At 40.3% G+C, this 72,089-nt stretch overlaps 1 protein-coding gene across 1 annotated transcript; it reads right to left on the bottom strand.

The window, feature by feature from the left end:
- Positions 1 to 440: 440 nt before the first annotated feature.
- Positions 441 to 28,071, bottom strand: LOC105026027 (cytochrome b5 reductase 4). Its single transcript, XM_010897182.5, has 17 exons — positions 27,820 to 28,071; positions 22,188 to 22,309; positions 21,732 to 21,885; positions 19,605 to 19,705; positions 19,386 to 19,470; positions 17,427 to 17,465; positions 17,168 to 17,282; positions 16,841 to 16,898; positions 16,637 to 16,730; positions 15,816 to 15,848; positions 15,551 to 15,673; positions 11,478 to 11,618; positions 9,236 to 9,385; positions 7,797 to 7,947; positions 6,049 to 6,135; positions 3,957 to 4,118; positions 441 to 1,791 (listed from the first exon to the last, which is right to left on the bottom strand). Exons 1-17 carry the CDS (start codon positions 27,926 to 27,928, stop codon positions 1,737 to 1,739), a joined length of 1,779 nt encoding a protein of 592 aa, XP_010895484.3. The 5' UTR covers positions 27,929 to 28,071; the 3' UTR covers positions 441 to 1,736.
- Between the last annotated feature and the right edge of the window lie 44,018 nt (positions 28,072 to 72,089).

Below are 72,089 nucleotides of genomic sequence, written 5' to 3' on the forward strand. Positions count from 1 at the left end.
TCCAAAATGTTGGCATTCTTAGGGAGTTTTTCCTAGCCACTGAAATTCAACACTACTGTTGTTTGCTCCTTGCGGTTTAAGGCCAGGTGTTTTGTAAAAGCACGTTGTGACATCTGCTGATGTAAAAAGGGCATTATTAATACATTTGATTTACTGGGAGACACAGCAAACCTTCTTGCGATGGCACATATGGATGTGCCATCCTGGAAGAGCTAGACTACCTGTGCAGCCTGAATGGGCTGCAGGTACCGCCTCATGCTACCAGTACTGACAATCACTCATGCTTCCTAACTGGACAGATTGATATCCCTGAAGTTTATCACTGGTGTAATACTGTGATGATTACATGTTCCCTTAATTTTTTTCAGCAGTGTATATTTCCCTTAAAATAGATTGTTCCCCTATGTACAGCCATCTCCACATACTTTTTAAAATTCTGCTTTTTTTTTTTTTTTTTTTGAGTCTGCAAAAGTCAGACATTGATCTTGCGGACACCCTCTGCCATGTTACCCTTTGTGTTAAAGGATGCTTTCACTGGAAAAATCTAAAACTGCTTTTTTTTCAAAACAATTTATTGGACACATTGATTTGTAATGTTTTTATGCAAATCTTTGACTGACATTAAGAATCAGAGAAAGACATGGAGAAAGGCATTGAACACTATTTTCCGTTAGGGAGTTGGTGTCTTACCAACCTCATGTATTTCACAAATGTGTGAAGCTAAAGGATGCATGGTTCCCTGAGAGATCGTAGAATCATGTCATTGCATCAAAACCTTTCTCCAAACTCCAAAACCAGGCATGCAATGTATACAGTATTCTCAGTGGTAAGAATCACCCCACTTGAGCTCTACAATAGCAACCTGCAGTGCACTGAGAGACTTTGTTCCAGCAATGACTTTTGCTGTTGGAGAATTACTGAGTTGCATGGTTATTCCAACAAGCTATATCAAAACAAATGCACTAACTGTAAGTTGCTCTACAGAAGAGCATCTGCAAAATAACAAATGTGAATCTGCCAATGCTGAAGAAAGGTATGCTTTGTCATCCAACGCATGGGCCACAGGGTGCAAAACAGTGGCAACAGAAGTAGCATGAGCAAAGCCAAAACATCTACCTGACAAAATCTCTGTATGAGGATGTCTCATATATCAACAGTTTGGAAATTCATTATTTCTTCAATAGAAAATGTAATGCTCAAAAAAGATTACATCCCATGTTGTTGGGATACAGTATGTACGACATGGTAGTTATCTTCCATTAACAACCCCAGATATCTCTATAGCCAGAGTAAAAGGGTGTGCAAGGACAGGACTGTTTACAGCTCTGACACAGAAAGACAGACAGTAAGCTGACTTCATTGACCTGAGGGTTTAGTGCTGCTGAGTAACTGACCACTCGTCTTGTGTTTGTGTCTGTGCCATTTACAAGTGCAGGAGAACAGCGAACACATCCTTGGAGACCAGAGAGACTGACTATTCATCAGTGTTTGTGTTGCAAATAAATTGTGTTCCTGCTTTCCTTCCAGCCTCAAAGAGCGTCTGTGTGTCTCTGGCATCGTTGTTATCCACAGGAATCATGTTCATCGGTTCAGTTGACAGATCATGAAATACAGTGTTCCAGAAAACACATTGACCTGTGAACTAACAACTCTCTTTTCTCTCTCAAACACACACACAGACACACACAGACACACACAAGCTGTGAGGTTGAGAAGTCAGGTCCGACACTCCATAATCAGCCCTGGAATGCATGAATCTCCTCCTCACTGAAGCCCTGCTGTCTCACCAACCTGAGAGGTAGAGAGACGGAGTGGGATAGTTAGACAAAGACAATGAGAGGCTCAAAGGCCTCTTTAACAACGTTCAAAGAGGTAAATCCATTTAAATTATGTTTTGACATATGATTTGACCAAAAATGTATAACATGTTTGCACATGGAATAAGTGTTCAGAAAGCAAAAACAATGTAGGATTTCATACATTTTCAGGAAAACAGGCTCAGCTGTCTTTTTTATTTTATTTATTTAGGAGACATTCTAATTCTAAATTAATTAATACAGAAATGCTGATTCGATCTAAAATATTTTTTCCAAATCCATACATTAGCTAAATACGTTATTGATAATATTTTTTATAAAACAGGTTCTGAGATATCTGATTGTCTTAAATTGGATTTTAAATGTTTGACAATTCTCAGTGAGCCACACTGTCAGAAGTAAACGAACCAGAGTGAAGGAGTATGTGATGTAAAGATTCTAAGTCACAACACTGTTTTGAACATTCCATTGTGGCTGATGTCCAAATGAGAGTGAAAACATTTGTCAGAAGCATAACTATCCCTTCAGCACTCCTGAGTAAAAGGCATATGACATGCCGTTTGGAGTTTGTCTCATAGGTAAAGGAAAAATATTATTTGGTCTGATGAAACCAAAATCAAACTATTTGGCCTGAATGCTCATCATCTTGGGGAAAAAAGGAATGCTCATCATCTGGCTAATACCAGCCCTGCTGTGAAGCATTGTGGTGGGAGCATCATGGTATGGGTATGCTTCTCAGCTGCATGGACTGAGACTGGCCAGGACTGAGTGGATTAATGGAGAAAAATACAGAGAAGTTGTTGAAGAAAACCCACTCCAGAACATATAGGACCTCAGACTAGGGCAAAGCTGAATCTTTCAGCACAACAACAACCTGAAGCACACAGACGCTGGAGTGACTTCGAAAGACGAATCTATGCTGGAGTGTCTTTGAATGTCCTTGAGTGGCCCTGCCAGAACACAGACTTGAACACTTTTGAACATCTGTGGTTCAAGTTCACCGATGCTCCCCTTCAAATGTGACAAAGCTTGATTGGATTTACAAGGAAGAATGGTACAAGGTGGCCAAATCAAATAACTAAGACTCATAGCTGTGATTACTGCCTGACGCGCTTGTACTAAGTGTTGAATAATGGGTCTGAATACCCATTCTTTTGATGAAATTGGTAGAAATTGGTCTACATTTTGGGGCATTTTGTGTAGATTGATTGGGGCATTTTGCACATCTTGAAAAAATATGTCACCAAGTGTCCACAACTCCAGTTAGACACTACCTCCATTCCAACAAACTATTTGAAAGTCTTGCAGAAGAAAGCCTCTCCTCTCATGAATGTTAGCACTCAGACTTTGCTAAACATCATAGGTACTTTCACTGGAACTGGCTACTATGGTCAGATGAGACAAAAACAGTGCTTCTATTTTCATTTCATTTGAGGCAGGACATAACTTGTTTAAAAGAATCCTAGCCAAAAGCTGACTGTTGAAATGGTTGGGAAATTAAATAGCTTAACACTTCCTCATATGCCACTGAAACCATGTCAGATATCTTTCATATTGGTTTTCAAAGAAAGTTATTTCATTGAGCAGCCAACTGCACAATCCAGGTCATCTTATAAACCCACTGCAAGTTGTTGCATATTCTTATATTTATAACATACACAGGTATTTGAATGTAAAACTTTGAAGCAACTATGTTTACCACTAACTTCATGAAACATTTGTGTATAGCGGTACCTTGCTGAGGTTACAATGTGAATGAATATTAAAATTTTTACTGAAAATCCTCACTGATTGTAAATGTTTTTGATGGCCATTGATTGTACAAATGCCTCCCCAGAATGGAATGCCTAATGACAGTAATTAGCAATGGTTATAAAACAGGTCAACTATGAGAACCTTTATCTCTTGATTGTGGCATTCAGGTCCAAAAAGTCACTTTCAGAACACTTCTACAATGGGCAAATGTGTGTTGGAGGTTTCTCTTGAAATTAAACTCAAATGTGAACTTCCCTGCAGTGCATAAACTGAAATGGTTTTAATAGATACATTTTCTCATAAAAACATACTTGCTTATCAATAAGGGTTTGATATTTATACACAGATTCTGGAGCATGTAGAGGGTTCTGGAGTTTCACTCACCCCACAGTCAGCTCGGTGAAGGCTGAGGGGCCACACACACAGACAAGGACCTTTGACCCTTCAGGCTTAACCAAGAAGTCAGTCAACATGGAGGCCCCAATCCGCCCCTTCCTGCCTGTCCACCTATCACAAGGCTCTGAAAGAACATACTCCACCTGCAACCTGCAACCAAATAGTAGAGAAGACTGAATACAAAATATATTTTTGTACGAACCAAAAATGTATCTTCTGCCTTAATTCAAAGCAGAAATTCTTAGTAGCAGCCACAGGACAACATACATAAAAATGATGTTTCACAGGCATTCTGTTACATGTAACAGCTAAAACAAGAAAGAAATTGTGAGGCATTAAGTTACTAATTAAAATTATCTGACCAGATTACAGAAAAACTACATAAAAACTTCTTAGATAACGTAAATTCAGAAACAACATGCACATGGAAGTATGACACGTTGTGTATTTGACCAAATGTTATTATATACAATGGATATAAAAAGTATACACCCCTGTGTAGAATGAGACAAAAATAAATAACTTTTTCCCACTTTAATGTGACCTATAACATGAACAATTCAATTGAAAAACAGGGGGAAAAATAAAAAACTCACAATATCCTGGTTGCATAAGTGTGCACACCCTTAAACAAATACTTTGTTGAAGCACCTTTTGATTTTATTACAGCACTCAGTAGGAGTCTATTAGTATGGCACATCATGACGTGGCAATATTTGCCCACTCTTCTTTGCAAAAGCCCACTCTTCTTTGCAAATCAGATTGCGAGGAGATCTCCTGTGCACAGCCTTCTTCAGATCACTCCACAGATGTTCAATTGGATTCAGGTCTGGGCTCCGGCTGGGCCATTCCAAAACAATCTCCTTCTGATCAAGCCATGCTTTTGTGGATTTGGATGTGCGCTTTGGGTCATTGTCTTGCTGAAAGGTGAACCTCCTCTTCATCTTCAGCTTTCTAACGCCTGAAGGTATTGTGCCAAAATTGCCTGGTATTTGGATCTGTTCATAATTCCCTCCACCCTGACGAAAGGCCCCCGGTTCTAGCTGAAGAAAAAAAGCCCCAAAGCATGATGCAACCACCAACTTGCTTCACTGTGGGTATGGTGTTCTTTGGGTGATGAACAGTGTTGTTTTTGCGCCAAACATACCTTTTGGAATTATGGCCAACATTTTCAACCTTGGTTTCATCAGACCATAACACATTTTCCCACATGCTTTTGGGGGACTTGATGTTTGTTTTTGCAAACTTGGAGGCTTGGATGTTTTCTTTGTAAGAAATGGCTTCCGTCTTGCCACCCTACACCATAGCCCATTCATATGAAGAATATGGGAGATTGTTGTCACATGTAGCACACAGCCAGTACTTGCCAGAAATTCTGGCAGTTCCTTTAATGTTGCTGTAGGCCTCTTGGAAGCCTACCTGACCATTTTCTTCTTTTCTTTTCATCAATTTTGGAGGGACGTTCAGTTCTTGGTAAAAAGTACAAAATCAGCAGGGGATCAAATACTTTTTTCCCTCACTGTATGTGTGACACACATTGTGGAGATGGTACTCCATATGTCAGTGCAATCGGGCAGGCAGTCAGATCAGGGCCTGACACGGACTATCGCACATTGGTATATTCCAGGTTCAGAAACATTTTAGGAAATCCACGTTAGATCGTTGTGCTTACAGTTGCCAAACATATAAGCTAATAAGGGAAATATAAGTGACTAATTGACGGCGAAAATGAAGTTGACGTTTTTCACTAGTCGAATAAGTCAACTTAAACCAACTATCGTTTCAGGCCTAAAGATATTACATTTACAAAGTAACTTACCCGACCCTGATCACATGAAAATACTAAAACAGCACGGGAGCTCAACTTCAAAGCCTCAAAAAGTCCAGAGCCTGCTGATTTTCGGTTCCTTATCATTAAATGCAACCATCCAGACACATGAAGCAGATAAAAAGACTCAGGCAAGGGCTCAGTTACAAACAACTAGATAATGATGAGTGCCTTCAAAGGGTTAGTATTGCTACCCTCAATATGAATATACAGTGCACACATGCACACACACACACACACCAACACACACACCTCTTGTCTTTAGCAGCAAGACTGTCAAGTTCAGAGCGCCATAGGATGTCTCTTTCCTGTCGGTTAAAAAACATCAGCTTGGTTTTCCTAGAACACACAAAAACACACAGATTTAATGCTGTGAGAAGAACCTTCTACATGTCTTCTACAACCCGGTTTCCAAAAAAAGTTGGGACACCGTTTAAAATAGAAATAAAAACAATGCACTGATGTGCAAATCATTTAAACCCTATATTCAATATAAAATAGTACAAAGACAACATATCAAATGTTGAAACAGAGAATTTTGAATCTTTCTTGAAAAATATATGCCCACTGAATTTGACGCCACCAACATGTTTCAAAAACATTGTGACAGAGGCAACAAAAGACTGGAAAAGTTGTATACTGCACAAAAAAATAACTAAACCTGGTGGAATATCATACAACCAATTAGGTCAACTGGCAACAGGTGAGTAACATGATTGAGTATTAAAAGATAATTCCAGAGAGAGTGGGTCTGTCAGAAGTTAATTTGGGGATCTCATTATCTATGGTACATAATATCATTCAAAGATTCAGACAATCAGGAGAAATCTCTGTATGGAAATTGGATGGCCGTGTTCTTCGGGTCCTCAGGCTGCACTGCAATCAAAACAGACACGATTCTGCAGTGGAAATCACTGCGTGGGCTCAGGAACACTTCTGATAACCATTGTCTGTGAACACAGTACATCGCAGCATCCAGAAATGCAAGTTAAAACATGGCCACGCAAAGAGCAAAAAAGACCCCATATATAAACAAGATCCAGAACTGTCGCTGCCTCCTCTGGGCCGAGCTCATTTGAGATAGACTGAGGCGAAGTGGAAAACTGTCCTGTGGTCTGACAAATAAACATTTGAAATTATTTTTGGGAATCATGAACACTGCGTCCTCTGGACTAAAGAGGAAAGGGACCATCCAGCTTGTTATCAGTGCACAGTTCAAAAGCCAGCATCCGTGATGGTATGGGTGTGCATTTGTGCACACTGCATGGGTGACTTGCACATCTATAAAAGTACAATTAATGCTGAACGATATATACAGGTTATGGAGCCACATATGCTGCCATCCAGATTACGTTTTTTTAAGGGAAGGCCTTGCCAGTAAGAGTCCAGGTGCTAAACTGGCCAGCCTGCAGTCCAGACCTGCTCCCTATTGAAAACATTTGGCGCATCATAAAACGAAAAACACGACAAAGGAGACCCTGAACTGTTGAGCAGTTGAAATCCTATATCAAGCAAGATACTACAGCAATTGGTCTCCTTAGTTCCCAAACGCTTACAGAGTATTGTTAAAAGAAGAGGAGATGCAACACAGTGGTAAACATGCCCCTGTTCCAACTTCTTTGAAACATGTTACTGGCATCAAATTCAAAACGAGCATGTATTTTTCCAAAACAACAATACAATACAATGTGATCAGTTTCAATATTTGATATGCTGTCTTAGTACTATTTTCAAGTAAATATAGGGATACATTATTTGAACATCGTTGCATTCTGTTTTTATTTGCATATTATGCAACGTCCCAACTTCTTTGGAAACAGTGTTATATTTCAGAAGCATTGCCATTATTGCTGACGAATAACAGCAAAAACCGCCTGCCATGTAGTCCATAAAAGCAGGACCAAGCTTTCTATATTGTTTGTACAAATCCAATTTATATATACACATGCAGTATCCACAGAGTTACAGATTTTTCTGGGCAAGGTCATAGTGTTTCTAACCTGATTGAGTCCAGGCCCTGGAGTGCTAGCCGGATCACCCGAGCCATGGGCGTGAAACCTGTGCCGGCTGCAAATAGGTAGAGATGAGTTACCTCACGCAGGAGGCGGAAACTGAATGGACCACCTGGGCTGCTGACGGACAGGTGGTCACCTAAGCAACCAGGGAAGAGGAGAGCAGGAAAGCACTAAGCTGAGAAACCATACAAAACAAACGTTGATACTGATGGAAGAAAAATTACATTGAATATTAAAGAATGCATAGAGAACTATTTTCCACTTCATTATGCTTCAGTTTTGTTATTATGTCTTATCTAGATGTACTGTACATCAGTGAAAGTTGCACAGCTCTGTTGTAATGGAGATTGTTTTCTTGTTTATTAATTGACAGGAAACTAAACATCCTTTATCTCTCCCAAAGTTCCAGCATCACCAGACAAACATCTTTAATCTGTACCAATGTTCCACAGAAAGCAATCACACATACACACAAAGCTAATATAATTACTGAGTTATCTTTGGACGATGAGCCCGAGATAAGGGGAATAACATAACCTAAATCTGTGAGAGCTATGCTTCCTGTCCATATTTGTTTATATAATGTCCACACAAAGAAGGATGAGGTAATGGATTGAGAGATGGACAGATACCACTCATAAGATAACAGAATGCAGTATAAAAAACAAAAGGCATGAAATCAGATTAATTGGTAATAGAAAGAAAGGAAAGGCGGTGGATGTCCTGGCTCCCTGACTATAGGATCTAGAAACATAACAGTTTCCAGGTGGACTATTGTACCGAGGAGTTAGGTAGTGATAATGGAAGAAAATCTTATTCTATAAGGAAAGGGACTCCTTGCATGGGACTGGGCACACCACTCATATGAGAATACTAAATATTTAAGCCAAACAGAAGGGAAACTCACTATCTAGCCCAGACCTCACGTTACATTTCGAATTCAACCCAAAAAAAGCACCAAAATAATGAGGCTTATGACTGACCACCCGTTTGTTCATACAACCACTACAAAAATAACATATCAGTGTGGTCAGTCGGTTTAGTCAAATGTTGGAGTAACGTAAAATGTACATAGTAATAATGATTTTTTTGTCTAAATAAGTTAAAACTGGCCTAAAAAAGGTTATCTTATTAATCCAGGTTGGAAGAAAAACAATATTCCCACGTGTCTTTAGCATGTTGTTGTTGCCTACTCTGCCCCCTTATGAGGCATTAGTATTCCACAGTGGATGAAACCACCACAGATTGACATATGCTGCTGTAAATCTCAGACATAAGCAATGAAAAATAAGGGTCTAGGGTCTAGCGGACCAGCATGCACGCATTCACAAGGCAAGGTTGAAGTAGAAGGCCATTATAAAATCTCACACACACGAGCAAACTTAACCGCTTGATATTGGCATTTACTGGTGGCCTAAACTTACCAATGTTGAGTTTGTTTAGGTGTGGCGTCAACACTCCATCTGGGTAGACTTTGATCATTAGAAAGATGTCATCGGTCTCCAGTGTGGTGTCCTGCGTAGCTGGTACCAGTGTCTCCTCTACTGGTGTGTAGGGCTTCACTACCTCAGTGTCTACAGACGTGGCATAGCATTAGCAATATTTTACATTGGTTGCTATGGGATTCGTTATATCCCAGATGTAGTGTTAGCATTAGCATGGACAGAAACACTTTTTTTTTTGCTCTTCGGCTCCATATTCAAAAAGTTTCCATGGGATAAAAATAGAGACTGTCAGGTTTGATTTCAGAGTATTGAAATCCATAATGGATAAACCATTTGGAAATAACAGCACATTTTGTACACTGCCCACATATTTGAACAATTGTCTTTACTACAGTCTCTTAGACAGGTGTGTTTGTTTGTATATGTTTTATTATATTATGCATAAGAGAGCTGTCAATGTCTAGTCTTGATTGTAGGCTTTGCATTTGGAGTTGGTTCCTGGTGTCTTACAACACAAGGAGCAAAAAAATGTCTTTGAAAGTCAAGCTGGCTATCATGGTGCAGATATCAGAATCGATCAAAGACATATCATAAGAATTAGGCGTCACCATTTCTACCTCTTTAGTACATCAACAAGAAAGAAAAAAAGCAATGGTTAGATCAGTAATAGCAAATTTGACTGTAGAACAAGGGATAAGCAAAGAATGCTTAACATAATGAAAAAGAAAAATCTTTCTGACACATCAGGGTTATTCTCCAGGCGGTATTCGTTTGTGTGTCAGAAGACTGAAAGCTACAGAGGCTGGACTGCAAGGTGGAAAAACATTAGTTAACCTCCAAAACAAAATGGCCTAAAAAATATTTTAAAGAGAGGGCCCGGGGAGGTCAGGAAATGGTATGGTAAAAACAATAGACACTATCAGTATGTACCAGACTGATGGCAAGAGGAAAGCGTGAAAAAAAAGAACTGGGATACCAACTTATCAGCAAAATAAGCTGAAGTGGGTTGTGATTTGGGCATTTATGATTAACCCAGGAACTGGCTCTCTTTTTTTTACTGATGATGTAACTGCTGATGGCAGCAGCAGCATGAATTCTGAAGTGCTGAAAATTAGACTAAAAGAAAACCAATGACTTCAAAAAACTGGAACTGAAGATGGCTAAATTATAGGCCTGGCAGAGCATACGTAGGGACAACACACAGTATCTGTTGATTACTTTTGGTCCCCCAAAATGGCTATGTATAAAAACAGCAATACCTTTTTCATGGTTTCTGAATGCAAATATCCTCAAATTAAAATGGACAGTCTGTACTTTAATCATTGTAAGACATTTAATATCCAATGTCTGGAGTACAGAGCCAAAACAACAAAACCGGTCAACATCCAAAAAGGAATGCACTGCACTTTATTAACCAAGATTTAAATATGGATGGAAACATCTACTTTAGATAAATGGCAATGTTGTTATTACTTTACAAAGCCTGCCAAAAATAACTAGAAATGCTAAAATTAACAAAATTCAGTCGACTCCCCATAATCATAGTTAGCTAACAAGAATTATGCTGAATCTAGAGTGTTCCCGACAAGTAAAGGTCATAGTGATGAGAGAAACTGGTAAGAGAGAAACTGACTTTTGCCTTTTGACATTAGCAAGGGGGACACTTCACCTCACCTTTTATTTCACTTCTGGCTGAACAGTGCAGAAGAAACATTATGAAAACTGTCTCAAGCTAGCTGTCATACGGATGAGTCAGTGTCACATCATATTATGCTATCAATTGTTTCCTGTGATTGTAGCAGAAAACGAATTTATTTGAAATGTGTCTGTCTTTGACTGCACCTTTAAAAATCTCATTACACGCTTTATGTAATTGTCAGACTGTCTATCTATGAGCGCAACTCCCACTCAGGGAGAGCGGGGTTCAGCTAGCATGAGCGCAGCATCATTTAGCAATATTGCTCTCTCGTTAAGTGCACTGTTAATGCATCAGACAAGCTCAGTTCATTCACTCCTTTCTCTTAAAATATATAATATGGAAAAATAGAAACTTTGAAATGTCAACAAATCGATTGTTTGAGAGCACCAATATTTTATTTGTCCAGGACCACCCTAGACTTCAGAGAGTTCTAAACACATCCTCTCCCCACCCTCACCCCCATCATCCATTTTTTACTCGACAATCAATGAGATGATATGCCAGCTTAAGACATGTCCTTACCTTGGATGAGGATCTTGAGGTAGATGTGTTTTCCAACAGGCACATGCATGGCAGTACCACTTGGAAGCTGTAACCTGAATAACCAGGTGTCATGTGTGACTTCTGTCTTAGAAACCAACACACACTCCCTATAGAAGATATCTGCAGAGCAAGAGAGACAGTGAATAACTCATGTGATTTTAATGGCCAATAGCTTTTGAGACTGATTTGACGCAGATTAAGTTGAAGTCGGAGCTTTACATACACTTAGGTCAAAGTCTTAAAACACATTTTTCAATCACTCCACAGATATCATGTTAACATACAATAGTTTTGGCAAGTCTGTTAGGACATCTACTTTGCACATGACATACATAGTTTTTCCAACAGTTGTTTACAGACAGATTATTTAACTTATAATTTACTATATCACAATTCCAGTGGGTCAAGAAGTTTACATACATACTAAGTTGACAGAAGTGGTGTCGCGATATGCATTTGAATTAACACAATTTCGTAGCCTATCCACTAGTCCAAGATGTTTTGTATTTTTCCAAAAACTCCTCTAGGTGTTAAACCTTGTGGACCTTTTGTTTATCAGTTCATTTGGATGCCTTTTCACTATCTATGTAATTGTTCTTTTTGTACGCTTTCATTCATTTATTGTACAGTTATGGTTACAGACTCTCTCCACCTCCATATACTTTCCCTGAACAACAGCAAAGGACATTGTGAAGTTGCTGGAGGAAACAGACACAAAATGATCTACATCCACAGTAAAACTAAATCGAGATAACCACATTTCCACTGGTGCTTTACCCCGGTACCAGGGCTACACCAGTGATTTATGCTGATGTTGGCTCTAGACTTTCCTGTTTCGACTATACATTCAGTCCCAAGGACTTGAGGGGCTCAGATGGGGAGGGAAGAGTAAACTACCAACGCGATATGGCTTTCTGGTTGCAAAAAATAAAAGGCAACATTTTTCTGGTAGTAAAATAAACAATAACGCCATACTCAGTTTGTTTATAATATGGAGTCTCACCTCTCCATATTTCTGTTGAGTCAATGGGTTGTATTAAGAGTGACTTGAGGTCTAATAGTGATTTACAACAAAATACACTGAACAAAATTATAAACGCAACACTTTTCTTTTTGCCCCCATGAGGGAGCGTGCAATTGGCATGCTGACTGAAGGAATGTCCACCAGAGCTGTTGCCTGTGAATTGAATGTTCATTTCTTTACCATAAGCCGTCTCCAAAGGCGTTTCAGAGAATTTGGCAGTACATCCAACCAGCCTCACAACCACAGACCACGTGTAACCCCACCAGCCCAGGACCTCGACATCCAGCAACTTCACCTCCAAGATCGTCTGAGACCAGCCATCTGGACAGCTGCTGCAACAATTGGTTTGCATAACCTAATAATTTTGCACCAACTGTCAGAAACCGTCTCAGGGAAGCTCATCTGCATGCTCGTTGTCCTCATCGGGGTCTCGACCTGACTGCAGTTCGTCGTCGTAACTGACTTGAGTGGGCAAATGCTCATATTTGATGGCGTCTGGCACTTTGGAGAGGTGTTCTCTTCACGTATGAATCCCGGTTTTCACTGTACTGAGCAGATGGCAGCGTGTATGGCGTCGTGTGGGTAAGCTGTTTACTGATGTCAACGCTGTGGATCGAGTGGCCCATGGTGGCGGTGGGGTTATGGTATGGGCAGGCATGTGTGCGCAACGAACACAGGTGCATTTTATTGATGGCATTTTGAATGCACAGAGATACCGTGACGAGATCCTGAGGCCCATTGTTGTGCCATTCAACCACGACCATCACCTCATGTGGCAGCATGATAATGCACGGCCCCATGTGGCAAGGATCTGTACACAAATCCTGGAAGCTGAAAACATCCCAGTTCTTGCATGGCCAGCATACTCACCGGACATGTCACCCATTGAGCATGTTTGGGATGCTCTGGATCGGCGTATACGACAGTGTGTTCCAGGTCCTGCCAATATCCAGCAACTTTAGATGGTTTTGGTTTTTTATTAGGCATTTTTCGTTGTAGAAAATAGCCGTTACAGTGCTTCAATTCACATTCTTCATGTGTAAAAAAGGCACTAGATAATACAACTTAGTTAGGTGTTTTTTGTTATTGACATATACAGTCATGTGAAAAATTTGGTCACCCTATTAAAACGTGTGTTTTTAACATATTTAGACATGTGGATATTAAATATCAATTTTAACAATACTGGGAGATTCAAGTAGTTTAACTAAACAAGTAAAACTAAAGAAAATACTTTTTAAAACATTCTGTAAAATGTAATAAAATAAACATAAGTTAAAGGACACCTCCATATTTTGTCCCACTTAAAATGGCTCACAGGTGTATCACATCAGGTGCACATGATTAGAACATTGTTACTCAGCATTTTCAAGGAGGCTTGCCCTATTTAAACCTCAGACATTCAGTTTGGTGTGCTCCTGACTGTTGGTGTGAGAGTGAACACCATGGTGGGATCAAAAGACCTGTCTGAGGCCTTCAGAAAGAAGATTGTTGCAGGTTATGAGTCTGGTATGGGATTTAAAAAGCTCTCAAAAGAGTTTGAAATCAGCCATTCCACTGTCCGGAAAATATTGGAGGACATTCAAAACAACTGCCAACATGCCCAGGTCTGGCCGTCCAAGCAAATTCCCACCGAGAACAGACCGCAAGATGCTAAAAGAAGTCTCCAAAACCCCTAAAATGTAATCACAGGACCTACAGCAGGCTCTGGCGACTGTTGATGTGAAAGTGCATGCCTCTACAATCAGAAAGAGACTGCACAAGTTGAATCTTCACGGGATGTGTGCAAGGAGGAAACCTTTACTCTCCAAGAGAAACACTAAGGCCAGACTGAAGTTTGCCAGAGAGAACATAGACAAAGAACAGGACTTCTGGAATAAAGTTCTTTGAACAGATGAGTCTAAAATTGAATTATTTGGACACCAGAACAGACATGTTTGGCGCACACCAAATACAGTGTTCCAGGAAAAAGAACTCATACCAACTGTGAAGCATGGAGGTGGAAGTGTCATGGTTTGGGGATGCTTTGCTGCAGCAGGACCTGGCAAGTTCACCATCATAGAATCCATCATGAACAGTGTATCAGAGGGTGCTTGAGCAACATGTGAGACCATCTGTAAGAAAATTTAAACTGAAGCGGAACTGGACCCTGCAACATGACAATGACCCTAAACATACCAGTAAATCCACCAAGGACTGGCTGAAAACTAAGAAATGGAGAGTCCTGGAATGGCCCAGTCAAAGCCCAGATCTTAATCCCATTGAGATGCTGTGGAGTGACTTGAAACGGGCTGTACATGCAAGAAACCCCTCAAACATCACACAAGTTAAAGCATTCTGCATTGAGGAGTGGGGCAAACTTTCCTCAGACCGATTTCAGAGACTGGTAGAGGGTTACAAGAAGCGTATTAGGGGGTAGGGTGTCCTAACTTTTTCCTCAGTTAGAATATGCATTTATGTTGATGTCTTTTGTTTAATGAGTAAAACAATGTAATTTTTTGCTGTTTACCTGCAATTAGATCACTTTCTTTTCCAGAGATGAATAAAACAAGATTAGACATCGATATGTGAACATTTCTTAATGAATAACTGAATATTTAATGGGGTGTCCTAATTTTTTCACATGACTGTAGTCAACATTCGCAAAAACAAAAAGTAAGTACTATAACGTCATTCAAAATAATGATGCTGAAGGACATCATGAACACAACCAAACAAATATGTTCTAATATCATATAAAATGTATTTATTAGACTTAGAACATTGAAAAATTACCTGTCAAAAAGGCATCATTTGCATGAATGGTGGTGCACAAATGTATTGTAGTGTAAAACAGATATCAAAGAAGGATGAATTGTAGTAGTTTGTACACGTATTAGCTGGGTCTAAAATTGGGTCCAAGCTATTTTTTCCAATTCTAAGAGAAGGTCCAAATTCGCCCCTTTTGACATTCTCCTCCAATGTGTTTTGAAAAGGTGTTAAATTGTGAATAAGAAATCAAAGACCTATTTTCAATGCAGACTCATACCTCGATCTTTCCTCTTGAAAAGAGAATCATGGAATTCCATTGGTTCACCAAGCTCTGCCCACTTTTCTTTTACCAATTTATGTATGCTGACCTGAATCTTCCCCACAGCACAGGATGTCTGTACTGTAGCAGCATAGAAAGATAGGAAAGGGGGAAGGAAAGAGATAAAGGGAGAGTGAAAAAGCAAAGGAGGTTGTGGGTGAGTGTCAATAGTTCGTAAGCTTTCATTCACAAAAATAAACCAGAAGACAAATGTTCACCTTACCAGCAACTCTTTGCTCTACTTTTTGAGCTAGACCTGAAAAATAGAACATTAAGTCAGTTTTTGACCAGCAAATAATATATTCACATTCATTTATGGAACAGAAAAGTCCCAGTTGGCAGAGGATGAGAAAGGTGTTATAGAGAAAGAAAGCAAGAGATAAATGGTGAGAAAATGAGGTAAAACAGTAAATATTTCCTTCCATTAATAAACCAGTGAAAAACAATACAAAATAACGGTTCACATATCTTCTGGCAAGCTGAAACCAGGGCTTCCATTTGCAGGCTACAGTTTTCTGACGATTACAATTATTGGCTGCCAGCCAAATAGATGGGAAGAAAGATTTAACTATTCAGTTTCTAAAACTTCCAAAATACTTTCATAGTGCTCATAAGGGATTTCAGTCAGGTGTACCCTAACTGGGCAAAACTGTCAAAGAATGCCTTAATTATCCCAATTTACAGTGTGCCAGGGGAGAGGGCATTATCTCTCCAAACCAGAGTATAACACTGCCCCAAGATAGTGCTGTCAGGAGGACAACTTAATCAGGCAATGTGCATCGCAACCTGATCTTGGGAGTTGGGCAGTTTCGATTACCCAACACCCAACCCTGTGCAATTGAAAAGACATTTGCGCTGTGTAAAAACAATTATAAATAAAAGCAGTTGTTTCCAATTGTGCACATTTCATAACACTAGCGGCATTAAATATCCTCTCGCAAAACATTAGGGGTTAACCAAAAAATATCTAGGGCTTGGATCCACTAGGTGTATTGAGGACACTAGGTAAAGTGGACAGTAAAATTAAGTGAGGCTGCTACTGACGTAGATGTAGCATGTAGGACATTTTTCCCAAATGAACTTCCACTCGTAGAACATCATCCTGCAGGTCCACTGTGCTACAGCCAGAATTGGGGAGCTAGAAAAGAGAGAAGGAAGATAAGAACAGAGAGAATAGGAAAGAGGATTTAAAAAATTGCATTATAGCTCACATTTCAATACAATTTTATTTTCAAAACTGCTGTTTACCTTCCGTTTGGTGTAAACCACAATATTGACAGTGACATCGGTTTGAAACCAGTCATAGCTAAAAACAAAAAGGAAAATATTTTTTGTGATATGTTCATTAATATAAAAACAATAACCTTGTCAAATGTTACATTTTAGTAATTTATCACACGCTTTTATCCAGAGCAATATCCAGTTGGTATCTAGGCTGGTATATAATAGGTAGGTGGGACCACCACACAACAGTAATAATAAGTACAATCAACAAAGTATATATCAGCAGTCAATGCTCAAAATGAAGAATTGTGCACTGTATTTTGAAAAAGGCAATGTTGAGGATGGCTGTACCTGGGCCGGACGTCTTTGGGCGGTACTAGTGGCAGGGTAGCTAAGGGTGGCAGTGATGAGGAAAGATTAAGAGATGCTGGGGGGAGCAATGATGTGGGGGGAGGGGGGGCTACTCCTGAGAAGAGAAAGACAGGAGAAACAACTATGGTTTCCGCCAAATTAGAACATTCACACGGAAATTCTGTACGAGACCACACAGAACAATTTATAGGAATCAGCTGTTTATTTTGGCAGTATTCTTCCTATGTGTGTAAATTACCATTCAGTTGAGTGATGTTTTCCTTTTTTGCCGACTGAGCTGTAGAGAGAAATAAAATATTCTCAAAACCCTCATGTATGAGTAAAAATCGATTCGCTCTTATCGAAAATGCAGGTTTTGTTTATGCGAAGACTACATTTTAAAGACAAATCATATCAGACCTTTTAACCTTTAATAAGATATTGTAACCAACAATTGTGAAAAACAAATGGATAATTTAGGGGCCCTAAGCAAAATTTGATTTCGGCCCTAAGTGACTGCTTATGTCGCTTATGCCTGGAGCCGGCCTTGATTCCAATGAATGTCGGTGACTATTTTTAGATTGTGGTTCTATCGCCAGGAAAAGACCTTGACGGGTCATTCTGGAAAGAGGGAAATGCACTTGATGCAGGAGCAGAATAAAGTAGACGTGTCCATGAAATGAAAGTAGAAACCACATTCTACTTCACATCTGTAATCAGACAGTGACCTAGTGTCAACCCTTGTCACGGTTGGGGAACAAAAGAGACTTCTGGGAGAAACAATAAATTAAAAGTATACCAATAGACAATAGGGATGATACACATACAAATCATGACCATCTGTCACAATTCTGAATACTTTTTCACATTTTTTGCAACGGAAGTGGGTCCTCTAATTACAGATACCTGCAAGCATGGCGGACGCAGCATAGACCAGCCCTACCTTCACTGAAAGCATGCGTGTGGGTGCATTTGATTGTCATGAAAATCAAGGCACAAACGTGCTTGATTAGAACCAATGCAACCATTGCCACTCTAAGTTAAAGTATTGCGGTAATACTATTAACATGAGGGCTCACCCAGCACGCTGTCACCCAGAGGTGAACGGAAAACAATATAAATTAATTGACTACAATCAGCGAACTCTGCAACGCGTTTTTAAACTTCCACAGAACTTGGAGCAGGCTAGGAAAACAGCCAAGCAGTGCTAACCTGTGGGTGCATGAGCTTGTTCATGCATTTCTTATTAGACTAATTAGCCAACAATATTTGATCGATGTGTCGACCCTTCACAATAACTTTAAAACTCATTGTAAGAGCTCTTCTGTCATGTTGTGCGCATCACGTATTGTGGAGATCCCACAGATTAACTACCATGCTATTTTGGCTTGCACAAATTATATTCTATTATTTGTCTTCTCTTCTCACTCTCACTAGCGTTATTGTGCTCTGTAGGAAACAGTTAACAATAACTATTTCAATGTTGCGAAGAAACATGGCTTGTGTTTTGACCCAATTGAGACAATGTTTCAAACTCCAAGCCCCTTGTAATATTTGAATACAATGCTACAAATTCACAGGAAAAGTTTATATTACAAAACAAAAAGACATTAGCTTGCATGTCATCAAATAGCATGTCTGAAATTATCAGAAAAAATATTGTTACTTTCAGTTGGTTGGTTATTAACGTAGAGTGGACCCCTATTGTTGGCCACTGACCCCATTTATCAGATGCCTAACCACCTCTGTAGCACTCCCTCATCAAGCCATTATGATAGAGTGGACAGAATAAATACAGCAAGATCTTTGATGAAAATCTGATTCAGAGCGCCCAGGACCTCAGACGGGGGAGAAGATTCATCTTGCACCCCTACAATGACCCAAAACACAGCAAAAACAAAACTGGAGTGCCTTTAGGACACTGTGAATGTTCTTGTCCTTGAATCTGAAAGAGCTTGAGAGGATCTTACATCAAAGTACTTAATAAAGGGTCTGAATCCTCACATACATGAGATATTTCAATTCCTCATATTCAATGAATTGGCGCAAATATATAAGAACTTTTTCGCTCTATGGTGTGTTGATGGCAAAACAAATACTGTAATCAAATACAATTGTAGTTGATAACAGAACTAAATACGGTGAAAGTGAAGGGGTCTGAATAACTAGTACTTTAGTGTGACCATGTACTGAGACAGAGGGTGTTGTGTTACTGTACCTTTCATAACTGTGGTGGCTTTCACAGCCATCCTTCCTACCAGACACTCCTTAAGCATTGACTCATAATTCACCCACCTGTGGACCTGATCATATGGGGAAAACAGGGACAAAAGCAGACAGAGATAAAGAGATTAAGAGCACTTACACAAGGGTTAAGACCACCATGAATTACACAATGTGCTTTCATGTTCTGCATTTAGATGTTTTGACATAAGACCTGGTCAAAAAGTTTGGTCCCGTCTATCCCAGCGGCCTTCATCAGTTCCTCCTCTCCTCCAGGATGGTAATCCATGTAGGGGCTTACATTGTAAACCATGCCTAAGACACACACACGAAAGGCCTACACATTAGAACTAACTCCTGTATAAAGTTGACAGCATTGGAGACATAATGGCAAAAAGCCCAAATGCTCTATAATAAATCTTTATTTTCTATTCTCAGAACTCTGGAAATGTGTTTGCTTTGGCAAAAGTGGCAATCATCCATTCATGCCAATAAAGCACCTATTGAATTGAAATTATAGATTTGTCAACTTTGGGAAAAAATGCATGATCCCTCAGCAACATTATGAATGCTTAGCTAACAGGTGCTGCTCACTTGCTGTGAACAAATTCCAAGAGCACAACTAGCCCACCGTATTGGTGGTAATGTTCATTAATACAGAACTCAACCATACATTAGCAATGAACAATAACTCACTTAAAAAAAAGGAACTCCATGCCATGAGGTTTAACTAAATTGAGCTCTCTAAATAAGCAATGACACTTGTTTCAGATTGAATTATTCATATTGATCCCACATTCTCTCATATCCACTGGGATGTCCTCCCTCTAGTGCCATTTGGGGGCAGAGTCACTGGCTTATTACTCTTGTTCCCCCTTGCTGTCCTTGTGCAGTGGGGGTGAACTAAGTAGGCTATACTCTGCCCTCTTTCAGGGTGGTTGGTAAACCTTTTGGTCTGATACACGGCAAAGTGGGTGGAGTTCCTGTCGGTAGACCCTCTCCAGGTTACCTTCGGATTTGACCAGTGTCTCTCGACCCCCTTGTCTCAGCCCCTAGTTTCACACTGCTATATTATTGTGACGGAGGACTAGGGTCAGTCTGTTAAGTCTAAAGTCCAAAATGTTTATGTAGCTTAAGTAATGTGACCGGGGACAAGGGGTCAACCCAAAAAGTATGCTCAGGTATCCTTTTGAACGCTCCCTCTAAGTTTCGAAGAATACCCTATGATTTTAGGTCAAACAAGCCTGTTAAATGTTTTAGACATTCACACACCTACCTCAATTCAATAAAGCCTGCATGATGTAATCTTTCTTACTCAGTCCTTTGACAAGCAAACTCACTCCATGACTATTAAGGAGTCCATTTAATCTGAATTGCATACAAGGAAAAATAAGAGGAGAAAATGGGCTTGAAAATACAAAGTCCAAGAAAGTTGGCAAAAAAAGCAGAATTGGCATAGAGCCCTAGATAAATTGAATACAATGTTAGAACATTATTGGAACAAAAGCTAGCCAGCAAGAACAAAGATGGTAAAGTATGCATGTACAGAATGCAGGAGAGGAAGTAACAATGAGGAAATACTCAGCTTTGCTGAAGATCAGTTGGATGATTTTCAGAAAGATTTTAAAAAAATTACTTAACCAACATTAGCTAGCACAAAGGAAAGTATTTGTCGAAGCAGTGTGAAGAACACCATGAAACGAACAAGACAGAGGAGATTATTCAGACACAGACAGACCCAGTGTCTGCAGAGGAGGAAAATCCCTGGCTGTATCACAATGACTTGCTCTGCTTCAAGTAGAGTAGAGGCGACAGCGTTATGGTGCAATGCAAGCTTTGCCTACCCAGGATGACAGAGGTGGCTACCTAAAAAAAAATGCTGCCTCAAACTTGAGAAACCATGTAATGGTAAAATAACAGCTGGCCTAAAACAGGTATATTTTTTAATTACTATGGCTGGCTTAAGTGACGTGGGTAGGTAGCTCCTTCAAGGTTTCAGAGCAAATAACTTTACCAAAAGAAATGCTATCAGTGCCAAGAGCTAACTAACTACTGTAACTAGTCATTTCACACCACTACCTGAGCAGTTACTAAAGTCATTAGTTTTACCTGTTGAGATGGGAAATGTTTTTTATGACATTGAGAACATCTGCTGAGCTCTTAATGACTTAAGTACTATTTGAATTCACCACTTTTTACATTGAGTAGTTTTCTACCCCAATCGGTTTTACTTCTACTTAAGTACAATTTCAGTAAAGGTACTTGAGTAGGACATTTCATTGCTCTTTTCACTTTGGGCAGTATTTATGTATGTTTGTATCTACAGTACTTTGTGTGACACCTCTTATGCAGGTCCAGCAGTCTTCACGTGTGTTGTGTTTCTGCAACTCCTCCTCTGTGACATCTAAGACACGTCCTCTCAGCCCTGTCAGATCCCGGCCACTCTTGGCTACACGGATCCAGTCCATAAGACTGTGACCAGGCTTCAACACTACCTGGAAAAGCATTGAGAACAGTCTATATATAAAAACAGCACATAGCAAATTACAGTCTTACAAAATATGTGTTGGTAAGACAAGTCCTTTCCACCATTCAAAGGATATTTTTAAAACAAGAACGTTTTCACTGCAAAGGACACTCTAAAATAATTATCATCATGCCTGCCCTATTGAATACAAATTACTAATCAAAGTATGGGTCATAGCACAAAGCGTAAACATAAGACCCCAAATGTCTGGCTAACTGATGGTTCATCAACATGATATAGGCTAGCGTTCATCAGGTACTGGTACAGTACCTTGTTCCTGCTGGACTGACCAGCTGGAGCAACGCGCTGCTGAGAGCCGACTGCAGGGAATGACTGAGATGGGACGTTCAGCATCGCGACTCTTCGAAAGCAGCTCCAATTCCGTATGAATTCTGAGGAAGGGATAGTCTGTTACCACGTCAAGAAAGCTCCAACTCTTACGATCATGAAAAAAATATCTAAATATTCCGTTTTGTCGCAATCGAAATTTCCAGGAAGTGACACTGAGTGACACTGTTTAAGTAATTTAGCAAACGTTAGCTAGCTAACTTAGCTTGCTAGTTAGCAATCCGGTAGAGCAAATTCACAACAAAACGATGAAATATTTTCGTATCAGACATATGACTTGTCTGGTAGATATGCTAAAATTTAGTCTGAAGAAATAAGACGTCCACCACATTCTTCATATGGCAATATGTGAATGTGGCAACGACAATTATTCTGAAATCCCACTGCTATAAACTACATTTCTACGGTAGTTACAGATGATGTCGCAATATGATGACGAATAAAACACATCTTACAAAAAAGGATTAGCAACGAAGAGAGCGCCACCCAGTGTTAAAAAGCATCCCAGAAATTCTTCATAGACAAGCTATTTTCTACAGTGAAGTGGTTGACGTACTCATTTGCAAATAAATTAAGATTACATGATCAACATAAAAATTATGACTTGAAATCTCATGCACAATTAAAATGTGTTATTATCAAAACGTTGATCATAGGTTAACATCATAACATTGTTGCAGTTATGTTCCACTCCTGTAATCTCTGAAGCATAGGAAAATATTGCATAATTTGGTCTGCATAATTCTGTCATATTTATGAATACATGCATAGTGATGGCCATGCGAGGCTTTATTACCGCTCTTCTAGCAGCAAGATATTATGCTTGTAACACTAACTGAAAATGTATTTTTCAAATTAAAAGCCATCATTGAAATATATATGACAACATAGTTAGCAATCTAGTCTGTAAATTTTATATTTAATATCCGTTCCAATATTGTTTGTGTCTATTCTTTTTTGCGGACTAGATTGTTAACTATGCTGCCTTACAAATGTCAAAGATGGCTTTTATTGTGCTAAAGAAAATCTGAGTGCTGCCAGCATAATATTATGCTGCTAAAATAAGGCTAATGAAGCCTCGTTTGGCCATCACTATACATACAGACTCTATCCACAGCAGATTTCTACTCTAGATATCATTGGCTGCTTCCTCTTTACAGCTTGAAGTAAAATTGTGGAGGGGGTGTACAGGAGGTCCTACAACATCGAACATAAAGTGTGGGTCCCGTGTTTTATGACATGAAATAAAACATTGTCATACACACTTACGGTATCTGTGTTCTTAGTCATGTGAAATCGTTACATAATGGTTTAATTAACTGACTGATAAACTTGTATGAACTCACACATTCATGTAAGGCTTCTTACATTTTTTTTATTCACTTTGCCCACTGACAAAGAAATGATCAGTCTATAATTTTCATGGTAGGTTTATTTGAAAAGTGAGAGACAGAATAACAACAAAATTCCAGAAAAACGCATGTCAAAAATTGTATAAATTGATTAGCATTTTAATGAGTGAAATAAGTATTTGATCCCCTCTCAATCAGAAAGATTTCTGGCTCCAAAGTGTATTTTATACTGGTAACGAGGTGAGATTAGGAGCACACTCTTAAAGGGAGTGCTCCGAATCTCAGCTTGTTATCTGTATAAAAGACACCTGTCCACAGAAGAAATCAATCAATCAGATTCCAAACTCTCCACCATGGCCAAGACCAAAGAGCTGTCCATGGATTTCAAGGACAAGATTGTAGACCTTAACAAGGCTGGAATGGGCTACAAGACCATCGCCAATCAGCTTGGGGGGAAGATGACAACAGTTGATGCGATATTCGCAAATGGAAGAAACACAAAAGAACTGTCAGTTTCCCTCGGTCTAGGGCTCCATGCAAGATCTCACCTCGCGGAGTTGCAATGATCATGGGAACGGTGAGGAATCTGCCCAGAACTACACGGGAGGATCTTGTCAATGATCTTGGGACCATAGTCACCAAGAAAACAATTGGTAACACTACGCCGTGAAGGACCCAAATACTGCAGCGCCTGCAAGGTCCCCCTGCTCAGGAAAGCACATGTACAGGCCTGTCTGAAGTTTGCCAATGAACATCTGAATGATTCAGAGGAGAACTGGGTGAAAATGTTGTGGTCAGATGAGACAAAAATCTAACTCTTTGGCATCAACTCAACTCGCCATGTTTGGAGGAGAAGGAATGTTGCCTATGACCCCAAGAACACCATCCCCACTCTCAAACATGGAGGTGGAAACATTATGCTTTGGGAGTGTTTTTCTGCTAAGGGGACAGGACAACTTCACTGCATCAAAGGGACAATGGATGGGGCCATGTACCATCAAATCCTGGGTGAGAACCTCCTTCCCTCAACCAGGACATTGAAAATGGGTCATGGATGGGTATTTCAGCATGACAATGACCCAAAACACATGGCCAAGGCAACAATGGAGTGGCTCAAGAAGAAGCACATTAAAGTCCCGAAAATCTGTGGAGGGAGTGGGACAAAATCCCACCTGAGATAAATGCAAACCTGGTGGCCAAATACAAGAAATGTCTGACCTCTGTGATTGCCAACAAAGGTTTTGCCATCAAGTACTAAGTCGAATACTTATTTCACTCATTGAAATGTGTTTTTCTGTTTTTGTTGTTGTTTTTCTGTCTCTCACTGTTCAAATAAACCTACCATTACAATTATAGACTTTGTCAGTGGGCAAATGTACAAAATCAGCAGGGGATCAAATAATGTTTTCCCTCACTGTACAGGTGCTGGTCATACAATTAGAATATCATCCAAAAGTTGATTTATTTCAGTAATTCCATTCAAAAAGTGAAACTTGTATAATGTATATATTCATTCCACTGATATACTGATATATTTCAAGTGTTTATTTCTTTTAATTTTGATGATTATAACTGACAAATAATGAAACCCCCAAATTCAGTATCTCAGAAAATTAGAATATTGTGAAAAGGCTCAATATTGAAGACACCTGGTGCCACACTCTATTCAGCTAATTAACCCAAAACACCTGCAAAGGCCTTTAAATGGTCTCTCAGTCTATTTCTTTTGGCTACACAATCATGGGGAAGACTGCTGACTTGACAGCTGTCCAAAAGATGACCATTGACACCTTGCACAAGCAGGGCAAGACACAAAAGGTCATAGCTAAAGAGGCTGGCTGTTCACAGAGCTCTGTGTCCAAGCACATTAATAGAGAGGCGAAGGGAAGGAAAGGATGTGGTAGAAAAAAGTGTACAAGCAATTGGGATAACCGCACCTTGGAGAGGATTGTGAAACAAAACCCATTCAAAAATGTGGGGGAGATTCACAAAGAGTGGACTGCAGCTGGAGTCAGTGCTTCAAGAACCACCACGCACAGACATATGCAAGATATGGGTTTCAGCTGTCGCATTCCTTGTGTCAAGCCACTCTTGAAGACACAGCGTCAGAACTGTCTCGCCTGGGCTAAAGACAAAAAGGACTGGACTGCTGCTGAGTGGTCCACAGTTATGTTCTCTGATGAAAGTAAATTTAGCATTTTCCTTTGGAAATCAAGGTCCCAGAGTCTGGAGGTAGAGAGGAGGGGCACAGAATCCACGTTGCTTGAAGTCCAGTGTAAAGTTTCCTCAGTCAGTGATGGTTTGGGGTGCCATGTCATTTGCTGGTGTTGGTCCACTGTGTTTTCTGAGGTCCAAGGTCAATGCAGCCGTCAACCAGGAAGTTTTAGAGCACTTCACACTTCCTGCTGCTGACCAACTTTATGGAGATGCAGATTTCATTTTCCAACATGACTTGGCACCTGCACACAGTGCAAAGCTACCAGAACCTGGTTTAAGGACCATGGTATCCCTGTTCTTAATTGGCCAGCAAACTCGCCCAACCTTAACCCTATAAAAAATCTATGGGGTATTGTGAAGAGGAAGAGGAAGTGAAACACCAGACCCAACAATGCAGAAGAGCAGAAGGCCACTATCAGAGCAACCTGGGCTCTCATAACACCTGAGCAGTGCCACAGACTGATCAACTCCATGCCACGCCGCATTGCTGCAGTAATTTAGGCAAAAGGAGCCCCAACTAAGTGTTGAGTGCTGTACATGCTCATACTTTTCATGTTCATACTTTTCAGTTGGCCAACATTTCTAAAAATAATTTTTTGGTATTGGTCTTAAGTAATATTCTAATTTTCGGATATAGTGAATTTGGGATTTTCATTAGTTGTCAGTTATAATCATCACAATTAAAAGAAATAAACATTTGAAATATATCAATCTGTGTGTAATGAGTGAATATAATATACAAGGTTCACTTTTTGAATGGAATTACTGAAATAAATAAACTTTTTGATGATATTCTAATTTTATGACCAGCACCTGTATATTACAGCCAATAATAGGACCAGATTTTTTAAACAAATGCAGTTCACTTGTGTTTACACAGGGAACACACTAAGTCTTGATGACATCACTTTTAGATGTTGAAATACATATATATTTATAGACATAAACTTAGAAAATGCATTTAATCTTGCTGTCACCAATAGACACTAACGTACTGGAACAACTTTGGTAAGACCACAACTTGACCTTCTGACACAGATATATGGAGTAGTGGTTAGCTCACTTGCTTTAAAAGCTAAACATCTGGGGTTTGAGACACAGCCTGCCAAATGCAATTTTTTTTTAAATGTATTAAAAAATATATTAACCAAATGTAATGTACACTATATTTAGTATCAAATACATCTCCAATATATCTTTGATACATTTTATATGCATTTGGTAATATATTTCCAAATGTATTCTAAATGTATTAATTACCTTTCCTTAAATACATTAATTGGCCAATTTTTTAAATTTTTAAATGTATACCAAATATGTTTTTAAAAATATATTTAAATTGAACAATAGCAGTATTCTTTTCGTTTTTTCCGCTTGCAATGCAGCTTTTGTGGCTCGGAATACAGTTTAAAATCATGATTTTGGACGATACTAATATTGCTAATTCCAGGCAGTGACACAGGTGAAAAATGGCTTGTTGTAAAAAATAACTCCCTAGGCCTTTAAGAACAACTCAGAGTAAACGGAATTTCACCCAAATATGAATCTCGGTCAAACTATTCCTTTAGTAACTGCCACAAAATGCCACATTAATGATCCGTTTATAAAGCATGACACATGATTATTGATTCTACATAACACAGATATGTTGTGTTATGCATATTTAACCTAAACGTAACTGATAGCGGGACCGAAAGTTCTATGACAATCAAATTAGCAGTATGAAGTGAGTTAACAAATTGAGTTGGTATAAACTAAAACTTGTAACTCTTGATTGTTTCTGTTCTGAATTCAAATTTGAATAGCAATAAAGATGAAGATATTATACACTCAAAGTAGCTGGTCTCAAAAGTGACACTGTACAGGAATAGATGTTTGCATTTTTTCAATTTTGTCAATTTATTTGAAGATCTGAAGTAAAAATCTAAAGGGGGGACTCTTACATTGCAAGCCGCAAAATTATTAATGGAGATTGTCTAGCATACCTGGGAAACCAGAGAAAAAACTAGTCACGATCGAAAAATATTTCCCTCTTACTCCATTTTCCTCAATCTCGTCTTCGTCTGAATCTTCACTGGAATTATTAGACATCATATTTTAAAATGGGCCATTCGCCTATAGTTATTTTGTTAAAATTCAGAAATGTTAACATCAAAGTTCTAAATTAGCCAGGTATGTACCATAAGGTATATATATGAACAACAAGAGTCAGTGCAGGGATAGCCCTACATTCTCACATAATCTGATAAGCCAAGTCTCACTAAGAGGATTCCTAGGTAGAGATATCTTCATCTTCACATGGGATTTCAAAATAAAAGTGCTTTGGATTATAGGTAAAATGTGTGTCAGACATTGAATAACATATATCTAACACTCCATCTAAGATAAGAAATGATAAGAAACTGCTGCTAACTGACAACCTAATATATACATGTATTGTAGCCTATTGTCCATGTTGACTCTACTGTACTTTGAACGTCTTCTAAACTCACAGTTGTATAATGTATATAGTTTCAGGAAAAGTGCAAATACACACACACACACACACACACACACACACACACACACACACACACACACACAGTACAACATAGCAATCCATAAGTTTCAAAATAAAAACCATGATCTTGATTCTAATTCTGCCAGTATGCTTTTCTATTAGATGTCCTGTAGATGGCAGAAAACACTAACAATGACAGGACAATTGACAGTTAACTAGTTGTTATGAAATCCATTTGGTTTGTCATAACATACTGTTCTGAACATTCAGACAATATTTAGTTATTTTTAGATAAAGAAAAATACTTGATAGAGTTTATAGCAGTATAGTTTTGTTTTAAAGTAGCTGAATAGCTGAGTAGTTGCAGCAATTTCTTATGATATTAACTTTAAACAGGGTTTCTTCTGAGGAATGTGGTCTCAGATGGTTTAAAATAATACTTGTCAAAACACTATCAGATAATGTAGTCATAGTTAGGAAAACATTTCCATAGTTGCACCATGACTGAAAGTTATACCCAAGATCCTATACAAAACAATGTGATGGCACTGCAAATGCTCTGGAGAGACCACTGAGCTACCCACAGAGATTCAGGGACAATTAGGAATGCAAATTAGAAGTGATTTTATTACAGGTATTTTTCTTTGTCGACATCAAATGCAATTGGCATGTGAGAAAGATGTGAATGTTCCCACCAGCTATGTTTTTACTCTCTGATATGCTTAAGTTCGATGGGTTCCCATTGCATTTTCAAACAAGTCTTATTAGAAATATTTCAGATCTTCCCACACTGTTCCAGGCACCGGCGCTCTAGTAAACCACTTGCTATACAGAGCGGGTATCCTAAGCCACATGATAACATTATTATGTATATGTGTGAAATTATGTTCATTGATTAATTAGAAGCTACACATCAATCATTAAGTCAGCAGAATAAGACCGTCTGTAGCTGTACACAGTGGAGCATAACACTTCGATGGAGCATCCCTTTGTGCATTCACAAGTTATATCACTTGTATCCTAAGAAACGTCATGCTTCCAGAGTTTCAGTAAAAGGACCGCAGAACACAATTATCTAGTAGGTTTGAAGGCATTTCCCCCTTAATTTATTGCATAATTAATTTTACAAGCACATTAAGACCCCACTGTGTCAAACAAATGAATTGTCCTTCTGTGTTAACACTTCCATCACACCTGTCATGATTTTTTTCCTACACAACATTACTTTACTCTGTGAAATGTGATTATTGACATATATTTTCTGTCCCCCCACCACCACCACTACCCAAACCAGACTCAGGCATGGCAGCACTGGGCAGATAATTACAATTTCAAAACCATTTGCCAGATCATTACCAGTTAATCCCCTGTTTGGTCAGATGAGTCACGCATCCCATTTTTCCATGGTGCCATATTGGCCAGACAGACAGCTCAGAATCTTTTTTTATCCAAGATGGCCCTCCACTCCCTCCACTGTCTGTCCACTCAGCTCTTGAGGACTAAGAAGCAAAAAGTCCAAGGGTCTTCAGAGACATAAAGGGAACTAAGAGCTAGACTAGTATAATAAAAATGAAAAGTTTGAAAATCCCACCATAGAAAATTATTTCAGCCACTTTATTGGCCTATTCTCTTTTATTGAACTGAACATAAAACATTTCAACCAATATTTTAGTAGAGCAAAATTAACTCCCTTGCTCAGTGACAGAACAACAGAGAACGGTATATGATGACTGGAAAGATGATTTTACCACTAGGCTACCTGCCACCCCAAAATATAGCACTGTAGCAGTATATTGATGGCCGAAACCCTAAAGATGGCATCAATGATTGTGCAATACAGTTAGCTAGTGCAGAGTATGTATCCAAAGCAATGCTGCCAAGAAAATAAGGTAGATTACTAATGTTTTGGGGTGGTTGCTTTCCTCCAGTCAGTGCCTGAATATTGAATTATTATCTATGAGACGATTTGGACAACAACAACTGTTGTGACAATTACATTTCAATAAAGCTGGGAATCTGTGTAAAATGTAAAAAAATTAAAGCAGTGATGTGCAAAAAATTGTAATCCTATATTCAATAGGAAGTAGTACAAAGACAACATATCAAGTGTTGAAACTGAGAAATGTTATTGTTTCTTGAATAATATATGCCCACTTTGAATTTGATGCCAGCAACACATTTCCAAAAGAGGGGTAACAAAAGACTGGAAAAGTTGTATAATGCTAAACAAACTGGTGGAAAATCCCAAAAATAATTAGGATAACTGGCAACAGGTCAGTAACATGATTGGCTATTAAAAGAGCATCCCAGAGAGGATGAGTCTTTCAGAAATAAAGGGCAGGCAAGACTGAGCAGGCAAATAGTGCAATAATTTAAGAATAACGTTTCTCAGTCTAAAATTGCAAAGAGCGTGGAGATATCTTCATCTGTGGACATAGTATCATTAAAAGATTCAGAGAATCTCTGGATGTAAGGCCGAAAACCAGTATTCGATGGTCATGATCTTTGGGCCTGCATTAAAAACAAACTTTGACTCTGTAGTGGAAATCACTGCATGGGCACAGGAACACTTCCGATAAACAACCCAGTATGTCACTGCACCCACACGTGCAAGTTAAAACTCTACCATGCAAAGAAGAAACCATTTATAAACAAGATCCAGAAACACTGGGACCTTCTTTGGGCCCAAGCTCATCTAAGATGGACTGAGGCTAAGTGGAAAACTGTGTAGGGTGGTCTGACAAATAATAATGTGAAAGTATTTTAGGGAATGATGGAAAGTGCATCCTCCTAAAGAAAAGAGGGATAATCTGACACATAGTTCAAAAGCCAGTATCCATGATGGTATGGGGGTACATTAGGTGCTTGGGCAATTTGCACATATTTGAAGGCACCATAAATGCTGAACAATATATATAGGTTTTGAAGCAACATATGCTCCAAGAACTGACGTCTTTTTCAGGGAAGGCCTCACTTTTTTCAGCAAGACAATGCCAAACCACATTCAGCAGGTATTACAACAGCATGGCTCTGTAGTAAAATGTCAAGATGCTAAACTGGTCTGCCTGCAGTCCAGACCTGTCACCCATTGAAAACATTTGGCACATTATGAAACGAAAAACATGACAAAGGAGACCCCAAACCTGTTGAGCAGCTGAAATCCTATATCAAGCAAGAATGGGAAGACATTTCACTTTCAAAATTACAGCAGTTGGTCTCCTTAGTTCCCAAGTGCTTACAGATTATTCTTAAAAGATGAGGTGATGCAACATTGTGGTGAACATGCCCCTGTCCCAACGTTTTTGAAATGTGTTGCTGGCATCAAATTCAAAATGGGCATGTATTTTTCAGAAAACAATAACATTCCTCAGTTTCAACATTTGATATGTTGTCTTTGTACTATTTTCAATTAAATTCTGTTTTTATCTGTATTTCTTGCAGCGTCCCAATTTTTGTAGAAAAGGTTTTGTAATATAATTTGAAAATATTCTATTCACACAAAACATTTATTTTTAGTTTCTCCTAACCCGTGAATTGTGTCTCTTTTGGGTCCCCAGTAAAATTGGTAAAAATGGGTAATTCTTATCATTACATATAGAATCTTGGCATATTTATTACTGTACTTCTCTTATTGATGAACAATGTCTGTACTCAAAGGTGGTGTTTGTGTGTTAGAGGTGGAAGAGTAACAGTAGAAACATCATTTGATCAACCTGTGGTTGTTCAAATGTGTTGCATAGACACCTGGGTAGCACTTTATTCTATAGCAATAAATTCACAAGTAATTCTATAAAATTGTAAAATAAACACAAAAAAACAGGGTAATACCATTTTAACAAATACTTTATTTTCAAAAAGGAACACTCAGAAACAAATCTTACAGTATCGATAGAGAAAAATACTGAAAATTATAGATATTTATTTTCATAGCTCTTGCGGTGACATAAACCAGTTCAGATGTTTCCTGTCATTCATGCCCCCTGACCTGCTCAGTGTCTGGGTGTCTTTCTGATTGAACTCTGGCTGACTAGAACTACAACCTTTGAAGTGAATGTGTTTAGTCTGATCTACACATTCACCGTGTCTATTATGGATTCAGGGTTACACCTGGTCAGCACTCCATTTATCACATCAAAGTTGCAGTCTATGTGTGGTCAAATTACACTCTTGCCATTTTTTGTTGTTTGGCATTGTTTCAATACATGGATCTGAAGGTTTTGGGCAACTTTGTTAGAAAAAATCCTTTCACCAATTAAGATCATGTTTTTTAATAGGAATAATTTTCAAATGAAGTGATATGCAATGTGCTAAGGTACTGTGTTCCGTTAATCAGTTTTCCAAAAGAGGTAAGTGAAGAGCAAGGCAAGGAATAAGTTGTTTGGTTTAAAACTACTGGGACTTCCATACATCCATACCTCCAGTGTTTAGTGTCTACCAGTGGGAGGGCTAGAGTGAATCAGGAATAGCTAGAAGCATTGCCCGTTTCAAAATATGTGCTTAAAGTGTGTGAAGTTTTACTGCAGTAGACTGGAAGCATCCATTGCAGTGTCTGTTTAAGATGCTCTCACCTGCAGGGGGATGGATATTTCTGCTGTCATGTGTCACATCACGTCAATGTCATTCTGGGATGGGTATCTAAAAGCAGTTTGCCCTAAGCAAGATTTGGTGTTAATAGGGAGATATTAAAATCAGTCTCTTGAATATTAGAATGTGCTGAGAATAGTTAAAAAGTCTAATGTAATGTCTGCACCTTTGGTATGCGATAAGGCTAAGCATATCTTTGTTTTTTTGAGATGGCTACTATGTTCATTTTTGATGTTGTGTCTATTAATTAACCTATTTGAGTGCACATGCTATTGAGTGTATTCATGAATCAAATCAACCTGCTCTACTGTGTTTCTTACCCTTGAAGGCAAGTGACCGTTTATCTACATGAAAGCAACAGAGTCACATGCATGATCAGTGCAGACCAGTGCCTGTATATCTGCCTGACTCCACCAGAGATGATTTAAGCTGTGTGAAGGGTGCAACAAGAATTTCATTGCTAAACTGAACTGCTATCAGCATCCAGTGATGCTTATATTCATTCTCAGTATCATAGCCTATCCAGTAAAAGTGCAAATAGCTTACAAGTCATTCAAGCAAATACAAGTTCCAGATTGTATCACTAATGGTTGACCAGGTTGAGTGTGATTGTAAGTCTCCAATGGTAGTACTGTTTAAAATCAGCCGTTTAAATCATCCGTTTCCAGCTACAATAGTCATTTACAACATTAACAATGTCTACACTGTATTTCTGATCATTTTGATGCGATTTTGACTGACCAAAAATATGCTTTTCTTTAGAAACAAGGACATTCCTAAGTGACCTCAAACTTTTGAACGGTAGTGTACATGCACACACACTGTGACAGTGAGCATAAAAGAACTAGCTTATGATTAGCTAATATAGCTTTTCACAAATTAGCAGCTGCTTCCTTCTCCCAGCTGCTGCATTTTGCACAGTGTATCAAAATAATTTACTGCTGAGGACATGCTGACAGGCATACTGATATTCTATAATTTTTGGAGCAGTATGTTTATATTTATGAAGCAAGCCATTTGCGGCATAGGCATGTTGCTCCATATCATAGTGTCTGCTCAGTGACTGAAATGTAAATGTCACTGTAGGTATCCATGTGTATTTCTCTGGACTGGCACAACTTATAATTTTTTTGAATTACCCTAAAAAAAATTATGTCTAAAACAGCAAATGTGGATCAGGCTGGAAACCGGTTGTTCAACACAACTGACATAGTTGACATTGGATGAAGGTCCAGGTAGAGTTTTAAATTTCAGTGTGCTCAGCAGGCTTGCCAAAAAAATTGCATGACTGGTGAGCTCTCCTCCCTTTCAGCTGCAGAAGCAGGAACAGGGGTAATGCTGAAACTGTTATATTAATGAGTTATTAACTTGTTTCTTACTTGGTTCTGACTGAAAATTCTACTACAAACATCCCTCATTTTGAGACTACAAAAGTATTAAATGTTTCATCAATTTGTTCACTGCTCTTCACATTGACAGATGCGTGCCCATTGTCAAAACTTTTGAGACTATAGTGGCCAAAACTTTTGAGACTGACACAAATATGAATTTTCACAAAGTCTGCTGCCGCAGTTCTTATGATGGCAATTTGCATATACTCCAGAATGTTATGAAGAGTGATCAGATGAATTGCAATTAATTGCAAAGTCCCTCTTTGCAACGAAAATGAACTTAACCCCCCCAAAAAAAAATGTCCACTGTATTTCAGCCCTGCCACAAAAGGACCAGCTGACATCATGTCAGTGATCCTCTCGTTAACACAGGTTGTTGACGAAGACAAGGCTCGAGATCACTCAGTCATGCTGAGTGAGTTAGAATAACAGACTGGAAGCTTTAAAAGGAAGGTGGTGCTTGAAATCCTTCATCACTGCTTTGCACAAAAAGGGCTTCACAGGCAAGGATATTGCTGTTAGTAAGATTGCACCTAAATTAACCATTAATTGGACCATCAAAAACTTCAAGGAGAGCGGTTCAATTATTGTGAAGAAGGCTTCAGGGTGCCCAAGAAAGTCCAAGAAAGGATTGGGGCACCACCAGTGCAGAACTTGCTCAGGAATGGCAGCAGGCTGGTGTGAGTGCATCTGCATGCACAGTGAGGCGAAGACTTTTGTAAGATGGCCTGGTTTCAAGAAGGGCAGCAAAGAAGCCACTTCTCACCAGGAAAAACATCAGGGACAGACAAATATTCAAAAGGTACAGGGATTGGACTGGTGAGGACTGGGGTGGTCATTTTCTTTGATGAATCCCCTTTCCGATTGTTTGGGGCATACGGAAAAAAGCTTGTCCGGAGAAGACAAGGTGAGCGCTACCATCAGTTCTGTGTCATGCCAACAGTAAAGCATCCAGAGACTATTCCTATGTGTGGTTGCCAGGGGAGTGGGCTCACTCACAATTTTGCCTAAGAACACAGCCATGAATAAATAATGGTGCCAAAACATCCTCAGAGAGCAACTTCTCCCAACAATCCAATAACAGTTTAGTCACGAACAATGCCTTTTCCAGAATGATGGAGCACATTGCCATAAGGCAAAAGTGATAACTAAGTGGTTCGGGGAACAGAACATCAACATTTTGGGTCCATGGCCAGGAAACTCCCCAAAATGTAATCCCATTGAGAACTTGTGGTCAATCCTCAAGAGGCAGGTGGACAAACAAAAACCCACAAATTCTGACAAACCCCAGGAGAAATGGGATGGTGTTAAAATCAGAGCGACTTTGACAATGGCTACATTAATATAGCCAGACGACTGGGTCAGAGCATCTCTGAAATGCCAAGGCTTGAGTGGTGCTCCTGGTCAGCAGTGTTGAGCACTGTTTGAGTACCTACAGTGGTCCAAGGAGGGACAAACCACAAACTGGCAACAGGGTGCTGGGTGCCCAAACCTCATCCATGCGCGTGGACAACAAAGACTATCCCGTCTGGTCCGAACCGACAGAAGGTCTACTGTAGCACAAGTAAAATACAATTTTAAAGACGGTTATGGGAGGAATGTGTCTCAACACATGGTGCATCACCACCTGCTGCATGGCTGCGTAGCCACAGACTGGTCAGAGAGCCCATGATGACCACGATCCACCGTCGAAAGCGCCTACAATGGGCATGCAAGCATTCCAAACCAGATCTTGGAGCAGTGGAAACAGGTCACCTGGTCCAATGAGTCTGTTTTTATCGTCAGTCCACCGTTCACCTGGGGAAGTGATGGCACCAGGATGCACTGTGGAAAAATGACAAACCGGTGGAGGAGTGTGATGCTCTGGGCAATGTTATGCTGGGAAACTATGGGTCTGGGCATTCATGTGGACGTCAATGACATGTGCCACCTACCTGAACATCCTTGCAGACCAGGTGCACCTGAGGCAGGGGCCTCTTTCAGCAGGATAACGCGCCCTGCACACATTGTTTGGAAATGGTTTGAGGAACATGACGAAGAGTTCAAGGTGTTGGCCTGGCCTCCAAATTCCCCAGAACTCAATCTGACTGAGCATCGGTGGGATGTGCAGGATCAAGAAGTATGATCCACAATGGCTTCACCGGGCTACTTACAGGTCTTCAAGGATCTGCTGCTGATGTCTTGATGCCAGAAACCACAGGACAACTTCAGGGGTCTTGTGGAGTCCATGCTTTAGTGGGTTGGCATTACTTTTGGATTATTTGAATTGAAAACAAATAGGTGAGTGATATATGACACGTTGCATGTTTGATTTTATTATTTAATGTTTTAAAAACATTAAAAAAAAATTTAAAACCAAAATGAGAATTGCGGCCTCGGTTGTGTGTGATCGTCATGCGCGCAAAGTAAAACAGAGTATAGAGTATATCTACGATAATATTAACCAAGCCATATACAATGTAATTTAGTTATCAACTCGACGCATCTTTCTCAGAACAATGATAGGCCTACCTGGTGTGGTATCTTTAACTTAGACAGGAATTGTTTATAGATTAGGCAACTATTTAGATAGCTGTAACATGGCGCTGCCTTCAAGATAAAACATTAAATGGAACTTACCACGACATTTGAAGGAGAAAAAAGATGTGTTGGGAAGCACTCTGCTAAAGGAGGATTATTTGCATTTGACGTAGCCACAATCAACTCCGTCCATACAGGTAATTGCCATTTATTTTTCAACAATGTTTTGAAGCAATTAAAAACATGAATAAAACACAAATAACAAAATAGCCTTATGCATTATTCGATTTTGGGTTATGTTCAGATAAAAAGTAAGATTCTGGAAGATCGAGGGTAATTGGATTAATTGAAATGACTAAATATATGACAGACCTTTAGCGTGTAATGTAGAGATGTAGCCAAATCATATTGAAGTAGAAGCAATGGTGCCTTTCCAAAGGCACTGTACACAACCTATAAGGTAAAATGCAAATTCAGTTTTTGGCCAGCAATATAAACTCTAACATTGATTGATCCCGCAAAGGTGTTCAGTTGGTTATAGGTTATTCCTATTGTTTTTCCCAATGCCTCTTAATATGAAAGTAATATAAGCAGTTCAAAGTATTCAGATTACTTTACTGAGTTTGAGTAATCCAAAAGTTATTTTAATAACAATAGTTTATAAAACGTCCTAACTGCACTGATTAATCGGCCAAAGGATGAATTAATTTTAAAAAAAGTGTTTACTATAATACAAGCATAAATACAAGCATAAACGACCAAAAGCTATCTGTAGTTAATGTTTTAAGTTAAGGTTTAGAATATATATATTAACAATTAGTAGTGCCCCATTTTAACTTAATTGACATGTAGTTTCCACATACTCCCTTTAGACATCATATTTTCCCTGTCCAGGAATTTCAAGAAGCATGGCTGTGAAACTGTGGTTCCCTCCAGTGAGCGTCCGGTCTGGATCTCAAGACACAACACGTAGAGCATAGTATGTAAGAAATACAGCCTAACGGTGCATTCACACTATTCGCGAAATTACAGATTGCCAACGATAGCACCGACCAGAGTGCTTCGCCTTTAGCATACCTGTGGGTGTGTCTGTGGGCGAACTAGCGTCATGAGGTAAACTGTGTATTAAGGTTTGGCAATAGCACATTAGTATGAAGGAACGTCAGATTATTACAATGGTTAAAATTGGAATGGAAACGTATTTTAATCAATGTTTACATTTTATACATCTCTACTCAATTCATATTGAATTGACAATGATGTAATCCTTCATCATTCTTTTTAAAAAGGACCGCAAAGGGTTTGTTTAATTCTGTTGAAGTTATTTGAATCGTACGGAGAGCATTTCACAACCACCTACACAAAATCTCAAGATTGGTCAGTCCCCAGCAATTGGCGCGGGTGATTTGCATAAAGTTCGAAAATCTGAACTTTTTCTTCGCCCCTCAGGGATCCCACGCATCGGCCAACATGCCAGTCGCTCGTCACGCTTCCCTTCATTGAAATAAATTGAGCCATCACCCCTATCGCGAATAGTGTGAATGCCCCGTAATTTTCTTTTATGGCCAGGAAAAACTGTCGAATACAGTAATAAGACTGGGTCATGTCTGTTGCACTGGCTTGGTCTTTAACTGTCTCCAGGTAAGCATTTATTTTAATTGTTGTGGGGTGGTATTTGTTTATTAAACCATACATTTGTTAAATTTTTTCATCTTATGTATTGGTATTTGCAGTTTACTAATGCTTGTTTAGTAATATATTTGTGTAATACATTTATATTACTATATGTGAAAGGAAATGATACATTAATGAAAATATACAGCATTAAGTGTATTGGTGCCCAGGGTTGTGAAGGTGAATTGCAAAGTACCGGATTGATGAACATTGCTATTAAGGGTCACTGGCCTACATCCCTAAGGCTTATGCAAAAGGAGCAAACTCTGTGGCCTACACTCTGTGGCCTCTCAGGGGGGTTTGTGGTCAGCTGGTGTCCCTTTGGTGGTTTGGTATATGGCAAAAGGGGTGTAGTGTTAGAGGGAAAAAAATTATAATAAAATCTCTGTGTGCTGTAAACATTTTAAATTATTTTGTAATCTGCCCTTTGTGAATATGTTTCTTTCAATGACTGCATGTAATATTTTGAATTATTATATAGGAAATATTATTACATGAACAATGTGGAAAAGTCAACTTTTCAGGAAAGATGACAAAGAAAAACATTTTCAACAAACTCAAACACAAAAGCAGTTTGTTATTCTAATTCCTTCATCGCACAGGATCAAGAAAGTTAGCAATGCGCCCATGCATTGTTATGGCCAAAACACACTCCATTTATTACACTGTAATTTGAATAGCTGTTTATCAGGTTTCTAATCAATAAACAGAATTCCTATTATTCTTACATAGGCTTATTGGTATTCATAATACAATTACTACTCAATACATGATGAAAGCAATCAAAGTAATACATGGGTATTGTAACATTCCGTTTCTATATTCTGTGTGTTTCTGTTCTGGTGTATCTGTTTCTGTGTTCTGTTTAGCTTCCCTTAGTTTATTGGTTTCACCTGTGTTTTCCTCTCACCTGTGTCCTCTTCCCTCTTTCGGCCTTGTATTTAGTTCTGTCATTTGTTCAGCTCCCTGTTGGTCCCTGTTTATATGTCTAAGTGTTTGTATTAAACTATATTTGCGATCGAAACCTCTGCGCCTGTGTCCTACCTCCAAGCCACATCTTGACAGGTATTCATTGTGAAAAATCGGTCCTCAACAATTTTCCAGCTTTCCAGGTTATGCATAAGATAAATCAACCATAATCTACAAAAATAATTGTGTGATTGCTGTCTTGCTGTCCTTTACAAAATGTTTAATCTTAACAATGGGACAGTATTTACTTCCTGAATAAATCTGACTTCACTGGGCATGGGCATACCTGTTAAGGCAAGAAAACAGAATGTTTCAGACAATCTGGAGGGAAACGTAGAACCTAGCCACGCCAAAACATTACATTTTGAATTGAACTGTAGAAGCCAAGATCAGAAACACAACAAACAATCTTTTGTTCAGACATGAACATGGATAACTGGAGAGTAACCTTGCCCTTGTTAATCTTACAGAGTTCAAACCTGATCTCCTTTTTGTCCATGTATTCCTAACCAAGGGTAAACTATAATGGATTTAACATAATAATTAAATACTGTATTAAGTTAAATTACACCTTCCTGTCAGCATGTTTCTGAACAATAGCTCCTTTTGATCAGCTGCATACATTGCACTTGAACTTATTCAATGTTATGTGTTTAGCTCCCGATTTCGATTTACAGCATAATGTCATTGTTTTCTAAAGAAACGAACAGCCATGGATTGATTGAAGTCATTGTTTTCATTACCGTATAGCTATTAACTTGCCATATACAGAAGTCTGTCTTATTTTATGCTTTGAATGTAGTGTAGTGACCCTGTAATACCTGTTGTTGGTTTGGATGTCAGCTAATGTAGGGAACTAGCTTCAAGACCTGTGGAGTTTCGACTAATTGGTCGAAACATCTCTACACACGTATCACAAAATAATGTTGTGCTTAGTTGCCCCTTGCATCACAGGCACATTCACGAGGGGGTTCCATCAAAACTGCAGTATGCCAGTGCCCTGCATCACAATAATAGGTTAATACATTTGCATGAAAATGCATCAAATAGTTGCAGCTGGAAGTGTTTACATGTGTTGTTTAACAAACTCAGATATTCCCGAATCGATTAAGCATTTGGGTCTTATTTGTAAATATCTTTGTGTGTATGTGTACATACTTGTGTGGCATTGAGTAAATGACGACTAGTTTTTGATTTTAGCACACATTTTATATTATTAAATATTGTAGTTCTTAACTTTTCCTAAAGATTCCCTCTATTCTAACAACATGTCACATGTCTTTTCTCTGAAAAGAAAATATTACATCAGCTGGTAGAAGTGTCTGATAAGTACATGGCTTGTATTTACCAACAAGCCATGTACCTATTACCTATCTCTAAAGTCACATGTCTTTTCTCTGAAAAGAAAATATTACATCAGCTGGTAGAAGTGTCTGATAAGTACATGGCTTGTATTTACCAACAAGTAAGTGCGAAATTTCACACCTATCTCTAAAGTAAATATGCGTACTCCTGCTCCCACACATCATATATCTCAGAGAGAGGGAGGGTGACAGGGACAGGAGGAACGGGGAGTGAGAGGGGGAATGACAGAGCAGTGGAAGAGAAAAAGCAAAGAAAGAGGAAAGGCAGAGAAAAGAAGATTGATAGAGAGCTGGGGGCAGAGAGAGGGAGAAATAGAGAGATAGAGGCCAGGCTGAGTGTGTGAATATGGTGAAAACATGCTGACAGTGTGAGCACAGCTGAGAATGCTTAACTCACACTAACTCCATGCATAGAGCTCAGCATTGTTCAATAGAAGCCTCTGGCTCTCTTATGATAATTACAACTTTTTAAACTGGAAACATGCCTCCAACAAACACATACTTCATTTTTCTCTCCTCTCACTCGTTACACTCCCTTCTTTCACTCACCTTTGCATTTCCCTCTGTATAAATGAGGCAAAGAACAAGTGTTTAATCTGTGTAAGAATGTTCATGAGCTCATACCCAAACCCAGGTGCACTGTGTGACAAAGGTGAGTTACCTAGCTGTGCTAATGCCTTGGCATTAGCTCGAAGAGCCAATTCAAGGTTATTTACACAGGCTACAGGCTTGGTTCGCCTACAGTATTTTAAACTTTCACCGTGCTAGCTGCAGGCATAAAACATAAATGTCTCACATCACAAGGAGGGGAGACTATTTCCCTTTCACACAGTATGGACACACAAACAATTCTGGCAGACTCCATAAATGACCAGACCACCACAACTCGAACATTCCCTCAGCCTAACAGGTCCCCAAATTGGATGACATCTCTTAAATCAGCTCATCAGACTCAGGAAAATGGGTTGAGTCTCCACGGTACATCATACAGACTGAATGAAACCATCAATGCTTCATATGGTTTCACTATTTACACCCTCACTGATCTTGAGAGAGTTTGAATGAATTCTGGTTGCAATCTAATATCATTCAGATGTTTATGTTGCTTTTCATGGTAATATCATGCTACTGGAGTAAAAGACCCAGGTGTTCGCAGACATACACCTGTATTTTAAAGTGTGTTGATGCACACTTGTGCGCCAAGATGGCAGAGAACCAAGACATGCCATGCCATCTGTCTCTTTAGGCATCTTCCATCTTCCTCTTTCTTACACTCCTCTGCAATAATATCCTAGCCAATAAATGTCAATATGAGACAAATACACCCCTCCGCTCAACAGCAAACACATCCTTTGCTAATCAGCAAAACTGACCATGTTCCCCCTGTTCTCGTAATTTCACTATGCCTTTTCCCCATATATCTAAGCCTCCCCCTTCCCTTTGAGGAGGATTGATATCTAATTATGTCAGGTCACTCGTCCAGATGGACCCATTGCCTGTCCCTTTGTATCCCCCCTCACCACTCACATCAGCCCTCTGACCTGCTACAGCATCGCCCTGGAAACCTGTCTGAGCTATTTAGGTCCCAACTGGCAGAGAGAAGGGGGAGGGGGGTGAGACCCTTTGGTTTACTTAGGGAAGAGATAGACAGAAGGTTGGATGGGGGAGAAGAGGAGTATTTGTAATTGGTATTCCAGGACGATCACATGGCTGGTTAAGCAGCATAAATAGATGGTGCTGGCCATAGTGGCCATGTGTGTTTCTCTCAATGTCTCTCTTGCATGTTCTCGCTTACTCTTTATTTTGTCTTCTCACTTGTGTTTTTTTCTCTCTTTGCTTGCTAGAGAGCTGGTTCAGTGCAGACAGCAGGTATTCATTTGAGGAATTTTATAACCCTAATAACGTCAGAATTAATTAAAGAGATACTGAATAGACCCCCAAAAGTCCTTTACACTGCTATAATTGTTGGGACAACGTTCCAATGTATGACATTAGAATCCTGTAAATTACGGGCTGTGGACTGACATTTTCCTTAACAATAATATTTATGTAAACATCACAAAATATACTTGATTAAAACCTGTTCCTGTATTTGTGTGGAAGTTGTCACCAAAAAGGAGTATGCTGTCATTTGAGTTTTTAAAGTTATTTTCATTTTATTACTTAAAAACGCCTAGAACCTTTCATATTAGAAGAGATGGTAATTCAATAAGAATTCGGTAATGTATTATATTGTGCCACTTAAACATAGAAGTGTTTACCATAATGATGGCGGCATGTGTAATTTACACTTTTGGTTGCCCGGAATTCAGAGAAGGAGAGGGTTGAGTCAGATTGCATATACATCTCCAGAACAAATTAAGAGACCACTGCATCTTTTCCTTTCCTTTCCAAAAAAGTTGAAAAGGAAAGTTTTGAGTGAGGATGTCACTTAAACCAAGTGTATTTTAGCTGTGGCACAACCCAGCAATTTGTTAAACCAAACAGACAGAACCAAGGGTGAAGGTAAAGTAAATGTATTACCAGTAAATTATCTATATTTTCTTGGGCTGCATTTTCTACTGGTGTAATCAAACTTGCATAGATTACATATAATTCCGATTCATTTAGTAAGATCTCTGTCTTCTCTGTCTTCCCAGCCCTATTTTCATATAACTTGTGTGGCATTAACATGATAAGTTGTGTTAGTAATGTTATTGTTAATTAGTCACTACATACAGCTCCGGAACAAATGAAGAGACCACTGCACCTTTTTCTTTCCTTTCCAAAAAAGTTAAAAAGGAACGTTTTTAGTGAAGTGTTCAATTTTCATTGGTCTCTTAATTTTAACCCTTCTTTTCCTCACTCAAAACCTTCCTTTTTGACTTTTTTGGAAAGGAAAGAAAAAGGTACACCAGACTGATAATGTCATTGGATGCACCACTTTCTGGCAAGTCATTGTGTATACATTTTCTTCAAATATGGAGGACAAAAATCAAGCTTTGTTCATATTCAGTCAAATGGTGCATTTGTTTTGGTTATTTCTGGCCAATAGATCAATTCTTGCGTTATAAGAAATACCGAAAAATATTATGGTCAAGAATCAAAGGTTCGAGGCAGACTGTATCCCACCTACAAAACCTGGTATCCCACCTACACCAAAAGAATGCAGCAGCTGTCTCTTATATGGCTGCTGTTGTGAACATTGCCAGCATTACTGACTGTCAAAATTAGAATTTGAGACCGAAGAGTCTCAAATGGTGCAATGTTTTAGGCAAGTGTTTGGGCAACAGGTTTGGTGACGAACAATGGCGTACACATTTCTGAATGTCTTGCACAACTTTTCACTTCTTAGTGGATGTGTTTGAACCAGCCCTGAAATGACAAACGACTAACTGGTGCAGACAGTTGGAACCTTGCTTGAGACTGGTTGTTGGGCTGTGATGGTATGCTACTCCTAGTGAGTAAAACTGTAGTAGCCAACACAGGGCCTAACAGGTGGGGTTCAAGATCTTTTAGAAAGTTCCTTTTCATGCACATACACAGTATGTTTTTACCTGATACTTCACATACATGTATTTAGCATGCCTTACCGCAAAGTTTGGTTAGCAAGCTAATATGTTAAATCTCCTGGATTTCCCAACCAAATATACAGTTGTGCTCAAAAGTTTGCATACCCTTGGAGAATTGGTAATATATGTACCATTTGTAAAGAAAACATGAGTGAGCAGGCAAAACACATCTTTTTTTCTTATGGGATTCACAATTGTAAGTCATAACAGAATGACACAATCATAAAACAAAACATGGCATCAAAGAAAAAAATGAACTGACCCCTGTTCAAAAGTCTGTATACCCTTAGTTCTTTATACTGTGTATTGCCCACTTTATCATCAATGACAGCATGCAGTCTTTTGTAATAGTTGAATATGAGGCCCCGGATTCTTGCATTTGTTTTGGCAAAATCCCTCCAGGTCATGCAAACTCTTTGGTACTCTTGCAAGAACTGCACGTTTGAGATCTCCCCAGAGCGGCTCGATTATATTAAGGTCAGGAGACCGTGATGGCCACTCCAGAACCTTCACCTTTTTCTGCTGTAACCACTGGAGGGTCAACTTGGCCTTGTGGTTAGGGTCATTGTTGTGCTGGAAAGTCCAAGAGCGTCCCATGTGCAGCTTTCGTGCAGAAGAATGTAAATTGTCTGCCAGTATTTTCTGATAACATGCTGCATTCATCTTGCCATACATTTTTACAAGATTCCCCATGCCTTTAGAGTTCACACACCCCCAAAACATCAGTGAGCCACCACCATGCTTCACATTGTCGATGGTATTCTGTTCACTATAGGCTTTGTTGACCCCCCTCCAAACATAGCGGTTACGGTTGTAACCATAAAGATCTATTTTGGTCTTATGATTTAAAAAGGTGTGATAATAGATGGCTTCATATGATCAATATCCTTAAATAAAAGACCGTTTTTTGGCATGATCAGTCATATTTTCAAAATCAATGCCAAAATGTCACAATTTCTGCCAGAGTATGCAAACTTATGGTTACAACTGTATATACATCCCTAAAGTAGTGAACACAGCCAGACCCAGCTGAAAACCTTTACTTTGTATTTTTTACACCTCTGATGGCTGGTCGCGAATGCATTCATAGCATGTCCTGAAGAGGAAAATGGAACAGATCACTTTTTTTGCCAGTCAACATCATTACATCCATGCCACAAACTGTTTTCCCTCCTACCATCAGGCAGGCAGTACAGGTCCCTTCGGTCCCGCACCAGCAGGTTCAGGAACAGCTTCTTTCCATCTACTGTAACCCTGCAGAACTCTGTGACCCAACCCATCACTAACCATACACACCCGCCCACCGCTTAGTAATGCATCTGTGGGACCTTGTTGCACTACTCCCTTGTACTACATATCTACCTCAGGAACCTCATTGCTGCTATCTCTGCATTTCAGTTGTACAGACTACCTTACACCTCCAACTTGCTCGATTGCAGAGTCAGAATTGTCATTTGTACTTGCATTTGTCTCTTTGCACAACTATTCATTCCCACTTGCACATAGATATACTTAATACTTGTAAATTGTCTGCCATCCCCAACATGTTCATCTTGTGTTGCTTAACAGCCTGAAATTAAAGCACATCAAATTTATGTTTGATGTGCTCTTACTGTGGGTTACTGGGTAACCCCCAATAACCCACAATATCAAATTGATAATTTATTTTAATTATTTGGATGCATGAACACTCCCTTGAGTTAATACTTGGTGGAACCACCTTTTGTTTGAATTTCAACCACAAGTCTCTGAATATGTCTCTACAAAGTTACACACCTAGACTGTGCAATATTTGCTCATTCTTCCTTGCAGAATTGTTCAAGCTCAGTCAAATTGCCTGCCAACCATTTAGGTCAGGGCTCTGACTATTCCACTCAAGGGCGTTCACCTTCTTGTCCTTCAGCCACTGTATTGTTGCTTTGGCGTTGTGCTTTGGGTGCTCGTCATGTTGAAACATGAAAAATCGTCCCATTTTCAACTTCCTGGAAGTGGGCTGCAGGTTATCCTTAAGAATCTGTTGGTATTTTTCTGTGTGAATTTTCCCTTCTATCCTGACAACTGCTGAAGATAAACACTCGCACAGCAGGGTGGTGCCACCGCCATGCTTTACTGTAAGCATGATGTACTTTGGATGGAAAGATGTATTGGGTTTTTGCCAGACATATCTTTTTGCGTTCAGGCCAATAAGTTAAATTTTGGTCTCATCCGACCACAGCACTTTTTGCAACTTGGCCCCGCAATCTACATTGTGTTTTTTGGCCAAGCTCAAATGAGACATGATGTTGTCTTTTTTTGGAATGTTGTCTTTCCCATAGAGGCCAGATTTGTTGACCAGTCTTTCCCGTTGACACATTGACCAGTCTTTCCCGTAAAGGCCGGAAAAGCTCCTTCAAAGTTGCCAACTGTTTCCTCTCTGATCAGTCTCCTCCCTCGTCATCCAGTTTGGAGAGACAGCCTGATCTATGCAATACATCTTTTGAAAGTTGGTGACTTGGTATGTCCACTGTATAGGACAATGAATATACACTTATTTGATAGATCTATCATTGTTTCTTGACAAAAAAATCTCCTCAGTGACTTTAAAAAAGTCAACTAAATTTGGACAGTAACCACATCATAAGCTGTTGATTATCCCTCACAAATAATTGAGTATTAAAGTTTGTATTTGTTGGGCAACATCGTCCTACCCTTTATTGTCAAAGCCAAGCAGCACGCACTGGCTGATCTCAGGCCGCATTTGAGTAGATGTTCAGTTGTCCTTGCCAGTCCAGAATGGCTGCTTTGGTATGTTTAGAACTGCTGTGCATGGGAAAAGAATATACAGTATCTCACAAAAGTGAGGACATTTTCACTTAGGGGTGTACTCACTTTTGTTGCCGGCGGGTGTTTGTTGTGTTATTCTGAGGGGAAAGCAAATTTACACTGTTATACAAGCTGTATATTCACTACTTTAGCATTTTAGCAAAGTGTCATTTGTTCAGTGTTGTCACATGAAAAGATATAATAATATTATGACAAAAATGTGAGGGGTGTACTCACCTTTTGAGATACTCTATACAGCAAACGGAAAAAGGCCATTTAACATAGTTTCTACACCTGAAACTTTGGAGATTGGTTAGTCGTTGTTTTAACTGTACATAAGGAAAACTGTTAGCCTTCATAACTTCTATAGATATATAGGGAAGACTTTTATATGCATGTTCAAGTATATATAAAGGCTTCAATAAAGTGTTACATTAACGTCTAGGGTAACATGATTTAAGATGTCACCAGTATGATGATATGATCGAATTGCTGACAAAGAAAAGCAACATTTTGAGAAAATGTTGTGATGACCAAGATGTTGACCATTGTTTGTTATTTAATAAAATGTGTTTTGTAGGAAAGGGGCATTTTACCCAGCTAGATAGGTACAGTAAGACTATAGACAGTTTCGTCTCTAAGTTTCTTGTTAATTTTGTATGGTTAATTATGTGTATTGTTTCATTAAACAGTAAAACCAATATGTTTGCTAACCACCTTCCTCTATTGAACATGTTTTTTTATACCCATCCACTTTGCCAAGTCTTAATTTTTTTTGGGTATGACTCTACAGGTCATATTTGAAGGAACCAGTGGGTTTGAGGTGGACACATTTGTACTTCACTTCTACTTTATGCACTATGAACATTTGTTTTTTGGGCATTATTTTATTAAATACTTTGGAATTTTTGTGTCTATTCTCTGTAATATTCCAGTTTGAAACCTATTAATCTGCAACTGAATCTATTAAATATTGCATGCATATACACACAGACATACATATTTTTTCAAGAAATTAGACTTTTTTTATAAGAGCAGATGGACTTCTATTTCTATGTGCTAAATAAAAACTAATTTCCTTAACTAAGTTAAGTTGCCCACAAAAAGTCCCACATTTATTTGTGATTGCTACGGTGGTAGCACATTTTGGCATTTCATAGAATGTGTTCAAATTCTTTTTAGGTTTAGGTTGTTGACATGTATATCTTTTGTAATCTTATATTTGATGGACAGAAAGTTTTGCTCACTTTCAACCTAATCTGTGGGCAAACAATCTCTTCTTTAGGGAGTCTGGTCTGATTTTGGCAGATTCTCAGAAAAGACAGGGTACTGTATGCTCCCTGAATTTGTTCATAGGCATATTGCCTCCTATATTAGACCTTGCAGCATAACTTATATGTGGTACAGCATAACAATGTTTCCCTCCTTTCATCCCTCCATTCTGATTGTCTATAATAACCCTGTTAATATATTAGTGCACAGCATAGATTACCTGGCTAATCTAATCACAAGCCTGACATTGATTTTTCAGCAGCCGAGCTGACCAACAATAAGCACTTTGAGCTGAGGGTCGCTCAATAGTGTTCCCACAATGGGCTTTCTCCTTCAGCTAATAAGCTAAAACAAGCCAAACATTTTGGTTTCACTCTTAAAGCTGCGATCAATGAAAAGCAATGGAGCTGAATTCAGATGACTTTAACCAGCAGATTTTCTTCCTCTCAGTCCGTGTATTGCACTCCTGTCATCGGTTGTTTTCTTGTTCTGTACTTCTTCACCTTAGTCTCTCCCTGTCCACTAGCTTCCTTTCACTTTAACTCATTCCATATCCCTTTGTCTCTCTTTCCCTCTCAATCCCTTATCATTCTGTCTTTCTCACTATCTCTCCTACCTTATCCCTCTCCCTCTCACAATATTTCTCTTTCTGTCCATCCTTCCTTCCTTCTCCCTCTCCCTCTTTCCGACTGGGGCCCATCTGAGGGCCAGCTGGTATGGTTTGGAGCAGCTGAAGCCCATAAATCAGACCAGAGGCAGATTTCCATACGCTGTGTTGGCATGCGCTCTGTCAGCCATGAAATAAAGATGTTAAGGAGCAAAGGGTCAAGGGATTGTACCCCCTCCCCCATTTCATAACCCCCCCACCCCCACCCCCCACTGAGATGATGACACACTCTCCACAGGTAGTCTGTCTAAGTCTTTCACCCCTGTGGTTCGGTTTACTTTGTCCCTACTAACTTCCATAATTCAGTTACACCTCAGCAGTCACTGTATTTCCCTTTGCATCTATAATTTTCACCTGCCATGGATCCATGGTCTCGCAGAAAAGGGGGCACGTCACACTGTAGCTGTCAGAAACCTGACACTCAGACAGAGTGTCTGTAATAATGTTAAACATGCTAGGGCTATGTGGCCACCCCCTTCAACATCCGCCACAAAAACGGAGTTGAGACACATGTGTTTGAATGACTGCCAGAAGAAGCACTGATATGCACGTTCATGCAGAGCCCCATGCACTCGCATATACTCTGGCACAGTGCGTCATGGCACAACTGAAGTTTTATCTAGATTAACAAAATTATTACTTTTCAGAGATACATTGTTTATGGTGTAAACAGGTTAAAAATCAAAACTGTGGAATGCTACCTTCCCAGGGTTAATGTTATTTTGATTCAGTAAAACCATCACAGTGTAGTGATGGTAATCGGCACCCGGACTCAGTAGGGAAGAAATAACGTGATTTAATTGAAAAGGGTTGCATAATGCAGCCTACAAAACTTTTAATTATAATATACACTCACCTAAAGGATTATTAGGAACACCTGTTCAATTTCTCATTAATGCAATTATCTAATCAACCAATCACATGGCAGTTTCTTCAATGCATTTAGGGGTGTGGTCCTGGTCAAGACAATCTCCTGAACTCCAAACTGAATGTCAGAATGGGAAGGAAAGGTGATTTAAGCAATTTTGAGCGTGGCGTGGTTGTTGGTGCCAGACGGGCTGGTCTGAGTATTTCACAATCTGCTCAGTTACTGGGATTTTCACGCACAACCATTTCTAGGGTTTACAAAGAATGGTGTGAAAAGGGAAAAACATCCAGTATGCGGCAGTCCTGTGGGCAAAAATGCCTTGTTGATGCTAGAGGTCATTGGAGAATAGGCCGACTGATTCAAGCTGATAGAAGAGCAACTTTGACTGAAATAACCACTCGTTACAACCGAGGTATGCAGCAAAGCATTTGTGAAGCCACAACGCGCACAACTTTGAGGCGGATGGGCTACAACAGCAGAAGACCCCACCGGGTACCACTCATCTCCACTACAAATAGGAAAAAGAGGCTACAATTTGCAGAAGCTCACCAAAATTGGACAGTTGAAGACTGGAAGAATGTTGCCTGGTCTGATGAGTCTCGATTTCTGTTGAGACATTCAGATGGTAGAGTCAGAATTTGGCGTAAACAGAATGAGAACATGGATCCATCATGCCTTGTTACCACTATGCAGGCTGGTGGTGGTGTAATGGTGTGGGGGATGTTTTCATGGCACACTTTAGGCCCCTTAGTGCCAATTGGGCATCGTTTAAATGCCACGGCCTACCTGAGCATTGTTTCTGACCATGTGCATCCCTTTATGACCACCATGTACCCATCCTCTGATGGCTACTTCCAGCAGGATAATGCACCATGTCACAAAGCTCAAATCATTTCAAATTGGTTTCTTGAACATGACAATGAGTTCACTGTACTGAAATGGCCCCCACAGTCACCAGATCTCAACCCAATAGAGCATCTTTGGGATGTGGTGGAATGGGAGCTTCGTGCCCTGGATGTGCATCCCACAAATCTCCATCAACTGCAAGATGCTATCCTATCAATATGGGCCAACATTTCTAAAGAATGCTTTCAGCACCTTGTTGAATCAATGCCACGTAGAATTAAGGCAGTTCTGAAGGCGAAAGGGGGTCAAACACAGTATTAGTATGGTGTTCCTAATAATCCTTTAGGTGAGTGTACATTACAATGTATTGGCTTGCTTACACATAATAACAACATTTCCACAGCAAAACACAAACATTACATTTAGTGTTGTCTGAATTAATGATCTGCTACATTAGTCTGCTAGCTATCTCTCCACCACCGCTTCGTTCATATGTTCTGTTGTATCAAATATCTAATCAGAATTAGTCATAATAAAATAAATACACATAAAAAATGCACATGTACCGAATCAGTCACCATCTGATGATCCCACTTTGATTTCAAATCAAATCTCTCCCATGCTACACAGATGTGTAGCTGACAGTTTGTTACACAGATTTAAGAACACACACATTGCCAGGCTCATACAGATGGGAGGCATCTAGAGTTGATCAATGACAAGACAAATGTATGTTTATTATGAAGTAATTTTTATATATTTATGGCAGACAAAATGCCTAAACTGTATAATTTATGTACATTGAACTGGCTTTGATCACTAAGATGCTGAAATATGGAAAGTATGATGATGTTTATGGGTTTTTAGACACCATAGCTTAGCTAACTGAAATAATTGGGCAATAAAAGGGAATCACGTTTTCTGCCAAAAATGTTTAAATCTAACACTCAAAATGAGGTACTGGGGATTTACACTAAACAATACCCTTAACCTAAAGCCAGTTAGCTAGCTAGCCAAAATATCAAGTAACTTATTTATTTAGTTCTCTTCATAACCTGAAGTTTTATTTTTTTTAAACAAGTGATTATAGTCACATTAATAACTAAAACAATTTTAAAAACTGGAAAATGACTGAAGTTTATTTTTTTCAGGCTAATTGTCCTTTACTTTCTATCTCACCACTCACATGTGCCAAATGCAAGTAATTATATTCTCACTGCAGTGAACTGTGAGATTGAGGAAAGCAGAGCAATGTACATACAGGAATACTTGGAGAAGAACAATGAACAGTACATGGAAAATATGAACTTTAACTAGGCTACAGTCAGCATACATAGTGTAATATAGTCAGTATGCAATCAATTATAATAATTAATTGAGCCCAATATGGAAATGTAGGCTATATCAACTATAGATGGCTATCATGGGATTAAATGGGAAATCAGAACAAACCCAGGCTAAGGTAGTTAACTTGAAACTAGCTTTAATGTTATTTACAGAAAAACTGGAGCATCAATTGTGTATGCCAGCTCTAAACAAACAAATGTAAAACAGGCCACTTAATTATTTTTAATTCTAGTTTAAGGCTAAAACTAGTAAGCGATTTCTGTAGGTTGGCTTTAAGACCATGAGAACTGGTTCAGAGTGCACAGGCAACGTTTACCCTTCATAGGGATCATGCTGTGAGCATGAACAGTGATACATTACTCTCTAAACATTGCAAACTGCAGAGATGGCTACGATGTCTTAAGTAGGGACAGAATAGGCAACGTAGGGATAGACTATGTATTGAACATTTCATTGTGAATGTTTTTGGGATAGGCTTTTCATATCTGAATCATCACTGCTAAAAAAAAGTTAGGACATACTCATGCACCACAAACAGAGAGAGGAAGATGAGTCACGGTGCAGTTTTAAAAACTTGCATGAAAGCATGAATCACCCAGTTATTCTCTTCATAAGAAAGAAAATTAATATCCCCTTTTGCTGGAATAATTTTGAGAGTGGTCAAACAAGAGCACATAGCCAACTGGAGCATTATACAGCTCTGGAAAAAATGTGTTTGATTATACCAGTAGAAAATGACCCGGCCCCGGATTAGCGGAAGAAGATGGATGGATGGATACCATTAGAAAATATAGTAGATAATTTACCGGTAATACATTTACTTTACCTTCACCCTTGGTTCTGTCTGATTGGTTGCATAAATGTATGGGTTGTGCCAGAGCTCAAATACACTTGGTTTAAGTGACATTTTTTAAATGCGCTATTGGTTTTGAGTGGTTCAACAAATTAAAGACAAAGACAAACTTTGGATGATTTAAGTATAAGTTGGCAGGAAGGTATAATGCGTTGACTGATTTGAATTTTTTCTTAATCTGCTAATCAGAAGGATGAAACGTCCTCATTGCCCAATACCATTTAAGTTAGAGTGTTTGACAGAAAGAGACAAAAATCTAAATTTTTTTGTTTCTCAGTGGAAGTGTGCATACACCCTATGTGTTGAAATGTTTTTTCGATGTCAGGTCTCTCTTCTCCCTTTGAACGAACCCTGAACACAACACTCCACCAAGCCATTATTAATTCAGGAACAAATTGGTCATTGGTTTTCCAGAAAATCCTCGATGTCATTCCCACGTGCAACGTTGCAAATGCAGCCATGATAAAGTATGGATGATCCAGCAGGATCAGTGAGGGTGTTCGCATAATTCTATGTACTCCATTTCTTTTTCATTTTGCAAGTATTTTTTTTCTTCTCCCTTTTACTCCCAGATACAAACTTGACTTTAAAAAGAATACCATACCACTATGAAGTGAAGGACTTCCATTGACGCACAGAGACTAATTAGGTTTGGTGTTCATGTTAATTAACTTTTTATGTTGAGCATTTGCTACATTTAATTAAAGTGTATTGTACACCTCCTTCAATATCTCTTTCCTTTCATCTTGCTCTCTCACAAACCTGTATTTTTTCTCTCTTTACTCTGTCGTGTGTTATTGAAAAGGTAAGCATGTTAACAGTGGTTTGAAGTTAAATTGACAGATATGAGTTGTATTTACAATGTTTGCATTCTACTGATTGAGCTTTATGGCAATAGGTCACAAATCTTGCACCTGTGTTGGCCCACTGTACTATTTCACTGTATTTAATCAGCAAAGTTTTTTTCACTGTATTCAATCGGCCACATTTTTTGGGGGGTGGCAGATCAGCCATGAGTCAGCAGACATCATCTATCTGTAAACCATTAATATTTGCATAATTTCACCACCCCCTTCTGCATGTGCACTTACACAGACCAACCACCCAGACACAAAGAGTCAAACACACAGCTGTCCTGGACAGCACAGACCAAAGCGCCATTACAAGCACAATTGGCATTCATCTCAATTAGGCATCTTATATGCTCCAGTAATATTTATACTATTGGTTTTTATTGCAGTTACAGTAGATATAAAAAGTCTACACACCCCTATTAAAATGCTAGGTCTTTGTGATGTAAAAGAATGAGACAAAGATAAATTATGTCAGAACTTTTTCCACTTTTAATGTGACCTATAATGTGAACAATTCACTTGAAAAACTGAAATCATTGAGGGGGAAAAATGAAAAATAAAAACCTTACAATAACCTGGTTGCATAAGTGTGCACACCCTCTTATAACTGGGGATATGGCTGTGTTCAGTATTAACCAATCACATTTAAACACATGTTAAATAGAAGTCATTACAAACCAGCCATCATTTAAAGTGACTCTGATTAGCGCTTTTGCAAAAAGAAGAGTGTGCAAATATTGCCACATCAAGATGTGCCATGCTAATAGACTCCTACCCAAAAAGACTGAGTGCTGTAATAAAATCAAAAGGTGCTTCAACAAAGTATTAGTTTAAGGGTGTGCACACTTATGCAACCAGGTTATTGTGAGTTTTTGGGGGGGGGGTTTCCTCAAAGATTGTTCAGTTAGTTTTTCTCATTCTTTTACATCACAAGAACCTGGCATTTTAACAGGGGTGTGTAGACCTTTTATATGCACTGTATGTGTCCTATTGTTTTATTGCTATTTTCTTGGTTTCAGTTTTGTTGATGGTATTGTACGTCAAATATCTGATTTAATATATTTATATCTATGCACTATATAAAGCACAATAACAGAAAGATTATGTATATTTATTAATATATAATTAAAAATGTTCCATTATTTATCAGAATTATTCTTATTTGTTTTTTGTAATTATACTGAAACTTTTTTTATTTAATTTGCATTTTTGAAATTAGAAGCATCATAAGTAGTAACATTTTTATTTAATTTGTGCTGAAGTACATGAAACAGAAATGACAAAATATCGGTATCAACATCAACAAATTGTGTAGAATAAATATCAAGTATCGGTATTGAATAATTATTTTCCAATTGGTGCATCCCTAGTTAAAATGGGTTTCTCTTACAAACACAAATCATGTCTTGTCTTAGCAAGAAACGGTGCAACCTATTTATGGCAGTGCTACATTTTGGAGATAAACAGACATTTTGCAATAAATACTTCAGCATCAGTATTGAAACCTCTGGATTCAGTCTGTCATGCAGCTCTGTGTTTTATTACTTTTATTTTGTACACATAATTTTCTCTTATTCACTTCAGTTGGCTGGGACTCCCGCACTTCCGGAAGAGCCAAACATTGGTTAATGTTTGTAAAAAAAAAAAACTCTAAAACTTTTTCCAAAAAAAATCCCCTCAAAATGAATTGAAAGAACAGCAGTTATCAGATCCGCTCACAAGACTGACTAGTATGACAGATACCGCTGGTTTAATACAAGTTAGGTAAAACTGCTTTTGGCTACCATGTCCTTTTCTCACCCTTGCAGAGTAATCTTCATTTTGAGAATTGATGCTTAAAAGCCAGATCAATGTTTGATGATTACCTTTCTACCGTTAATGTGATTTTTTTATTACTGTGTGGGCACTTCACATCTGTGTTTTTCTATATGTTTATATATATATATATACATATTTTTATTTTTTTATTGAAATGTTTCTGTTATAGAGGACTTAACAGTAAAGAGACCTAGATTTCAGCTTGACCTATGAAAGAAATGTCACTGAATGTTTGTCTTCCTTGCCCGTGGTCAGTGTGAGGGGTCAGAGGTGAAACGAATAGATCCATTTTGGTCTATGCTGGCCTTGGTCTATCTGACCTCAGCTCTCTGTTTACAGACGCACTCATAGACTGCTATGCCAGGGTCACATTGCCACCACTTAATCTGTGAGTTTCTGTGTGCATGCAAGCAGCTCTACAGAATATTAGCAGACTTTCTTTTCACTTTTTCATCTTAACACTTACTTCTTTTCATTCCCTCACACACTTGACACTCAAACACCCACAGCTGTTCTTCTGTCTGTCTGTCGATCCGTTCGTCTGCGAGGTTAACTCTACACTGTAAAACCTTAGAGGATTTCTCTTGACCTAAGTCCCTTTGTAGAGTAACAAAGGAAAGCCTTGTGGTGGAGATCATTCCATTAGGACAAGACCCTCCCTGCCCACCCAGGATGTAACTCAAAAACTCATTTTAACACATGCACACACATACATGCACACACACACTGATCGTCAAACCATTGAGGATGTCAACGTTAAACCAGCCCAGCAGGCATTGGACGTGACCACATCACTATCGGTTTGATACTAAATACTGCCGGCTAGGTGCTGGGTTTCACCCAGATTAGTGATTGGGTATTATTTTTCTAGACAGAATCTCTCTTTGAAGGGTAGGGAGAGTGAGACAGTTATAGACGTGAGGATGTCTGAGACCAAATGAGAGAGACAAATAGTATTGGTTTGATAAAGGTAATAGAGCAAAATAATTTCACAAATTCACATCAAAACCAAAATGTCAGAATCTAAATGTTTTCACAGGTGCATATTGACAGATTATATGGTTAAAGTATTGTAACACTAACTTTGTAAAACGTAAAACACAGATCTCAGCCAAACTGTGTTCCATGTCTATTGTTGCCAATGGTTACGTTTTAAGTCCACTGAGTCACTCACAGTGTAATGTAGTATGTGTGTTTATGTTAGGAAAAGAAAATGTGGGTAATGTACTATATTTATTCTAGTCTTAGTTGGTAAAACATATGTGTTGAAATTAACAGAAAAGGTGACATTCTGTATTTATGTCTCATATTCATCTTTTAATTGTATTTTCTATGCTTTAAGTGTACAGCAAAAATATTTAATTTGACTTCAGTGTCCCAATACATATGGAGGCTGCTGTATATGAAGGTCACAAGTCTTAGACCACCTGATGATACTGTTTGAAGATATTTCTGAGCAGAGGCCTTATTCACTCACGTCTTGAGGCATTACGGTGTCCCAGAGGACATACTCTCTGATCGTAGCCCACAGTTCACTTCGCATATCTGGATGGCCTTTATGGAGACTTTGGGGTTCACTGCCAGCCTCCCCTTCCAGTACCATCCACAGTCTAATGGAAAGGTGGAGAGGCTGAATCAGGAGCTAGGGATGTTCCTTAGTAGCTGTCAGGAACAGCAGGATGAGTGGTCTAAGTTACAGTCCTGGGCCAAATATGTCCAGAACTTGTTCCACCATGCTTCTACTGACCTCATCCCTTTATACTGCATCCTAGAGTATCTGCATCCAGGCCAGACAAATTCCCTTCGGGGGACAGATGGTTTCCATGACCTCCAAAGTACCATCCGTTGCCAGAAGACTCAAGTGAACCACCTCTGCAGGGAAGCACCTGTTTTCCAGCCTGGAGATCCGGCGTGTTTCTCTACGAAGGACCTCCCTCTTCACCTGCCCTGCCCATTGCTTCATCAGCCTACTAGCTGCCACCAACCAAATGCCCAGTTTCCAGGCAATCCTGGAGTGTCGTCAAGCCCATTACCCACTCACTTGGACTCTATTCCCAATCAACCTGTGTATTTAGTTCCCTGGATCCCAGTATTTGTTGACTATTGTCAGTGTTTGTTTGCATGTCTTCACTGTGCATTGAACAATTTTCATGTGCTTTGCACTTCTGGCTTGCTTTTTCTGTACTTGTTCATTAAATCATTCTGTTTGGAATCTCACAACTGCCTCTTGCTTCTTCAATCATGACATTAACAAGCTTGTGGAAAAGTTTGATGGTTGACAGCTATAGAGTTTTTTTTTGTAAATTCACCTCACAAAGGAAAAGCTAGTAATTTTTTTAACATGCCACGCTGCAATCCACATGACATTTCACATTAGTGGCTCTCTTTCTGTGGCTTTCATATCAGTTCCACATTAGCACATTGTAAATGTAGTAGTTGATTCCAAACCTTTTTCAACAACTAGCCAAACACTTGGTTCCAACACTTGGCTCAAAACAGCTGTTTAGTGATTTCTGTCGGTCGGGAATTGACCGACAGAAAGAGCTCCTGATTCATTTTGTTGCTGATGGCACACTTCAAGAATAGGTATGGAATCTTCATTCAGGCTGATGTAAATTAAATCCTTTGCTTGCATTTTTTACTTCATCTTTTCTTACTTGTCCAAGAGCTTTTCTTCAATTTATCAGTAATTTAGGTATTCCAGCCTATTTATACTCTGCATAAATGTATGATGGTTATTTTTAAAACTGCTTTTTGTTGCAGCCATCCACCACACCAGCTGACATTCAATGGATCATTCAACTGCCAGGTTCACCAGACTGATCACACAAAATAACCATCTTAGATTTTAAATTAGGTTTGCCGTTTTGTTACCGGAGGTCACATGCAATACTCACACATCGACGATTCTACATTCAGAGTTTGTTTTAAGTTGTACTATTTAATGAAATTCTAATTTTGTTTGTTTTCAGGCCTGGGTCTTCCTTCACTCAGCCCAGATCTCAGATCTTGTATCATCAGTTTCCTAAAGCTTTACGTAATTATATTTGTTATTGAAAATGCTAATTCATCATTGTCAGAATTACTTCTTTTAGGAGCTTTACGCCAGGGTTGGGTGCAATTCCGTTTAAATTCCAAAACATTCACGAAGTACACAGAAACTCATTATTTTCAATACCAAGCTTCAACACTACTAAATTATAAAGTCACAAGATTGTTCAGCTATTATGTTTTTGCTCATGTTAGCAAAAAGCTGTACCACATATAAGTTATTTGACCTAACTGCAAACACTTTACAGGATGTGTACCAATTTGTACATAATTTGTTTAATTCCTGACAAAATAGAAAAAGATATTAAGATGATCTCATTTGATAATGAGTTAAGGAAACATGTCAAAGCATGTTAACACTCATCCAACTGAATAAGATACTGATTTAATATCTGTACTCAATTGGGCATTTTGTCATTGTCATAAATCCATATTTTAATAATCTGGTTTATCACAAAATTATGCAAATACGGTTTTGTGGGACAGTGAAATAAACAGAATGTTTTACTACATGCTTAGGCTTCCTGTCAACACTTCCTGTTTGCTTTATGTTGACGTGCCATGGGCAGCTTGCTTTTTCATACCTGGCCACCTGCTATACTTTTCTAAATGTACTTATTATGAACTAAATCGGTTAAATTCTTTATTAACAAGTTTGTTTTTTTTTCTTCAAAATTTCTGGTGTCAGTGGAGCTGGCCAAGAAGAGCAAATGTCTTGCCCACCTGCCAGACTGACCATTGTCAAATAGCTCAGTGGTTAAAGATGTGGACTGTCATGCAGGCGACCGGGGTTGGATCTTCACCACGGACCAAACACATTAAGCATTAGGATTTGTTCAGGATAGACTAGAACTTTGTGTTTTATTGCGATGGACGAGCTGAACCGGCGACGAACATATTGGTCTCGTCACATAGTGTAGGTCAAATGGTGTAGTGGTTAGTGATTCAACTGTCTATTTGTTTTATAAATAAACAAATCAGCCATGGAGTGATTGGAGTCATTGTTTTCATTATAGGTACTGTATAGCTATCAGCTGTCCATCTGCAGCATAGTGTGGTGGTTAGAAATGTGGCCTAATATGGTGGCGACCGAGGTTCAATCCTCCCCACAGACCAAAAAAATGTGGCTTTAGGATTCTTTCATGTTGCACTCGTTTTCGATTTACATAGCGTAGTTCACTTCTAGGAGATTTTCCTTGATAAATCCCACCTGTTTTTAGTCTATAAGCTCATGCACAACCACAAGTATTTGCATACGAAACGCCACAAATTATCTAAATTAGTTCAATCACCACCACCACAAAGGGAGCTAACAAATTAAACTCAAAATTGGTAATGAAAATGGAAGGAAGAAAAGAAAGGAAAATGAAATGGATGTTTTGGTGTCGGAGGTTGAGTGCAACCAAATAATTTTTTTCTGAACACTTAGCGTTGCTTTGACCACCAAAAAATGTATGTTTTTGGGAAGAAGTAGCAATTGCTGTTAATGCAACATCTTCTCAGAGGTGCTCGTTGGCAGTAAAAAACAAAATAACTTCTATTTAAAATCGAAAAAAAGCCATAGCTGCACACAGGCGATTCATTACTACAACTGGAGGGGGAATGAGTGAGACAAGCGTTTCTCTGCTACAATTAAGAATTGCAGCAATTGTTGGAGAAACATTGCTGTCTGCAATTGTGTCAGGGGGAGACAGTGACCTAGTCGCAGGTCTAATTTACTGTCTACTCATGAAGGTAAGTAGATTAGGTTGAAGGTAAGTAGATTAGTAATATGATTTTAAACAGTGTTGCCACAATCTTGTATTCACCACTTACTTACTCAAAAACATTGAATAATCTCCATCCTCCTTTGAACTGCAAAGGCATTTGGAGGTAGAAGAGGTAATGGATCTGGTATCGGTTCATCAGGTTGGTCTAACTGAACAAGTGGAATGCCATGCTTGATGGCCATGCTATGGAGTACGCAACAGGCCATGTTATGGAGTACGCCATCTCGCCACCACATTCAACAGCATCTTTCGCACAGCCGATATAATTTGCATGCTAATTGAGTGGAAGCCTTTTCTGTTGACTTAATTGAACTAATTCAGGGATGGTGCTTTAATTGCAAAGTGGTTGCAGTCTAGCGCTCCAAATGTTTTTGTGAAGCCGTCGACCGCAAAGAAGCCTGGTTTGACTTCTACCTGTTGTGCGACTGTGTATGGGAATTTCATGTACTGACGGGATTTACTGAGGATGGCGTGTAAAATAGCAGGCATCATTTGGCTGACGGAGGGTTGTGAGATGCCAGACCGATCAACAAGCTCACGGCTGAAAAGTGCCTGTCGTCAAGAAAACCAAGGTGGATAGCACTTGAATGTGCACTGGAATGGCATTCGTTCTCCTTTGTCTGTGTAAAGGTGGTCTTAGACCTTCGGTTTGGGGAAACGATATCTGCCTTGTTCCCAGTGCATGTTGGACTCGGGCAGGGCTGCCCTTTGTCGCCGGTTCTGTTCGTAATTTTTATGGACAGAATTTCTAGGCGCAGCCAGGGGCCGGAGGGTGTCAGGTATGGGGACCACACAATTTCATCTCTGCTTTTTGCAGATGTTGTTGTGTTGGCCCCTTCTAACCAGGACCTTCAGCATGCACTGGGACGGTTTGCAGCCGAGTGTGAAGCGGTGGGGATGAAAATCAGCACCTCCAAATCCGAGGCCATGGTCCTCAGTCGGAAAAGGGTGGCTTGCCCACTTCAGGTTGGTGGAGAGTGCCTGCCTCAAGTGGAGGAGTTTAAGTATCTAGGGATCTTGTTCACGAGTGAGGGAAGGATGGAACGGGAGATTGACAGACGGATCGGTGCAGCTTCTGCAGTAATGCAGTCGATGTATCGGTCTGTTGTGGTGAAGAAAGAGCTGAGCCTCAAGGCGAAGCTCTCGATTTACCGGTCAATCTACGTTCCTACTCTCACCTATGGTCATGAGCTTTGGGTCATGACCCGAAAGGACAAGATCCCGGATACAGGCGGCCGAAATGAGCTTTCTCCGCAGGGTGGCTGGGCGATCCCTTAGAGATAGGGTGAGAAGCTCGGTCACCCGGGAGGAGCTTGGAGTAGAGCCGCTGCTCCTCCACATCGAGAGGGGTCAGCTGAGGTGGCTTGGGCATCTGTTTCGGATGCCTCCGGAACGCCTTCCTGGGAAGGTGTTCCGGTCCCGTCCCACCGGGAGGAGACCCCGGGGAAGACCTAGGACACGCTGGAGGGACTATGTCTCCCGGCTGGCCTGGGAACGCCTCGGTGTCCCCCCGGAAGAGCTGGAGGAAGTCTGGGCATCTCTGCTTAGACTGCTGCCCCCGCGACCCGGCCCCGGATGAAGCGGAAGAAGATGAATGAATGAAGGATATCTGCTAATGAGCCAATTTCTACTTTCTGCAAAAAGGTCATACCTGTCTCTAAAAATCTGCTCTTGACGAAATGCAGCATATGCTAAATCTTCCAACACAGCTAGATCAGCCATCTTCTATTAGATATTCCGTGTTAATTGATCACCTTTTATAGTGGTCCAAGAGCATATTATTGTTGTATCATACATGAAACTGTACATTACATCAATACGCCAATATTAACAACTGCCGTTATGGTGTTCAATTATATCATTACAATATTTCATGAATTCGTAAAATCCTTTATTTCGACAACATAAATGGAGCTACACACCCCTAACCAGCCTGTGCTAACTACCATTATGCCTGATCATTGTAGATGTTCTCTCTTTCAGGTAAAGATAGCAACGTTAGAGGCTTGGCTTCCGATTCAAATATCAGGAAAGTGTTGTTATTGTAGAAAAGGAAAGGCATTTTCTACTGCTAGCCATGAAAAACTGAAAATCCTAGTCATCCTCGACTATTTAACAGGTGACCTGCAGTATTAGACTAAAGAATCAGCTGGATCATACATTGTTTACCGGGGTCAGAGTCAGAGACATAGCTGCAAATCTGAGGTTGGTGCAAGTGACATTTTCACCAACGATGTTAGAATGAAACTGTCAGATGTCACAAAGCAGAACATTGAGTCTGCATGTAAATCAGCTAGAAAGATGTGTCAGCATTGAGTAATTGTCTCTGGCTCCCTCCCAGTTAAGGGTAGTGATGAAATCTATAGCACACTCACAACTCAATTGCTGGCTGAAAACTTAGTTCTAATGCTTGGCAAAGTGTTTGGAATTACCTCCTGCCTGGTGTGCCCTGTCTGGAGTTACCTTTCGATAGGGTCTCACTGGACCCTCGTCTCAGCCCCCAGGTTATAATCTGCTATTTTATTGTGCCAGGGAGTAGAGGAGTAGGGTCTCTCACTTTCCTTGTGCCCGGTTCTGTTTAAAATTAGTAGGACATATGCCCTTGTACCACACCTAAGGAGTACCAGACACAAATGACTCATAACTGTCTGTCTAAAGTCCTCTTGTTTGTGCTGATCAAGTTCCTGCCTGACAATTCCATCCGCCACAGCTCTTACCCTACCTGATTGTCTCTGTCCTTGTCCCCCTGGAATCTATTCCACCGATGTTCATGGACTCTGGACACAGCCCACATGCATTTATTAATTATTATAATCTTGTACTCTTATAGTCTTCACCCGGATCAGCCAAAAGAGGACTGGCCATCCCTCAGAGCCTGGTTCCTCTTGAGGTTCCTTCCTAAGTTCCAACTTACTGGCCTGTGCATCAACCCAGTTCATGTTTTCTCATTGGGCTTTTAGGCTGGGTATCAGTAAAAAATACTTTGTGACAACTGCAGATATAAAGGGCTTTATAAAATAAATGTAATTGATTAATGAGCTTGCTTTCATATTGCTTTGTAAATGGTGTAATTGCATAATATAGCAAGGTGATACACTAGAAGGGTTTAGCAAGACAGATTAAACCTAGTACTGGACTAAAACATCAAACTCACTGGAGATTCTATGCTGAGCTTGATATTTTAGTACAGGATTAACCATGATCTATGTCCATGAAAACATCCGAAAGAGTAAAAAAATGACATGTGAAATGGGTAAATTGGCAACATTTTGCCTGTCAGTGCCACGCATTGTAAAAATGTAACTTCTTAATGTGCCGTACCTTTGGAAAGCCATCAATCTACACATTTGAAACTCCAAATTGAGCTCAGGTGCATTCTGCATCCTTTGATGATCTTTGAGATGTCTCTAGAACTTGATTGTGTCACGATTGGCGTAGGGGTGGAGAGGAAGGAACGCAGGCGCAGAGTGTCAGTAAATGATGTAAATGATGAGCAACATTTAAACACATACTAATGACCGGATTGGGACCAGGTGTGGTGGATAATTAGAGACAAGTTCGTGTATGAAAAGTAAACCGGGGAAAGTGGGAGATGACGTGGCTGTCCGTCACCTCACCGTCACAGATTGGGTCCACTACTGGCAAAATCAGTTGATTGGACATTATTTTGAAAGGCACACACTGGTCTATATAAGGTCCCACACTTCACAGGAAGGAATCCATGTAGACCTCTGACATTCTATTTTCTGACAAGAAAGAAAATAGATCTGAGGAAGGTTATAAAAGAAATTGCTATAGCATTGAAAGTTTCCAGGAGCTACAGTGGGCTCAAACATTATGAGACGGACGAAATTTGGACTCACCAGATCTCTTCCTAGAGACTTGATGGTTCCAAAGAGATGGGAGAACCTAACAGAACTAGAACCACCTCTGCAGCACTTCATCAGTCAGGCCTTTATGGCAGAATGGCTGGACAGAAGCCACTCCATAGTAAAAGGCATATGACATGCCGCCTAGAGGATTCTCAGAGCACAAGGAAAAGATCTGGTCTGATGAGACCAAAAACAAACTATTAGGCCGTAATGCCAAACACTACAGTACATCTGTCAAAAACAACATACTGCTCATCACCTGGCTAATACTATCACTATGGTGACGGATGGTGGTGAGAGCATCATGATATGGGGAAGCCTCTTAGTGGTATGGACTGGAAGACTGGTAAGAGGGAGGGAATGATTAATGTAGCAAAAACACAGAAAACCTGATCCACAGTGCACAGGACCTCAGACTGTGGGGCAAAGATACATTTTTCAGCATGACCACAACCTGAACCACAGAGCCAAGTCAATGCTGGACTGTCTAAGTGACAAGTCAGTAAATGTTCTTGAGTGGCCCTGTAGAAAGGATCTACAGTATAAGACAAAATGGAGGAAACTGCTTAATCTAGGTATGAAAAGCTGGTAGAGGCTTACCCAAGAACACCCAAAGATGTAATTGCTACCAAAGGCTCTTATACATAGTACTGAAAGGGGTCTGAATACTTATCTACATGAGATATTTACGTTTTATATGTTCAAGGAATTTGTCATTATTGGTTATGGTGTAGATTGATGATTTTTTTAAATTTATTTAATCAGTTAAATAAATTAACTTCTATAACGCAACATAATGTTGAGAATGTTGAAGGTGTCTGAATACTATCTGAAGGCACTGTATTACTATAATTATAAATCAGAATAAATTTTTCATCAATCTCTTGATGCATGTTAATTTGCATGCCTACATATTTATGGTACTGCATATAGTTTAAAACATTAAGCTGTAGTATTATCTTGTTATATTGGTCATTTGAAGTTTCACATCAATCATTGGTTCTTTTAATAAATGTTATGTTTTAACAACATCCTTGTTTTGACGTACCTGACAGAATATGTCTGTTAAAGTGACTAACACATTGATTGTGTGGGAAAGAACACAGTGTGTGTTATCCTTAGTGGAATCACCAGATGAATTCAAATGTGAAATCATATGTGGTTTTTAACACATCTATTCTTAGAGGGCAATATGCTGATTTTAATGGGCACATTAACCACCAAGTATCAATGTCACCTAATCGTTGTTTTAATATTTCCATTTATTGTCCAGAAATTTAGATTTGATAGGTAGACCTGTTTAAATTTGTAGTGATATATGCTGATGAGCCAAAACAATATGGCCACCTGCCTAATATGCTGTTGGTCCTCCATGCACTGCCAAAACTGCGCCAACAAAACATTGCTCAGAGCATAACACTCCCTACACTGATGTGTCGTCTTCCCACAATGTATCCTGGTGCCATCACTTCCCCAGGTGAACAGCACACACATGCATGGCTGTCCACATTATATAAAAGAAAACGTGATTCATCGGACCAGGCGACCTTTTTCACCTACTCCAAGGTCCAGGTCCGACAGTCCTATTGTAGGCACTTTTAATGGCCATTTTGCAGCTACGCAGACCCATACGCAGCCGGGTGTGATGCATTGTGTTGTGACACATTCCTTCCGTAACCATCATAAAAATTTACACAGACCTTCTCCTGGTTTGGACCAGATGCCCACCAATGAGACTTGATCAACGAAACACCCTGTCACCGGTTTGTGGTTTGTCCCTCCTCAGTCTGAAGATACTCACCAAAGCTCGCCAGGACCACCTCACAAGCCTTGTTGTTTCAGAGATGCTCTGACTCAGTAATCTAGCCATAACAAATTGGCCCTTGTCTTCAGTCAAGGGCCAAGGGATTGCAATATACAGGGGAGGATATGTTCACAATATTCAGATTAACAAGGAAGGAGACATAACAATTAAAACAAGCATTCATATCTCAATCAAAGAATGAGATACCCCATGAACTCAAATGCGACCAGCACAGCCTTGTGGATCAGTCATGCTCTAGCACTGCCGGGTAAGTTATGTTTATATAGCTGTTATTGAACTCTTATCAGTCAACATCATCATCAACTTCAGCAGAAAGTCACCTGTTACAGTTAAGCCTACGAGTGCCCCGACATAAGCTAATATTAGAAACAAATGGACGGAGCAAATCAGAATCATTCACAGAACATATTTTATAGTTTTTAAAAGGGTACTTTTCAGAACCTGTTATAATTCCATTGGGTTAGTTCTGGGTTCTTTTAGCAAACTTTTTTTTGTTTCGTGGTTATCTTTGGGTTATTATGATGAACCGTTTTGTGTATTTGTGAGTAAGGTTTAGTAATTATTTTGTGGGTAGTTTAGGGATATTTTGGGGTATTCTGAGTTTTTTTGGGGTAGTTATAGGTAATTGCTTTGGGTATTTTTGCATCGTTTTGGAATCTTCTCTGTCGTTTTTTTATTAGTACTGTACAGCTCCGGGAAAATATAGAGACCACTGCACCTTTTTCTTTCCTTTCCAAAAAACAGATAGGTTAAAATTAAGAGACCACTGCAAATTGAACGCTTCTGTTCCTCAATCAAAACATTCCTTTTCAACTTTTTTGGAAAGGAAAGAAAAAGGTGCAGTGATCTCTTAATTTTTTCCAGAGCTGTAGTACAGAGTCTAAGTGAACTTCTCATGTTCTTAGACGCAGTGCTTCTTGAAATGCTTATTTGAAGTGAAATTCCTGTTGTTGTCATTAGTACTGCAGACCCTTGAAACACTTGCTTTGTAAAGTTTGACACTAGCAGTTTTACTGGAATATAATATTCAACAAAATTCAGTGCACTTGAGTGTCAACTTGTATACTTTGTGCTTTCGGAAAAAATCCCTCCTGAGATGTGTACAAACCTGGTGGCCAACTACGAGAAACATCTGACCTCTGTGATTGCCAACAATGGTTTTGCCACCAAGTACTAAGTTATGTTTTGCAGAGGGGTTGAATTCTTATTTCACTCATTAAAATGCAAATCAATTTATAAACATTTTTACCATGTTTTTTCTGGATATTTGTTGTTATTCTGTCTCTCACTGTTCAAATAAAACTATCATTAAAATTATAGATTTTTTTATATGATAATTTCTTTGTCAGTGGGCAAAGAAATCCCTCAATGTACGTTTCCGGAAAAAAAGAGACCACTGCACCTTTCCAAAAAAGTCAAAAAGGAGACCACTGTAAATTGAACGCTTCTGTTCCTCACTCAAAACTTTACAAACATTTTTTGGAAAAGAAAGAAAAAGTGTAGTGGTCTCTTAAATTTTTCCAGAGCTGTAAATGGAGACCAGAAGATCCTACAAAGGCAGTAAAAATTGACACAGGGTTATTTGGCCGGTCCAAACTAGGAACATTTCTATTTCTGTCTTAGGGGTTAGTGTAAAACATAAAATAATGATTTATGTTACCATTGGGGTGACTTCAAAGTTAAGAATAATGGGTTAATTTTATGTCATTAATGCTGGGTTTAGTTTAGGCATAAAGGTTAAGTTACTGAGGTTAATGGTAGGGTAACTTATACAGTATTAATTACCACAGGATTTTTAGTGACAGAAAGTCAGGACAACCAGTTATTCTGTCTCCCACTGTTCAAATAAACCTACCATTTAAATTATAGACTGATAATTTCTTTGTCAGTGGGCAAATGTACAAAATCAGCAGGGGATCAACATTACACTGTATTACACTCACTGTATATAGTAATAGGGTCACACAAATACACACAGCCAGTGACTTTTCTTGATTATAACAGACACTTGTATACGTCATATCAGATGGTCAGGGACCTTGTAACAGTAATTACCTGTAAAATGAAGCTGCACTGGTGCACTTTGCCTGTAACTAAATGCTGTGATGGAGTGTCTGTACAGATGTCAGGAACATGATCAGAATTATTTTAAAAGCGACTATGATTTAGACATTTTTAAAACAAATTGTCTTTTGAAATGTTATTTGGGCAAACCACTGAGTCATGTCATATCGCAGTGGCAATGCAGAGGTAATGAATTGCTGTCTAAGTTACAGCTGTGTGTCAGAGCAAGTGAAATTCAACTCGAGGGATGTGTCCAAATCACAATAAAACTGTCACACAGTGTTTTATCGTGGCTGTTCGGTGCTGGTGTACATGTCCATTCATCCTCAAACCCATTAAACGTGTCACCAGGCTAGAGCCAACAAGGTGGAAACAGTGTCATAGAGGGTGTTTACACTACAATGTTGTTTACTTGGTAGCTATCATGGCGTTATTTCTTACAAGTGCTATTAACAAGTTGGTTCAATTTGTGTCTTATCAATCATTTGTGCTCTGCAGCTGATATGCTAGCCTATCAAGTGATTACGACAGGTTTGCAATTTAAATCTAAAAGATAACTTTCACAGCATCAAACTGGGACAACATCAAATAAATATCTTCTGTTTATTCGTTTTTCTAAGAGCAAGTATGTTTCCAAATCTGTGACTGTCTATTTTAACATGAAAAGTTGTGGCTGCTTTGGTCATTTTGAGTAACGTAATTAATACAGCTTTAAAAAGTAAAATGACAGCATACCCTGTTCATTGTTTCTTGCTAATGATGACATCCACACAAATACAGTACCAGATTTTTAGCAAATACATTTTGTGATATTTACACAAATATTACAGTTTCGTTTAATAGACAAGGCTTTCACAGCCTTTACAATAATCAGGTAATGTATACATTTGTTTAATATCAACAAAATGAAAAGGTTTGTACTGGATCTGAACCCAGTATCGGCAGAATAAGTATTGGCAATGGAAGAATGTGGTATTGGTGCATTGCTGGTGAGAGGCAGAAATTCAGTAACATAATATAAGTTTGTAGCAAATCCATTTATATTTGTATTTACTAAATATAGATGTATAGACCATGAACGGAGGTGTGGAGGGGTTACATGTCTGCATGTGGCATGTAAGTGGAGCGAGTGACTGACTGTCTGATGTCCCTTTTCGTCACCCAGGGAGAACTGCAGGATGCATGTTGCTGACCGCTGTATTAATGTCACTTTGGCAGGAGGGGTATTCAGCTGCCCACTTTGGGCTTGGGGGTTGGGGACAAGAGACGGAAGAAAAAGAGAGTAGGAAGGGATAAGGCAGCCAGTTCTCCTGTATACACACGTCTTACAATACACACAACCACAACATTTCTGTTGATTTGAATGTTTGTGCAATTTTATGTAAATGTGTGCGTGTTTGTTCAGGTGAGAGTGTTATACTGTGTTAAGAGTCCAGAGAAGTCACCCTGTGTGACACTGTTCCTGCCCTCTCAGTCCTCTGAGTAATGCAGACAGCCTGTCGGTGTCACGTCCTGGCTGTGCCCCTAGCCATCTCTGCGCTGGGCTCGGGGCATAGCCAGGACAGGACAGGAGGTGGCCTTTAGCCACCTCTACTCCTTTTTTTGGTTTCCCCAATTGGAGGCAGGTGTTAGTCATTGCCTCCAATTGGGGACCCTATTTAAGTTTAGTTTGTAGGCCCCAAGGCGTGGTTCATTTTGGTTTTGTTTGTCCTGTGTAAGGAATACCCACGTCACTGGTTGCTGCCTTTTTGTTTTGTTGGAGTCCTTCTTTCTTTTGTTTGATTAAAACATGGATTACCCTTGTGACCTTCAGTCTGCGCCTCTGTCCTTTCCACCCCACGACCGTGACAGAATGAACCACCAAAAAAGGAACCGCAGACGCACAAGGAAGACCCGCCATGGCCACAGGGACAACTCCCTGTGGTTGTGGGAGAAGCCAGAGACGCCGGAGGAGGAAGCTCGGCGTCTCTGCGCTTATTCCGGCTACGCCCCTCCGGTACACCCGTTGAGAGGGGAGTATGCCTGGAGAGGCGATTGGGGGGCTGACTCCCTCTCCCCGGACGACGAGGATGTGGTGTATGGGAGAGTGGAGGAAGACCCCCCGGTGGCGCAAACCCGGAGGTCGCCCCAAGACTTTTTTGGGGGGGTGCTATGGGGCGTGGACCAGTGGGGTGGTGTCAAGCCCCTCAGCCGGCAGGAGGAGGGGGTCGTCAAGGAGCTCCTACAGGAGATGCAGAGGACGGAGAGGACGGGCCGTAGGAGGGGAGGCCAGAGGAGGAAGCAGCAGCCCGTGCCTCCTACCAGCCACGGGTTGGATGGTACGAGTGGTCCCCTGTCCAGTCGGCGTGCCCCACTCCCTACTCCGCAGCCTGCTACCACCCCGCGGCCTACCCCGCGGCCTACCCCGCGGCCTACCCCGCGGCCCCCTGCTTCCCCTGCTGCCCGGGAGCCGCAGCAAGCGCTGCAAGCGCCCCCCGCTGCCCGGGAGCCGCAGCTAGCGCCGCCAGCGCCTCCCGCTGCCTGGGAGCCGCAGCCAGCGCCGCCAGGACCCCCTGCTGCTTGGGAGCCGCAGCCAGCGCCCCCCGCTGCTTGGGAGCCGCAGCCAGCGTCCCCCGCTGCCTGGGAGCCGCAGCTAGCGCTCCCCGCTGCCTGGGAGCCGCAGCCAGCGCCCCCTGCTGCTTGGGAGCCGCAGCCAGCGCCCCCTGCTGCTTGGGAGCCGCAGCCAGCGTCCCCCGCTGCCTGGGAGCCGCAGCCAGCGCCGCCAGCGCCCCCCGCTGCCTGGGAGCCGCAGCCAGCACCCCCCGCTGCCTGGGAGCCGCAGCCAGCGCCGCCAGCGCCCCCCGCTGCCTGGGAGCCGCAGCCAGCGCCGCCAGCGCCCCCCGCTGCTTGGGAGCCGCAGCCAGCGCCCCCCGCTGCTTGGGAGCCGCAGCCAGCGCCCCCCGCTGCTTGGGAGCCGCAGCCAGCGCCGCCAGCGCCCCCCGCTGCCTGGGAGCCGCAGCCAGCGCCGCCAGCGCCCCCCGCTGCTTGGGAGCCGCAGCCAGCGCCCCCCGCTGCTTGGGAGCCGCAGCCAGCGCCCCCCGCTGCTTGGGAGCCGCAGCCAGCGCCCCCCGCTGCTTGGGAGCCGCAGCCAGCGTTCCCCGCTGCCTGGGAGCCGCAGCCAGCGCCGCCAGCGCCCCCCGCTGCCCAGTGGCCGCAGCCGCCAGCTCCTCCCGCTGCCCAGTGGCCGCAGCCGCCAGCTCCTCCCGCTGCCCAGTGGCCGCAGCCGCCAGCTCCTCCCGCTGCCCAGTGGCCGCAGCCGCCAGCTCCTCCCGCTGCCCAGTGGCCGCAGCCGCCAGCTCCTCCCGCTGCCCAGTGGCCGCAGCCGCCAGCTCCTCCCGCTGCCCAGTGGCCTCAGCCGCCAGCTCCTCCCGCTGCCCAGTGGCCTCAGCCGCCAGCTCCACCCGCTGCCCAGTGGCCTCAGCCGCCAGCTCCACCCGCTGCCCAGTGGCCTCAGCCGCCAGCTCCACCCGCTGCCCAGTGGCCTCAGCCGCCAGATCCTCCCGCTGCCCAGTGGCCTCAGCCGCCAGCTCCATCCGCTGCCCAGTGGCCTCAGCCGCCAGCTCCTCCCGCTGCCCTGTTTTCGCCGCCGCCAGGACCCGCCGTGGACTGGCCGCCGCCCGGGCCCGCGGATGACTGGCCGCCGCCGCCCGGGCCCGCGGATGACTGGCCGCCGCCGCCCGGGCCCGCGGATGACTGGCCGCCGCCGCCCGGGCCCGCGGATGACTGGCCGCCGCCGCCCGAGCCAGCGGATGACT

The sequence above is a fragment of the Esox lucius genome, chromosome 20 (genome assembly GCF_011004845.1).
Source record: "Esox lucius isolate fEsoLuc1 chromosome 20, fEsoLuc1.pri, whole genome shotgun sequence".
Classification (NCBI taxonomy): Eukaryota; Metazoa; Chordata; class Actinopteri; order Esociformes; family Esocidae; genus Esox; species Esox lucius.

Bases quoted from the DNA above. Each gene is read 5' to 3' on its own strand.
- LOC105026027 (XM_010897182.5), bottom strand. From the start codon at position 27,928: ATGATGTCTAATAATTCCAGTGAAGATTCAGACGAAGACGAGATTGAG. The intron at 19,706-21,731 runs GTGTCACACAAA...TGTGTGTCTTAG, and splicing joins CTGCTGGACCTGCATAAGAG to GCATGGTTTACAATGTAAGC. The intron at 17,283-17,426 runs GTAATTTACACA...TTCTCTTCTCAG, and splicing joins AAACATCACTCAACTGAATG to GAGTAGCCCCCCCTCCCCCC.